The sequence below is a fragment of the Salvelinus sp. IW2-2015 genome, linkage group LG8, assembly GCF_002910315.2.
Source record: "Salvelinus sp. IW2-2015 linkage group LG8, ASM291031v2, whole genome shotgun sequence".
NCBI classification, from domain to species: Eukaryota; Metazoa; Chordata; class Actinopteri; order Salmoniformes; family Salmonidae; genus Salvelinus; species Salvelinus sp. IW2-2015.
In genome coordinates this window covers 44,175,241-44,247,329 of record NC_036848.1, presented here as the reverse complement: position 1 = coordinate 44,247,329, position 72,089 = coordinate 44,175,241, and the positions used below count along the sequence as shown (strand labels likewise).

The 72,089-nt window shown below is 42.3% G+C and overlaps 4 protein-coding genes and 1 long non-coding RNA gene across 6 annotated transcripts in view; 3 read left to right on the top strand and 2 right to left on the bottom strand.

Annotated features, from left to right (window-relative positions):
* Positions 1 to 6,448, top strand: part of wnk4a (WNK lysine deficient protein kinase 4a) — a 79,770-nt gene extending 73,322 nt beyond the window's left edge. Inside the window, exons 15-19 of the mRNA XM_070445040.1 lie at positions 496 to 1,358; positions 1,455 to 1,551; positions 2,755 to 3,658; positions 3,846 to 4,155; positions 4,395 to 6,448. Of these exons, the coding sequence (XP_070301141.1) occupies positions 496 to 1,358; positions 1,455 to 1,551; positions 2,755 to 3,658; positions 3,846 to 4,155; positions 4,395 to 4,397 (2,177 nt within the window). The 3' untranslated portion in view covers positions 4,398 to 6,448. The remainder of the gene's footprint in view (positions 1 to 495; positions 1,359 to 1,454; positions 1,552 to 2,754; positions 3,659 to 3,845; positions 4,156 to 4,394) is intronic.
* coa3a (cytochrome C oxidase assembly factor 3a) lies at positions 6,348 to 8,305 on the bottom strand. The gene is made up of 2 exons (XM_023993467.2): positions 7,651 to 8,305; positions 6,348 to 7,133 (listed from the first exon to the last, which is right to left on the bottom strand). Exons 1-2 carry the CDS (start codon positions 7,958 to 7,960, stop codon positions 7,030 to 7,032), a joined length of 414 nt encoding a protein of 137 aa, XP_023849235.2. The 5' UTR covers positions 7,961 to 8,305; the 3' UTR covers positions 6,348 to 7,029.
* cntd1 (cyclin N-terminal domain containing 1) lies at positions 8,072 to 19,372 on the top strand. The gene is made up of 7 exons (XM_023993466.2): positions 8,072 to 8,240; positions 9,612 to 9,687; positions 9,779 to 9,953; positions 11,519 to 11,681; positions 18,578 to 18,722; positions 18,884 to 18,980; positions 19,200 to 19,372. The coding sequence occupies exons 1-7, from the start codon at positions 8,072 to 8,074 to the stop codon at positions 19,314 to 19,316; spliced, it is 942 nt and encodes a 313-aa protein (XP_023849234.2). The 3' UTR covers positions 19,317 to 19,372.
* A 2,242-nt stretch (positions 19,373 to 21,614) lies between these two features.
* Positions 21,615 to 25,105, bottom strand: LOC111967053 (E3 ubiquitin-protein ligase MARCHF7-like). Its single transcript, XM_023991958.2, has 6 exons — positions 24,996 to 25,105; positions 24,595 to 24,698; positions 24,215 to 24,370; positions 23,733 to 23,913; positions 22,155 to 23,505; positions 21,615 to 21,892 (listed from the first exon to the last, which is right to left on the bottom strand). The coding sequence occupies exons 2-6, from the start codon at positions 24,679 to 24,681 to the stop codon at positions 21,706 to 21,708; spliced, it is 1,962 nt and encodes a 653-aa protein (XP_023847726.1). The 5' UTR covers positions 24,682 to 24,698; positions 24,996 to 25,105; the 3' UTR covers positions 21,615 to 21,705.
* A 2,381-nt stretch (positions 25,106 to 27,486) lies between these two features.
* LOC111967052 (uncharacterized) lies at positions 27,487 to 54,731 on the top strand. Of its 2 annotated transcripts, XR_002877727.2 has the most exons (4): positions 27,487 to 27,937; positions 50,381 to 50,567; positions 52,967 to 53,103; positions 53,524 to 54,731. It is a non-coding gene; the product is annotated as an uncharacterized lncRNA (long non-coding RNA). The 2 variants fall into 2 exon arrangements; XR_002877726.2 differs by lacking the exon at positions 52,967 to 53,103.
* Positions 54,732 to 72,089: the final 17,358 nt, after the last annotated feature.

The window sequence follows — 72,089 nt, the reverse complement described above, 5'->3', positions numbered from 1 at the left end:
CCCCTACATACAACCAACTGCTCCGGCTATCAGGGCCTTTATGCAATGAAATCATCATCCTAGCTCTATTAAACAGTGATTTTGTTAGACAAAACCCTACCATGGAATCCATCTTTATACCGCACATGAGGAATTTATTTTCTAAATGTCTGATGTCACTTGGCAGTGGGGCGGAAGGAACGACAAGACAATCCAAAGTCTGAGAGAGAGATGGAGCAATAATATAATTGACTCTTTTACAACCTAGGGGATTCTGCTAGTAAATGTCTCTCGAGACGTTGGCATAAGGGTTTGTGTGAGGACACTGTAACGAACCCATTGAGGTTTTGTAAGGCGTTCCTTTTACATAAGTCGTGTTTCTGAGTTAGGTKATGTTATGTTGTTTTGTGTCTACCAATCAGTCACCACACATGAAGTTCCCTCTCAGGAAATAAAAGTTTTGAATGTAATAATAATAACTAACATGTATTATTCTGTTTTGTTTCTATGTTCCAGGTTCTCCTCACTACCACTACCACCACCCAGCCTCCATGTACTCCTCAGAGCCCCCCCAGCAGCAGCAACACCAGCAGTACTACCACATGCCCCCCTTCATGGGCCACACACACTTCCCCTTCCCCTACCCAGTGAACCCCGGTGCCCCCAAACCAGTGGGGTCCCATCCTCCCCTCACACGGGTCGCCAGCAACCCCACGTTCCCCTCCGTCCTCTCCCCAGCCCCAGGCTCCCCCGGCGGCCCCCACTCTGATGCTCCGAGCCCCTCTGAGTACAGCGGGGAGGGGAACCCCCTGACCCTCCCTCCTCACCCCCAGAACCCCAACATGTGGCCCTCCCACACACAGCCCCTCTTCTCCCTGGCCAACGTAATCTCCATGGCAATGAGCATGGCTCACTCCTTCATCCCTGCCAACAGCCTGGCTAACCAGGGGATGCCCTCCATAGCAGGCTTCCACCCCCAGCTAACCCACCCTCAGTCGGTCTACTCGTCCGTCTACTTCCCCCACTACCAGACTGCTCCAGTGGAGCTCCCTTACACCCAGGGTGGGACGCCTGGCCAAGGGCAGCAACACAGTGTCTACCAGGGCGCAGACACTCCACCACAGATGCAGAGGGATGGCTCAGTGCCTGTGTACTCTCAAAATGGACACCCCGGTTGGCAGCATAATCACATATCTCCCCCCACGATGGGCTACAACAGCCCACAGATGGTATCACAGCAAGCAGCATCCAGCCCCCTAAGCCATTTACAGAATAGTTCCCAGGGGTCCTACATGGTTCCTCAGGACCAGTCTGATGTGTCCAGCTGTGCGTCAGGGTCTGATCTTTCCCCTTCGTCTCCAGACAGCCCGGAGAGCACAGTAAGTTACCAACCAGCCCATACATGACTGTCTGACAGTGAGAAGTAATGCCATTCTGACAAGTATTGTCCCCCCTCCCCCTTCTCTTTTCCCAAGTTATCATCGTTCAGCTCAACCACACCAATGTCGAGACCTACGGTGCCTGAGATGAACGCCAGTGCTCCCAAGCCCAGACTATCCCCCAGTTACACAGGTAAGATTCACAGTGACTTTCCCCTCTCTACTTCTACACTAGCTGTATTCTGTATTGTACTGGCCCTTACCTAAGCTTACTGTTGATCTGTTGATGGTAGYAGATGGGTTGGGGAGGACGCTGGCAGACCTATGTTGCTTCTGTTAGCACACTAAACAAATGCAGAGTACACACTCCAGACACACACACATACAAAAACACACACACTCCAGACATACACAGACACTCAACGAGGCCCTTTCTCTAGTGTTTTATGTTGTATTTGGTCTAAATAAGGCCTGATGACTGTGTTAGGGCCAATTGGCTCTTCCTGTTGTTTTCAGTTCTGTTTTGTGTTTTATCCTGTCCACATCAGTGTTTGGTGACATTATCACCTATAAGCACTAGCAGTGCCTCGGGATCTGTTGCGTAACCACATGTCTGGATGGAATGTTCCATTGAATAAGGGACCAATAGGTAGGTGTGATTATACCCCGCCTACCAGTATTGACCAGTTAGAACCCACTGGGTACAGACGTCAATTCAACGTCTATTCCACATTGGTTGAACGTAATTTCATTGAAATTACGTGGAAACAACGTTGATTCAACCAGTGTGTAACCAYTGGGAAGCTTTGCCCAGCAGAAATGACCAATCAGAAGGCTTCTACGCTCGTTACAGGCCTCTCCTCCCACATCCTCCCCACCTGTCTGTGTTCACACCCCCACCCCACCCAGCTCCAGTACCCGAGCAACCCAACCCAGCCCATTTCGCTCAACAGACATACAGAACAGGCTCTGTTTTTGAGAAATCCCAGGGCCACATTCAGCAGAAAATAACTGTTTTCCGACCGTGTAGAGTAGAGTTACACCTAGTGCCAGACCTCCGCTAGCTCTTGCTTCCCACCCATTTATGGCACCATGAACACAACCAGATGTTGGCAGTAGATATGGCAGTTGGATTGGTTTTTCTGACAGAAAGTTATGAAACTAAGGCCAGGATTCTATCCGATCCGTGGTAGATCCGCGTAACAGCACGCTTGACATTTAAAGTACATTTCAGATTGAGACGACATTATCCATTTGAATCAATTTGAAAGTACGAGTCAATGTCAATGGAAAATTATATCACTACTGGAACAGAATGTAAACACAAACTGCAGATTGTGAAAAATAATAATTATCACTGTGTTGATATTAATCATAAACCTCCTCCACCCCACAGATCCCCCGCCTGCTGCCGTCACAGTGGGTCGTTTCCAGGTCACCCCTAGCATAGAGATCCCTATGCCTGCTGCACCAGATGGACAAGGCTCTAACCCCACCAGGCCCAAGTCAGTGGGCAGCTCCTCCCCAGGCCGAACCAGGCCCAAGTCAGTGGGCAGCTCCACCCCAGGCCCCACCAGGCCCAAGTCAGTGGGCAGCTCCACCCCAGGCCCCACCAGGCCCAAGTCAGTGGGCAGCTCTACCCCAGGCCCAACCAGGCCCAAGTCAGTGGGCAGTTCTACCCCAGGCCCCACCAGGCCCAAGTCAGTGGGCAGTTCTACCCCAGGCCCAACCAGGCCCAAGTCAGTGGGCAGCTCCACCACAGGCTCCACCAGGCCCAAGTCAGTGGGCAGTTCCACCACAGGCTCCACCAGGCCCAAGTCAGTGGGCAGCTCCACCACCTCCGAGAGCAGCACAGAGGAGCAGGGGGGGGCAGATACAAGCCTGAACACCTCCCTCACTCTCTCCCCCCCAGACCGACACCTCCCTGTGGAGGAGGACGGGGAGGTCCAGGTAGGGTGGGCCGGGACCAAAGAGCAGCAGCAGGAAGAGGAGGAGGAAGAAGAGGGGGAAGAAGATGACGAGGAGCATGAGGAGGAGAAGGAAGAGCAGCAGATAGTAAGAAGGAGGAGGAGGAGAGTGTGTAGCCTCAGTCTGATGGGTACGTCTGCAGACAGCGGCCTGTCCGTCACGGTGGTGGATTCAGAGGGGCGTGGCCTGTGGGAGGGAGGTGCAGGGAGCCCTACCTACAACTCGGCCCTGCACCACTTGTGGCTGAGCTACAGCCGCAACTTCACGTACATGAGCAGTGACGACTCGGAGGACGAGGACATGCGGGAGGAGCTGCAGGTGATGAGGGAGAAGTGAGTGTTTCACCTTCAGCATCTCTCCAGTTATTTACCCATTTTCATTCCAGATCGATTTAGGGTTTGAATCCAAGTTTGATTATTTTGAACTCAACTTGCATCTCAACTATTCCAAATCACTTAAACAAGTCCTCAGAGTTCTCACCTATCTGTTTCTCTCTCTCTCTCTTTCTCTCTCTCTCAGACACTTGGTGCAGGTGCAGAGTCTCCAGGCCACCCAGAAGAGGGAGATTGAGGAGCTGTATGAGAGGATGGGGAAGGTTCCCCCTGCGGGGATTGTCTCGCCTGCCGCCATGCTCTCCAGTCGCCAACGCCGTATCTCTAAGGAGAGGAGTTACCCCTCCACCTCCCGCAGAAACAGCCTGCAGCGCCTGGACATACTCCCCCTCCAAGGTATCATCAGGAGGAACTCTCTGGGTGGCAGCAACAGCAGCAGCAGCTCTCCGGAGAAGCCCTCTAAAGGGGTGACCTTTGCTTCCGATGTCAGTAGAATGGTTAGAGTTCTCTCATTATGTCTTTATTTACTGTACACAGAGCATGGCCACGATTGAATTAGAGGTGCGTTGTCGGTAGTGCAATGTGCTTGTCTACAACGCACCTCTGATTGAATCACGACCCATATCTTACATTTATTTTGCTGTCTAAAATCTAAGTTTATCTGGAAATCCTAATGTGCAATGCACGATGCTCTACACATTTAATCATTGCATCTCCTTGTCTCCTCTCTCACCAGTAAGAATCTTCAACCATGCTTGCTGTAGAATAAGCCCAGACTACCTCATCTAAAATGTGACTGAAATAATCATGCCCATCCTGCTGGAGGAAATAACTGACATCACCTCTAAACCCTTTATCTGGGCCCCCATTGGAGGAGACTTACCTAGATCCCCCAGAAACCAGGAAGCTCCTCTGCTGATCCAATAGTCACAGGGTTAATCATAGGTCGCAGGTCCGTCAGAGGTCGCTGAGCCCTCTGCTATGAAGGGACAACAGAACCGTTGTCATCCGCTGTCAGTCACCCCCAAGAGAAGCTTGCCAGATTCAACGGTTCAGTGCAACATACCCGTTCTAGGACGCCACCAGAACAGTGTTTAAAATGAGATGGTCAAAAGTTTCAAAACTGCCTAATCCTCAGCTAATGCGTATAAAAGGCTCACAATAGTACTAGCCCAAGTAGTGCACCATCATTCTTCATACTATGCAATGCTAGTGAGAAACGTGTGATCATTGTACATAGAGCCTTAATGATCAGCTGTAGTCCTGCCTTGTAGCCACAGAGCAGTAAGGGTTGTTCCAGCTCCAATATTGGGATCATGGGATCGAGGCCGGGGCAGTTGATCATTATTTTCCTGCTTATCTGACTGTCGCACACATTTTTATTGGGAGCAGTGGAGTGAGATGAAGCTCAGTAACTCTTGCTGTATTTCAGATTATTCACTCTCCTCTTTGCACATTTGACTGTCTGTTTGGAATCTGTTGATGCTGACTGTAGCTCGCTACTGCCCTCTAGAGTCTGACTACAGAAGTCCAGATATGTTGTTATAGTTCTGCCTGTTTTCCAATGTACAATAGTGATGCAACAATATTTCTGATGAATTCAACAGCATTATGAAGGACGACTGTTGTCAATGTGTAGAAAGATGTGAACATAGATGTTAAAAGATGGTAGGCAGTACCTTATATACATTATAGTGAGCATTTATCAATAAAATGCAACACTATGACAAGTAGCTTTCCGAACAACCATATACAGTACTATAGGTAGACCTACAACACTGAAATCATTTAGGTGTCAGTCTTTCCAGAATATTTTAGAATTTCACATTATATGTGTTCATATGAAATATAAAAAGGTTATACAGTAAGAAGCAAGCCACAATACAGCTCTATAAATGACAAATACCTAAGACTAAAACTACTCCTTTTAAAAACAAATCAAGTGAAAGTATTGCCAAATCAGCCACATCGATTAAAAAAAAATAGGCAATTTATGGTTGATGATTTTCAACTCTCCTGACTTTTTAGCTGAGATTATATTTTCTCCCAAAATAATTAAACATAGGTCTAGACTACTGGTTCTCACCATGATTGTAAATGTGTAAATATGAAATAATGCATTTGTAAATTACTTTTACAAATGAATCAAAGACATTTTGGCAAGCTACTTTTCTTGTGCAAACACATTGACAATGATAAACCTTGCTGCAATGCGCAATAAACCAGGCACCCTATGCACTTTAGTAAATTCTACTTTAGTAGTAACTCACACTTTTTGGTAAAGTAGCATATTTATATGCACAAGTGGGGAAGAGTACGACTACCCTAAAAAATGAATTAAACTGTGAGCCCATATTAGCTATTGCCTTAAATACACATATGGAATTCTATTGCAATGATACTCTTAAGATTTATATTTAAAGAAAGAAAAAGTGATTACAATCCACATTTTTGAATGCATGTATGATTGTTGGTTGATTGTATTGCTTTAACATACAAAGCTGCTGTCCTGCCATGCTCAATCTGTGCCTTTTCCTTGCAATGTCTTATTTTATATTTTTACTCTGTAGCTTTGGTGGCTACAACAAACTCTGTAAATCATATTTTGACAGAGTTGAAATAATGATAGTGTTCCTCTCCGCTTCCGTACTACTGTGGCAATATCAGTGTATGAAACATTACACTGACCTTGCTATAAGATGTCATTTATTGTTGTGAAAAAACAAATGCATAATAACAAATGTACAACTCAATCCTTTATCAACATAAATATATTTCAATATAAATATGTTTCTTTGTCCCAGTTGAGCTGTTATATTTCTAATCCCACCTATTTCAAGGCCACTGTAGAATTAACATTACTGATAGACATGAGGTTGAATTAGTTTTATAGTTTTGGGAGAAATCCTTTGATGCTGATTTGAAGGGAATACAAATATTTCTACACAAGTGCCTAGTRATTGGGAAGAAAAGGAAGGAGAATAGGTGCCTACTCATTGGGGTACCATTAAGAAACCAGAAATCATTAAAAAACATGTTGCCTCCTGTTGCCATCCGCTTGGTGCCTAATGAACAAGACCCAGGATCCTGAAATTGTAAGGGGGTAATCGGGGGCAGTAGATAATTCTTTCTACAGACAAGCATGTTTAATCACCATGAAGACACTTAAGTCAGCAACACAACCACATAAAAGTATACATATCCAGGGCAAAACAGGGTCCGATGCTGCCTTGACAGTGGCTAGCAGTGGAATAAGATGTAGCACCAGCATTTGTCAGCATTAGTCCCTTCCAGTACAAGTAGGCCTACAGGCGATAGGATCAGTGGCACACCACACAGTCGATCTGAGCTCAGTCCATCTGATCGCCAAGTCAGTTGGCGCCTGTCTTTGCCCCCCCCATTCTCGCGACCTTGGCCTCCTCATCCAGCTCATCCATAATCTTCTCCTGTTTCACTGAGTAAAACGTGTAGCCATCTAGGAGGAGCAAAGTCAAGGCAAATGTGTTGACAGAGGCAAGGTATGTGCTGGGTATGAAGCTATAGTCGAGCTTAACTACATAAACACAAGGATGAACGTTTTCATCATCATCAACATACATTTATGGCAGACATGTTTTACACTCATCACCAGCTTTCACTGTAGCAACTTGTAATAAAGTGGCATGATGAGAGAGCTACTTAGCTAACTCTAGTTAGATCCTTGCTTGGCTACTAGCTAACGTTACATGGTTATCCAATTAGCTAACTCGCTTGCTACAGTACATGGCTGTTATGCAAACACATGTCATGCTGTTCTTCACCACTACAACGTGAATTTCATAACCTATCTACAATGACTTACAGCTTCAAGGACATGCATGAATAATGTCTGGTTGACTTTAACTGCTAATAGTTATGGCAACATTACAATGGATCGCTATATCATGCCATTTAGTGGCAAATAAGCTCATGTTACGCAGTTCACCTTTTGTGACTGAGTTTGGCAAGGATACAAATACCCATTACAATGGCTCCGATAGCAAGTCCTGTTGCAATATTACGGCCCCTGAGTTGCTGCGATTTCTTCTTCCATTGCGCGAGCTCCACTTGTCTGATAAAGTAGAACTCGTCCCTGGTAAGATCCTCCTTGCTTGGATCTATCCTCTTTGCAAAAGGGACTTCGGGATCCACTGTCGGTTTCTGGTCAGCCATTTTTGCGACAGCCTGATCTGCTTGTGCAACACTATAATAGGTCACCCAGACATTTCCGGTTTCGACGCGAAAGGTTCGTTTTTTTTTATAGTGTGTCAACCGCCATCTCATGGCAAAATAAAGTACTGCATTTTCAAAAATTAACTCCGCGGACAACGAAATCCAAAGTTTTTTTTATTTTTATCTTGCCATTGTATTTCTGGCTAGCTAGTAACGTTAGCTATGGCGAAGAGATTCCTATTCTCGCCAAGCCAAAGCAAAAACCTAAAGTTTGGTGAAGCTTCTTTTGATATTTTATCAGACTTTCTCATAAATCTCAATACCAGAAACAAAGATAAACTAAGTAATTTATCACGTTACAGTGGGGATTTTAAAGACAAAAGATTGATAGGTAAGTTTTTAGCTCGCTGCTGGCTAACGGTTTATCGTAACTTTGGTCAACTATCTCATTGTTCTATCTGTGCTTTGGCAACGGCCATTACAAGAACACGCCACCGGAAATGCGAATGGCGCCACGTTTGTTTAGGCTAAAGTTACGTAACATTACGTTATTTTGGCTTCACAGGTAACCTGTGACAGGTTGACCAAACCGATCTAATATCAAATATTTAAAAAACGAGGCCACTAGGGTCAAAATGAATGTAAATATGAATTATCCATAAGTACATGGACACTAGCTATAAGTTATGTGCTATTATTTTGTTGATTTTCTGATCGACTGATAAACAACTGAATCACGTCGTAAACAGAAGAGATGATGAAAGTCGGATCTTTCATATTAGCTTCGATTGGACTAAGTTATTCTGCTACACAGTAGCAAGTAGGATAACATTTTGTCTCCCAAGTGGCGCAGCGGTCTAAGGCACTACCTCTCAGTGCCAGAGGTCACTACAGACCCTGGTTCGATCCTGGGCTGTATCACATCCGGCGGTGACTGGGAGTGCCATAGGGCGGCGCACAATTGCGTCGTCCAGTTTGGCCGGCGTAGGCCGTAAATACGAATTTGTTCTTAAACTGACTTGCCAGGTTAAATAAAAAATAAGCGCTGATAATAACAACACAAGCAATATCCACACTGTACAATATATATTGCTATTTAGCTTAAAATGTGATCCTTTTAACATTTATTTAGGCAAGTCAGTTAAGAACAAATACTTATTTACAATGACAGCCTATCACGGCCAAACCCGGACAACTGTGCACTCCCAGTCACCACCGGATGCAATAGAGCCCAGGATCGAACCAGGGTCTGTAGTGACGCCTCTAGCACTAAGAAGTAGTGCCTTAGACATCTGCGCCACTCAGGAGCCCTGTCCCAAGAATTGAACCCACTACCTACATGTACATATTACCTCAATTACCTCAACTAACCGGTGCCCCTGCACATTGACTCTGTACCGGGACCCCCTGTATATAGCCTCGCTATTGTTATTTTACTGCTACAGTTTAATTATTTGTTACTTTTTTTTTTCTTTTCTTTTTATACTTATCTATTTTTTACTAAACACTTTTTTTTCTTAAAACTTCTGGGAGCATTGTTGGTTAAGGGCTTGTAAGTAAGCATTTCATTGTAAGGTCTACACCTGTTGTATTCGGCGCATGTGACAAATAAAATTTGATTTGACCCTGGCGTTGCAAGTGCCATGCTCGAAAGTTACCACAATAAACTGTCTAGCTAAAACATTTACAGACTTGAACCGTAGGACTAGGCCATGAAATCCAATCTGAATAGGCCTAAAACCTCTGGCTCTGTTTCCCACAGAATGTGTTTTCCTTGTCACGGAAGAGTTAAGACTTGACCCCTTGGTTGGATATCATGCTGTTGAACTACTTGAAAGGTAGGATTCATGATTTGAAAATAGGAACTATCAGTTATCTGTCAATGTGATTAAAAATAAGACCAATTTTATGAGTATCTTCTGCTAACAGGTTTATGATAAAGCACCTGGAGGATCTGTTTTCAACACCACACACACCTGCAGGGGCAGCAGGTGTCCATAAAAGAAATTACGAGGACCTTGTTTATGAGAACCTGAGTGAGAAGTTCCATCTCATTCTCCTCTCTTGTGTGCAAATAGCAAGCAAACTGTCTTTGCACAGTGCTGTGAGTTTTGGGAAACCTTTTCATTATCATCTGTAGTAGAGGTTGACCGATTATAATTTTTCAATGCCGATACCGATTATTGGAGGACCAAAAAAAAGCCGATATCGATTAATCTGGCAATTTATATATATATATTTATATTTGTAATAATGACAATTACAATAATACTGAATGAACAATGAACACTTTTATTTTAACTTAATATAATACATAAATAAAATCTATTTAGTCTCAAATAAATAATGAAACATGCTCAATTTGGTTTAAATAATGCAAAAATACAGTGTTGGAGAAGAAAGTAAAAGTGCAATATGTGCCATGTAAAAAAGCTAACGTTTAAGTTCCTTGCTCAGAACATATGAAAGCTGGTGGCTCAATATTCCCAGTTCTTCAATATTCCCAATTAAGAACTTTTAGATTGTAGTTATTTTAGGAATTATGACGCGTCGACTATTTCTATCTATACCATTTGCATTTCATATACCTTTGACTATTGAATGTTCTAATAGGCACTTCAGTATTGCCAGCCTAATCTCAGGAGTTGATATGCTTGAAGTCATAAACAGCGCTGTGATTCAAGCATTGCTAAGAGCTGCTGGCAAACGCAGTAAAGTTTAAATGAATGCCCACGAGCCTGCTGCTGCCTACCACCGCTCAGTCAGACTGCTCTATCAAATATCAAATCATAGACTTAATTATAATATTATAAACACAGAAATACGAGTCTTTGGTCATTAATATGGTCAAATCCGGAAACTATCATTTTGAAAACAAAACGTTTATTCTTTCAGTGAAATTCACGGAACRGTTCCGTATTTTATCGAATGGGTGGCAACCCTAAGTCTAWATATTGCTGTTATATTGCACAACCTTCAATGTTATGTCATAATTATGTAAAATTCTGGCAAATTAGTTCGCAACAAGCCAGGCGGCCCAAACTGCAATGAACGCAAGAGACGTGACACAATTACCCTAGTTAATATTGCCTGCTAACATGAATTTCTTTTAACTAAATATGCAGGTTTAAAAAAATATACTTCTGTGTATTGATTTTAAGAAAGGCATTGATGTTTATGGTTAGGTACATTTGTGCAACGATTGTGCTTTTTTCGCGAATGCGTTTTTCTTAAATCCTCCCCCGTTTGGCGAAGTAGGCTGTGATTCGAGGATAAATGAACAGGCACCGCATTGATTATATGCAACACAGGACAAGCTAGTTAACCTAGTAATATCATCAACCATGTGTAGTTAACTAGTGATTATGTGAAGATTGATTGTTGTTTTATAAGATAAATTTAATGCTAGCTAGCAACTTACCTTGGCTCCTTGCTGCATTCCCATAACAGGTGGTCAGCCTGCCACACAGTTTCCTCGTGGAATGCAATGTAATCGGCCATAATCGGCGTCCAAAAATGCCAATTCCCGATTGTTGTGAAAATTTGAAATCGGCCCTAATTAATCAGCTATGCCATGCCGATTAATCGGTCGACCTCTAATCTGTAGATCACCATTTGTATCACCATTCATAATGTCAATAATACTTTTCTCACCTTTTACTTTACCAGGTGGTTGACAACAACACAGCAGCGCAGTTTCTTCACTCGATGGGCCACAGCATTTCCAAACAAACTATCATGAACATGGAGCTGATGATCTTGAAAGCACTTGACTTCAGGATAAACACCCCCAACCCTCTGACTTATGTTGAGATACTCCTGGAGGTGCTTGGTAAGRATTTCACATTCTGTAGTCCTTATGATAACCATAAAAAGAGACATGACATTTTGCTGTAATGAGGTGCTACATTACATGCTACATTCCTATTTTGGCCTGTAGAACCCATTTCCTACAGGCAATGACCAAAAGCGCCCTCTTTGGCCTCATGGGCAGAACGTTATTAATATCATTTAAAAATATGATTTAAAAAAACCTTGATAAATCCAATGTTTCTATGTCAAACAGTTTTGTTATATTCCAGTCTTCTGTCTTCTGGGTAGGCCATCATTGTAAATAAGAATTTGTTCTTAACTGACTTGCCTAGTTAAATAAAGGTTACATTAAAAAAAAATATATATATATAAATGTATATAAAGTGTAATATTGGGATGCAAACTCACAATTGAATACATTTCATCTCTATATCTGACATGGTACAGGGGTCTTCTTTTAAAAAAATCCCATAACCATGTGTGTGAGGTGTATACTTCTGTTTCAAAATAGATTTGTTTAAGACTACCAAGAATCACTCTGTGACCCTGATTTAGCCCACTGCTGTAAAAGGTTTATAAAGTAAAATGCCTCTGGAAAAGTTGTGTGAGGAGGTAGCAGGGCTGAGGGGGAGTTTGGAGTTTAGCCATAGTGAAATTCTCACGCTCCAAGGAGAGAACAAGGCACTCACAGCCAAGGTAAAAATCCACGATTCCAACATGGATTGTCTATTCAGGGAAAACAGGAAAACAGTGATGAAGGAGTCGCTACTAGACATACAAAGTTGTAGCATGCGTGAAAATCATTTTTTGGGGTGGGTTCCTGAGGACGTATCCGATAATCCAGAGGGCGCGATCAGAGAATTCATGCAATCCGCCTTGAAACTTCCTATAGAGACTGTAAACAAGGTGGCTTTCCACCGAGTACACAGACTTGGAGCGACAAGACCAAGGGTCCCCGACCGATCATCGCAAAATTTGAACACTACCAACAAAAGGAGATGATCAAAGCAGGGGAAGGGAGCTTAAAGGGACGAAATTCGGTCTCAATGACCAATTTCCAAGGGAGATAAACGAACGTCGTAAGAGACTGTATCCGGTACAAAGGCAACAGAGGGAGAAGGGTAATCGTGCCTTTCTCATTGTGGACAAACTCTTTATAAATGGACAGCTATTCCGAGACAGCTCCATAACACCATGGCTGTACTAAATTCTACAGGGACTTCAGGGTACGAAAAAAAGAAAGTATGGGAACTGTAAAAATATCTGAACACTATGAAGTGGATATGAACACACATGTACTCAATTACATGCTCACATACATATACGGACTTACACATACACACACACACCTGATCTTTCTCTCTTCTCTCACTCTCTCTTTCTCTCTTTTCTCTTCTCTCACTCTATTGTCGAGAACTGTTTTATAATTTAATATGTTTCTTGTTTGTGTATATTTTTTATGTATTTGTCTACAAGTTTATATATGTTTACAACAAGCAAGGGGAAGATATCAGAATAGGGGCATTGGGGAATAATAACATATTGTACGGAATACATTTGTACTGTAGTGAAGCCGTCTTAAGAGTAATGCAAGGTCTCTTTCATGATCATGTGAACGTCAATTGCTATGGAAATGCTGGGATGTGTTTTTCAATGATGTTAAAGGTAATTATGATGCAGCTATGACGGTGATACGATATGGATTACAATTATCATCAATATTAAGGCTATACACACTACATGTTACACACATAGACACTCAACCAATGCAAAATAGCGGAGTTATTATTTATTTGGACAGCACACATTATAGTCTTACTCTTATACAGACATCGTACACACTCACTAAATCACATCCGATATCATACACATCAACCTACTCAGATTTACTACACACATAATATCTTGTCTCAATTTTCTAACATCTGTGGCATTGGCTCACAGGCAAACAGGCAAGGGAATAAAACAAATATTGCTAGAACCTATTTCTTGAATTCTAAATATCAGACATTTGAATGCTCTAATTTTAACCGTCATAATATCTCTGATGGCAGTGACTTTACAAGCACTAATTATGGTCAATTTAGACTGAGAATAGTATCTAGTTATGGTAGGGTGAAATAAGTATAGCCAGTTATAATTGTAACAGTTTAGCAGATTATAAAAAAAGAAGATCAGTCTTTATGTGGCTAAAAGAAAAGGAATATAACATATACTGTTTACAGGAAACTTACTCTACATCCTTAGATGAAGTTGCGTGGAAAAAGGAATGGGGTGGTGAAATAATTTTCTGTCATGGACAAAGGAACTCAAAAGGTGTGAAGATATTAATTAACAAAAATTTCGATCTGAATGTGCAAATAGTCAGGAATGATTTGCAAGGAAGGTTGATCTTTTTGAATATGAAAGTGGCCGAAAAAGAGATTTGGCTCATTAATCTATATGGTCCAAACCAGGATGATCCATACTTCTTCGAAAACAATTATACCAATTTATTGAACTTACAGGCAACAAATGATCAAATCATTATGGTAGGAGACTATAACACAGTGTTAAGTACCTCAATGGACCGTAAAGGTAATCACTCTATAAACTATCATCACCGTGCCCTTAAGGAAATCACAAATATTATGGACACATTAGAAATAGTGGATATTTGGAGACTAAAAAACCCCGATCTAGTGAGATATACATGGAGGAGACTTCATCAAGCTAGTCGTCTTGACTACTTTGTCTCTTTCTCTCTTGCATCAAACGTTAAAAAAGTTTTAATAGGAGACAGAATGCGATTGGATCATCATCTAATTGGCATTCACATAACTCTTATAGGTTTTCCACGTGGACGGGGATATTGGAAATTTAATCAAAGTTTACTMGAGGACAACTTATTTTTTACCTAAGACAAAATAATATATAACTGAATTTTTCCAGTATAATATAGGTTCAGCAAATCCCCTTATTGTTTGGGATACCTTTTAAATGTAACTTCAGAGGTCATTCAATTCAATATTTATCAATAATAAAAAAGCAGTTTCTGGCTAAAGAGACAAGACTAACAAGGGAAATCCATGAACTAATAGTACAGGTAGATAGCAATACAAATGATACTACAGAGATACAAAATAAGTTAGAGGAAAAACAAAAAGAACTTGAGGAACTTATTCAAGAACGATCTAATGTAATCTATTACAAAAATAAAGTAAACTGGATGGAACATGGAGAAAAATGCACAAAATTCTTCCTGAATTGCCAATACAGGAACACTAACAAAAAMAATTTGCGGAAAGTCGTTACTGAAGACGGAGTCATCTATGATTCACCGAGATTATATTTTAAGAGGAAGCTAATTATTTTAGGCAGATGTTCTCTTTTCCATCTCATCCTCTCCAACTGAATGAAGATTACGGTAAGGAATTATTTCCAAATAATATAAAAAATGGAAAATTAACAAATGTACAGAAAGATCCGTGTGAAGGCCAAATTACAGAGGAAGAACTTTTTGAGGCTATTAAATACTTTCAGTCTGGAAAAACCCCAGGGCTTGATGGCATACCGGTAGAGGTATATCAAGCCTTTTTTGATATACTAAAAGCTCCATTGTTAGATTGTTTTAACTACTCCTAAAGAAATTGTAGTCTCTCAGGTACTCAGCAGAAAGGTCTGATTTCTCAATTATTAAAACAAGACCCAGATGGCAAATATAAAGACCCAGTCTATCTAAAAAACTGGAGGCTCCTTACACTTCAATGTTGTGATGCAAAAATACTAGTGMAATGCATAGCACTCAGAATTAAAAAGGTTTTACCAGGTATTGTTCATCCTGATCAGACAGGTTTTTAACATGGATGATACATTGGAGATAATATACGACAACTACTAGAAATAATATAACATCATGAAATATCTAAGAAGCCAGGCTGTCACGGCCGATTAAAGAAGAGGACCAAGGTGCAGCGTGGTGAGCATACATTTTCCTTTTATTACTAAAAATGACGCCGAACAAAACAATAAACACTACAAAAACAAACCGTGAAGCTAAAGGCTATGTGCCCTAAACAAAGTCAACTTCCCACAAAGACAGGTGGAAAAAGGGCTACCTAAGTATGGTTCTCAATCAGAGACAACGATAGACAGCTGCCTCTGATTGAGAACCACACCCGGCCAAACACAAAGAAATAGAAAACATAGAAATAAAMAAACTAGAATGCCCACCCTAGTCACACCCTGGCCTAACCAAAATAGAGAATAAAAGCCTCTCTATGGCCAGGGCGTGACACAGGCCTGGTATTTATAGCAGATTTTGAAAAGGCATTTGATAAAGTAAGACTGAATTTTCTTTATAAATGCCTGGATTTTTTCAAATTAGGTGATTCTCTTATAAAATTGGTAAAAATAATGTATAGCAATCCCAGGTGTAAAATAGTAAATAATGGCTACTTCTCAGAGAGTTTTGAATTGTCAAGAGGAGTTAAACAAGGGTATCCGCAGTCACCATATCTATTCATTATGGCCATCGAAATGCTAGCTATTAAAATCAGATCCAATAACAACATTAGAGGATTATAAATACAAGGCTTAAAAACAAAGGTGTCCATGTATGCCGATGACTCAAGTTTTATATTAAGTCCGCAAGCTAGATCCCTGCAATGTCTCATTGAAGATCTAGATAGCTTTTATGTACTCTCTGGACTAAAACCAAATTATGATTAGTGCACAATATTATGTATTCGGATCTTTAAAAAATACAACTTTTACATTACCCTGCAGTTTACCTACAGTTGAAGTCAGAAGTTTACATACACTTAGGTTGGAGTCATTAAAACTTGTTTTTCAACCACTCCACAAATTTCTTGTTAACAAACTATAGTTTTGGCAAGTTGGTTAGGACATGTACTTTGTGCATGACACAAGTAATTTTTCCAACAATTGTTTACAGACAGATTATTTCACTTATAATTCACTGTATCACAATTCCAGTGGGTCAGAAGTTTACATACACTAAGTTGACTGTGCCTTTAAACAGCTTGAAAAATTCCAGAAAATGATGTCATGGCTTTAGAAGCTTCTTATAGGCTAATTCACATAATTTGAGTCAATTGGAGGTGTACCTGTGGATGTATTTCAAGGCCTACATTCAAACTCAGTGCCTCTTTTTTTGACATCATGAGAAAATCAAAAGAAATCAACCAAGTCTGGTTCATCCTTGGGAGCAATTTCCAAATGCCTGAAGGTACCACGTTCATCTGTATAAACAATAGTAAGCAAGTATAAACACCATGGGACCACGCAGCCGTCATACCGCTCAAGAAGGAGACGCGTTCTGTCTCCTAGAGATGAACGTACTTTGGTGCGAAAAGTGCAATTCAATCCCAGAATAACAGCAAAATACCTTGTGAAGATGCTGGAGGAAGCAGGTACAAAAGTATCTATATCCACAGTAAAACGAGTCCTATATCGACATAACCTGAAAGGCCGCTTAGCAAGGAAGAAGCCACTGCTCCAAAACCACCATAAAAAAAGCAGACTATGGTTTGCAACAAAGATTGTACTTTTTGGAGAAATGTCCTCTGGTCTGATGAAACAAAAATATAACTGTTTGGCCATAATGACCATCGTTATGTTTGGAGGAAAAAGGGGGTAGCTTGCAAGCCGAAGAACACCATCCCAACCGTGAAGCACGGGGGTGGCAGCATCATGTTGTGGGGGTGCTTTTCTGCAGGAGGGACTGGTGCACTTCACAAAATATATGGCATCATGAGGGAGGAAAATTATGTGGATATATTGAAGCAACATCTCAAGACATCAGTCAGGAAGTTAAAGCTTGGTCGTAAATGGGTCTTCCAAATGGACAATGACCCCAAGCATACTTCCAAAGTTGTGGCAAAATGGCTTAAGGACAACAAAGTCAAGGTATTGGAGTGGCCATCACAAAGCCCTGACCTCAATCCTATAGAAAATTTGTGGGCAGAACTGAAAAAGTGTGTGCCTACAAACCTGACTCAGTTACACAAGCTCTGTCAGGAGGAATGGGACAAAATTCACCCAACTTATTTTGGGAAGCTTGTGGAAGGCTACCCGAAACATTTGACCCAAGTMAAACAATTTAAAGGCAATGCTACCAAATACTAATTGAGTGTATGTGAACTTCTGACCCACTGGGAATGTGATGAAAGAAAAAAAAGCTGAAATAAATKATTCTCTACTATTATTCTGACATTTCACATTCTTAAAATAAAGTGGTGATCCTAACTGAKCTAAGACAGGGAATTTTTACTAGGAATAAATGTCAGGAATTGTGAAAAACTGAGTTTAAATGTATTTGGCTAAGGTGTATGTAAACTTCCGACTTCAGCTGTATATAATGGGCTGATGGTGAAGAAATATATAAATAAGCTCTCCACAATGAATTTCAATAGAAAACTTGTAAAAATAGACAAGATCCTGCAACCATGGAGAGGTAAATACCTTTCTATTTATGAAGAAATTGCCCTGATTAACTCCTTAGTCATATCTCAGTTTACTTACTTATGCAGCTGCCTACTCCTGAAGATTCGTTTTTCAAATCATATGAGCAAAAAAATGTCTTCTTGGGGGGGGGGTTGACTGTGGGAGGGGTCTCGAATGCTTGAGGTAAAGCTATTGGGGAACTGTGGAGTGATCTTGGAGGGTTCGGGTTCACTTTTTTTGTCCTGGTGGGAGATCTGTCAACGTGCCCTTGAGCAGGGCATTGACCCTGGATGCTTCTGTGTGTCGCTCTGAATGGGAGTCCGTTGGATGACTGGTATGGTGTAATTGTTGAGCTGCTTCACTGCAAGTATATTGTATGTTTCGGATATTCAATAAAAKAWTTTTTTTAAATGCCTCTTGGTGTTACCGGTATGTAACTATTTATTCACTACTCACCATATCCTACAGGGCACAATTACTCTTCTATCCCTGTGGAGCACCTGCATCACCTCAGCAGACACGTTCTCCAGTTCACCTACCTCCAGAGGACAGCCATCTATGACTCCCTGCTCAAGGCCACCACTCAGTGCCTGAGCCCATCTGACGAACAGAGGTAGGATGCGTCCCAAAAGGCACCCTATTCCCTATAGTGCTCTATTTTTGACCAGGGCCATTGGCAGCCGTAGTTTTCCTCTCTCAATGTTAGGCCGTGTGTTTAGTTAACAGCAGTGTAACAGCCATAAATAAGCATGTGTCCCCTGTGAAAACCAACAGAAAGACTTTTGTGTCGGTGACTGAAGACTGCATGCTTCTTGGTGTTGGTGTCATTGCTGTGGGTGCATACATCCTCAATGTCACTAACTGGGAACAGGTGATCAGCTACTATAATATATCCTTCTTGTAAACAGTCATATTATTAACTTTTATTTCTTCCATACTTATTAGTAAGGTTTAAGCTATTATGTTGAAGTTGGATTATTACCTTTAGCTAAAAGCTAGTGTTTGGTTACTACAGTGCATGCTGCTCAGTGAACTAGTAACGACCCAACCATTGACTAGAACTAGTAACGACCCAACCATTGATCACCAGGTAGTGGAGGAGCTGAGTCACATCACAGGGATCTCAGTGAAGAGCATCAGTGATTTCACACATGTTACACTGATGCACATTACCAAGAACAACTCTCCCATGGTCACAGCAACTTGAGTCGAGTCCGAACAACACATTCATCGATTGAAAGATTTTATTTACGCTAATTTGTTTTAAGTTGGTCTGAAACTTGACAATGAAGTAAGTTTCTTCAGCTACAGGAAGTTATGAAAGAAAGAAAGCCATTGAGACATAGACAGTATAGTACTGTACAGTAAAACAGTACAGTAAAACTACAGTGTCTGTGTATGTAAAAAGATTGAAAAGTTCACACCAAACATCTGATATAAAAACTAGCTCCCTGAGTTTGACTTTCTAGTTGATTTCCTTAATAATTTAACTTCTATTTTCTGGATGTTTATCTCTGTTTACTGTTCCAACAATTAGCAGCATTAAAGAGCCTTCTTCCATCTATCAAGTCATATCTGTTAAATGCCATAGTGCAATATAAAAGCAAAGCTGATGTTAAAATCCTAATAATAGAAATGTAATAAATAGTGTAATAAGTAATTCATTTAACTTAAATAGATAAGAATAAATGTATTTATTATACCCACCACCTTTCTGTCAAGTTTATTTCTCCTCTGTCCAGATGGTACCATTGAATAAGATGCACTGCATCGTGTGTTAAAATCATTTCATGAAATAAGTTATAATAAATTCATCATTAACGTCACTTCACCCAGGATTTAAGAACAGGAAGGAAGAAGGGTGAAGGTGTCAGGTGTCCCTGGTGTGTGATTGCCTCTCTGGCTCCCTCTGCTGGCTCTCACCCTCAGTGTGTGTGGAAGAAGAGGAAGCCTCCAAACCTGAGGGAGAATCAAGAGAACATCCAGTCAACTGCTGTTATTCAACTGTAGATAGCTATTCAGAGAGTGTGACACATTTCACTGCACCTATCCGGTGTATGTGACAATAAAACATCTTAATTTGTCGATATATTTTTTAATAAAAGGCCCGTAAACACAACAGGTTCCATTGATCAATCATTCTTCAATCAAAGTTGTCCTTTAAACCTAACAATCTTTCAAATCAAATTATTTAAAATCAGATTTACTCCTCAAATCCATTTTACAAAGAAGACAATTATTTAGTAAATTGCAGACATCTCAATATAAGAACTCTGGCTATCAAGTGTTGATCCATTTAGATTTGCACAGTATTTCTGTCACCAAATGATCAACACTGTCGTCACCTACTGTTTGCCCCTGCTGTTCTCTGAATCAGGTACAGTCTGGTAGCCATCTAAGATAAAGAAACATTTCTGACCTTCAATCTATCTCATACTGTAGCAGCTAATCATGAATGTACCAATTAGTTATACTCCATTATTTATGGGAAGCCTAGTGAGTCATCTTGTTTTAAATCCCTCTCTCTCTCACTTATACTGTATACCTCACCTTTAAATGTACAGGCTTAGATATAGGCTATCTACTTTCTGAAGGAGTAACAACTGCATTAACTTGTGATACTGTATGTATAAATGGATAGCTGTGGAGTAGTCTGTACCATTGGGGAACAGGACGTTAGTCCCTCACTGCATGAGAAACAGTTCCTCCCTACCCTAGAGACGGTGTTGCTACGTGACTGGGCCACCTGCAGCAGCTCTGAGAACCTCTGCTGAAGGATCAGCAACATGTACAGCTCTGGACTGGTCTGCTCCACCTGGGACGGCAGGGAAGTCAGAGGAGGTTAAAAGAGAATATGGATGAGATAAACAACCTACTAATATTTACTCCTACTAGCATGCCATATCACACAGCAGGTTAGCGTTTTTCGTCATGAATTTTGTTCTGGAGGCAGCTCTGCAGAGTGGTCACTAGCTGGCACAGCCACAAAGTCATAAAATCWGATTTMAAACCTAACCCTAACATTAACCCTAACCACACTGCTAACCCAAATGCCTAACCCTAACGTCAAATTATGAACTAAAAGCAAATTTTCATTTTCATTTAATTTTAACAATATAGCCAATTTTGACTTTGCAGCTGACCCATCTAGCGGAAATTGCGCAGCTCTGCCTCCAGAGCAAGATTCATAACCGTAAACGTCAACCTGCTACCACACAGATAAGCATTTATATTATAAGTCACAACAACAGAATGATACAGTTATTGCATAGCTGGGTAGTATGCTATAGGGATATGCAAAAGAAGGGATGTGTACCTGTGTCTGACCATGCCTTTGGTAAAACTCCTCCATGTCAAAGTCGTCCAGATGCAGTGTTAGGCTCCCCTTACACAACTCACAGGTTTTGACCGCACGACAGGGTGTCCCCTGGAAACACATCGGTAACACACAACCACACACACACACACACACACACACACACACACACACACACACACACACACACACACACACACACACACACACACACACACACACACTTCATTCCTTCTATCAGTTCAGAGCCACACCATCATGATTCATTTCAACAATTAAATCAGTCATTAAACTGACCTGACTGTATTTTAGTCTGGATCCACCTCTTCAGGCAGTCGTGGTGGATGTACTGCAGGCTGCCGGAGCAGAGACAGGGGGTGAGCAGGGGGTTCGTCGGGGAGCCAGCACCACACTGACAGATACGACACTGGTCCCCTTCCTCCTCATCAGACGACTCCTCCAACAGACTGTGGAGGTTAGAAGACTACAATTGAGATGAAGAATATAGGATGATTTCATGCTACTTTATAAAGTTGTTSTTAATGTTTTTTACACTCAGTGTAGGTCAAATTAAGATCCTACATCTGTATAAAAGACCTGTAAGCAAAATAAATGTGCATGCCAAACTTTATCAAGGGACCAGTAACTATATTTATGGAGGATACTCATCTGACATAATGACAATAACAGAAGGAAAGAATACTTGTTCCATTCTCCAGCTCCTCTCACCGTTCTTTGATTTTGCGTAACGTCTCTGGGTTGGTAGCCGGTGCTGATTGAGCCTCCTGAGCTGTCATAGCACCGCTACCCTGCTGTGCGTTGCTCATCTGAATGTGAGCCACCTCCCTGCGGATGTCACGGAGGGCCATCAGGGCCATGGTCAGGTGATCCATCAGCCCAGAGGTCCCATGGCGCGAGGCTTCGCTGGAGGACGGAGTGTCCTCTGTACTACTGTCACTACTACTAGCTTCTCCTCTGACCTCCTCTGGTTCCTCCTGCTGGATCCTGCTGACCAGCTGGGAGTGCCTCAGGGTGTAGCTGGTCCTGGGTGGTGAGGCCTCCAGCACCGGCCATCTCTCTGAGCCCAGCCAGATGGGGTTAGCTCTCCTGGGGCTAAGGGGGCTGAGATGATCCAGCTCAGGGAGGTGTTCATACAGCTGCTGCGGGGTAGTGAGAGTCCCCCTGCTGGCTCTCTGTGTGACAGAGGGTGTTATGGACAACGGTGATATCGACAGTCGACCTACTTGCATCAGTGAAGGCATGGGACTATATCCTCCTCCAGTGTATGAAGCTCTACTGTTTGGTGAATCTTCAGGGGTGCTTGTTGACTCCATACTCAGCTGGGACTGCAGGCCCCTGGGACTCCGGACGGTACGGACACTGGGAGATTGAGAGGCAGTCCACCTCACAGGGATGTAGTAGCTCTCTCTATCAGCATCCTGACATGAATGGCTGTCGTCTTCCCCGTCCGACTCAGACTCGGAGGACAGAACACCCAGCGTGCGGAAGTAGCTGCTGAGTGGGCCGGTGAAGGAGTCACTGAGGCTGAGAGAGCTGCTTTCCAGGGTGCCACTGCTGGAGGGGCATTGCGAGGGGAGGGACTCCGGTACAGACAAAGGACTGGTGTCAGCTAAACTCCTGGAGCAGAGCTCAGCCCTGTAGGTGTCCTCACTGCGTACGTACTCCTCTGTGATACTACTGCTCTCTGAAAAGCCCTGGAAGGGATCCGAGATCAGCTGGAGATAGGGATGGGGCTCTGGGTCGTCTGGGCTGGGGGAGCGGTGGTACTGCAGTGAGGGGAGACGGGGCCAATCTGTGTAGGACCTTCTAGAAGAGGTCAGGGGCTGTGGGWGGGAGCAGCTGTCTAATGGCCTCTTGACCAGATCATGTCTTGTAGAGATGTTTGAACTATCTGCACAGTCACATGATGGTGCCCCCATCTTTCTCTTCCCCCTCAGTGTGTCTTGACTTTGTGTTAGTTTCAGAGTGTTTGACTTAGTTGCACATGTGGATAACTTACAGGCTCTGTTTTTTATAGCCACAGATCTGTGTTTGTGACATGGTGGAGATTGTTCCTTACCTTGAAAAAAGCATAAAGAAGAAAGTATATACATTTGGTAAAACATGTAAATGTAGTCATTGGACCCCATAACCACTGGTGAGGGAAGTCCGTTGTCTAAGACAGGGTTTTCCAAACTCTATCCTGCCCCCCCGTGACATCCTTTTTTTTCCCTACACTACTAGGGGGGGAGGGGGGGGGCATGGTCTAAAGAGGATGCAGCAGAGAATGCATTGTGAGAATCTTACAGTGGGATGCCAGTGGGGCAATGGCTCTTCTCCATGTCTTTGATGTGGTTGCCAGTTCTGCTGTTCTACTTTGGGTTACACTGCTCTGGGTTCCGCTGGAGATGGCAGGAAAGCGGGACACTGAGCCTTTGTTCTGTGAGTTTCTCATCTCTGATCTGGTGGATTTCACAGAGCTGGAGGACTGCAGGCAGCAAGACAGAGAGAAACTATTAGAGGATGGATAAAGAGGAAAGTAGGCTACAGTCTCAACCAATGAACTGTAGAGATGTTGACATTTTACTTTAGTCATTTTGCAGACTCTCTTAGTAGTTAGTGCATACATTTCTCATACRGGCCCCCCATGAGAATCAAACCCATAACCCTGGTGTTGCAAGCACCATGCTCTACAAACGGAGCTATACAGGACCAATGTTGTTTCAATGACATGTACAGARAATGTTATGTGGCACTTGTAAAACTGTAGAAGTGTGAAGAGTTAATACCTTCTTGGTGTCTTGRGCTCCCTGTGCCCATGGTCTTTCATACCTGCGGGCTTTGAACCTATTTGTCTGAGGTGTTGGTGAAGGCGTCCGTACTCTGTGTACTTCCCTCCTCACCTCTGCGTCTGCCCTTTCCTGTTCCCGTCTGCGTAGGTGGTCCTGCAACATAATTACCTTCATTTCCATATAATCGCCTTAATTATCATCACTTTCATTCAGCTATAATCTCTACACCATAGGCMATCACTGTTATCTGTTGTGGTCATACTTGAACAACATCCATCATACAATTGTCTATGCCCTGTAAACCTTCATGTCATTAAAATTATTTTAGAACTGCTAATGTATAAGATTTAGGAATACCTCTTTGGAACATAGCTTACCTGATATTTAAGGTCTCTCTTCTTCACCTCACAAATGTGTTCAGCATTGGTGAGGTTCTCAGCTGCGCGTCTTTCCCAGCTATACATTATGTGGACAAAGACTCCTGACATACAACGTTACAGATGGTCAATATTTGAAGTAAAGTTTATTGATTTATAAGATTACACATGGAGCTATTTTACATATCAAAAAATGTGCTAGTTACCTAACTTAGCTAACTCGTTGGCGTGTTCGTCACCATAATAATGTAATATATTAGCTAGTTATATAATAGGTATGCTAAGACAGGTGGATCGGTCGAATTGTGGTGGCGGATGCTTAAGTAAATGCAAATGCTCTACCATTCTGTTAACCTATTAACTAATTACAGAATAGCTAAATTATTATCATCTCCTCTTACTATTTAATCGAATCCATTTTCAGTCAGTCAGTGAGCCGCTAGATAGCTAACGTAGCTAGCTAATTCCCCAACTTCTGTGTTTTTCCCTCTGATGCGTCTCTTTGTCTCCATAGAGATGAGGCACGTTCACAAAACTTCAGGTGGAGTTGTATGGGCGTGTCGGTCGCGCGCATGCAGGATTTTTTTCGTGGAAATTTGTCTCCCAAAAATTATACAACAGGTCAGATCTGAGCGCATTCATGTTGGTAAATATAGGATACCCATAGCCCATCCAAACAGCTCCATCACTTCCCATATGGTCACCATGGAAACATGGTAGGTAGTCATTGGGGGATTGATTTTTTATGGCTCACTTGCCAACTAAGCAAGTCAGTTCTTTAGGGGTCTGCCTTTTGCTTCTTCCTAGCAACTGGTTGCTATGCTGCTACTGTTTCCATGATTTTGTTGATGCAGTGTATGAGATTCATAGGCCTTATCAACTTGGTCACTCACATCTATAGGCTACAGTACAGTCTAGTTCACACAATAATCTAAGTAATACACACAAGTAGTTCCCTGCATGCTGGTTTTCCTGCCCCCTGTTTTCTTATGAGGCAGAAAGAAAAACATTTGACCTTTTTTGAATGTAAAAAAACCATCTTTACTCATATCTRTACTTACTTCAATAATATCACTTCAATAATATCAGTGCCAGTTCGAGGTGGCCTTCTCTTTACCCTTATACAATACAAACTTCTTCCCGCAATAGCTTCTTCCCGCCCCTGTTTCGGTAAAAAGCTGAGGGATGGGGCTAAAGAAATGTAACCACTCTCAAATTCATGTACAGAGATATGAATGCAAGGACTGACCATCCATTATCAAAATAATAGTTTGAACCATGTTTAGAGGCTGTATAGTGTTTGTTTACAATTACTTTTGTTTATAAACATTGGAGTAAAACAAGCTTATATTTTGGGTTCTGATGGGGTATGACAGTTGAACTAAGCTCATGAGACATTTCTAAGTTATATTATTCAAGAATCAATGGGTACATATCATGTAGCTACTGCTGATTGCCCATTTAATGGACAATTAACTGCATGTCAAATTGTTGTTGTGCTAACCTTACAGCTTGAGKATATGCCTGCCTACCCCAACTTCAGTAGCAGATATGCTATGGAGAGATCATGGGAATAGAGAAATCTGCACCCCATGATCCTTCAGGAGTCTCACAGGCAGCACAACATCTGAGTGCAGAGCGGAGCGGTGTGAGGGGTTACAGCTGCCTGAAGCACCTGAGGGAAGGTGTGTGCAGTGGAGCTGCTGTGTGCGAGGTAGACTTTGCTTTGGCATAGAGAGTGAGGTTCATCTCCAATAGCATGCTATTCTCTGTTTAGTACACTACTTTTGACCAGGGCTCAAAAACAGTMCACTAAATAGGGAAGATGGTACCATTTGGGATGCAGTGAGAGAGAGGTGCTGGAGTTTCAGTGGATTAGTAGGGGATGCAGAGGCCAGACTTCACTCTCGCTGACATAACACTGCTTCAGCTCTGCATGACTCTGCTGATCGCTCCAAATCAAATTTAACCCTAATTAATCTCTCCTCCTGCCTCTCTCTGGATGCTTCCCAAATGGCATCCTATACCCTTTATAGTGCACTACTTTTGACCAGGGCCTATAGGGCTCTGGTCAAAATGTAGTACACTATTTAGCGAATAGAGTCCCATTTAGGACATAGATTCTGTCAAAACCCACACTGAACCTGCAGCCCTGGGCTGGGCACACACCTGGCTGGGGCATTTATCACTGCTATACTGCAGCCTCAGCCATCCTACTGTAATATAGTACGCTACAGCACAGACACATTATATAGTATGTGCACATTATAGTTAGTGCACCAGTTACACCTACAGATCACATTTGGAATTACAACAAAATAATAAATTCTATATAATTTATTTGACATACAGTACCAGTATGTAGGCATATGCATCATGTCATGCTGATGCAATGTTTTTACAACAACAGTGTTCAATAAGCAATGTTTCTATGTAGAGAAGCCTTTAAGTAGAAAATGATCAATGTGGTACCCCCCCCCCAGAGAATAGGCCTACTAAAGCTGTTTTTTCTCAATAAAATGTAGAGAGAAATTTCCATCCTGACTTGAAAGAACCAGTAGGCTATGATTTATAGGACCTATTACGGCCCTATAGCAAATATATTAAGCTATAGTTTATTGACTTGCGGCTTGCCTATAGGTTTAGCAGTAAAACAGGTAGCTTGGAGTGAATCTCCTGCAGACTCTGCATTTTTATAACATAATTCCCTTACATCAAATGTCAAATGCTTTGATCCTGGGGGGAATGGGCCGAGGTTTTTGATTGACATCGACCTTGTCCCCTCTTGAATAATTATGAGCGGTTTAGACATTAGTGCCTCCCATTCTCATGATTTATGCATCGGCTTCTAGCTTGCTGTGCACTGCTCTGGTCAATCAGAGGTTGCACCGGTAGGCGTGCTAGCGATCCATACATAGGCTACTGCAGCTGTGGCACATATGACTTTTTGTTGTGAATCGGTCCGGCAACTATAGTTGCTCGGTTGAAGTTACCTGCGGCGGTGGGATTGGCTACTTCCGAGTGGCGCGTGCGGGTGAACATGTAGACAGTATTCTATTTGGCCTTTAGACCTATTTGTCCTTATATTATGACCGAATTAGACTATTGGAAATAGAAAGTCCATAGACATTTCAGTTCAGTATATTTGGCTAGGCGGTGTAGCTTTTTAATTCGCTCTGTTGTGGTAGTAGGCTAAGATAACGTCAGCTGTAGCGAGCAATTTCGCTTGAGGATCTCAAAGAAACCGTCTGGCTGCAGTTCTCTACAGCGGCTACCGGTTGTCGGCAGGCTATTTGCTGCTGATGCGAAGCGGCTAGTGAGGCTGGAGAGAGAGTCAAGCAAGGTAAGGCTACTGTAGGGGTTATCTGTCTTACTTAGGCAGTAGGCTTGACATTAAGCTAAATTAAATCTTTGTGAAATCCCATTTTTTTAAACGGACACATAAATTATATCTCCACCCTGATCGAAATTGCCTGTCAAAGCTGTAGCCAGTAGCCACCCTCCCCACCCCCTACAAAAACAAATGTTCAGTACAGTGTAAGCAAATTGTTGTCAATGCCAACAGGTTACATTGTGTCATGTTTGCATCCACAAATGGATACAGTATCCCAATTTGCATGTGCATTTCCATGTGAAAATCAATGCTTGGCATTATTCCACACCACTGGTCTGGTTCCAACAATGGGAGTTATCAGTTATTGTCAAACTGCTGGACTGGATTGTCTTAACTTCAACAGGCAGCTATTAATATGAGATGTAGTTACAGTTGGATACATAGGAAAGTAAATGTATTGTGTAATATTCTTTTCAGTAGCTACTGCTTGTCTCTGCACTTGACTACAAGCCAAACAAAAATATATCACACCATGACAAAGAGCTGTGCATAATAATGTCAGTAGGCTAGTWTATAGTAAGGAGTAGTTATAGATTGTTACACCAGATAATGTGATTTAACCAAAGATCTTTGGTATCCATTACTGGGAGTTACAGGTTAGGCACCGTTTGGTGTAGCACAGAGAATTTAACCAACCTTACRGATACTATCTTCATTCTGGATTTGGCCAAACATGTATCTTTGCAGGTGGTGTATTTGAATTTAGAAAATGCTCCATTATTAAAATAAATATTTGTTTTGCTCCATGAAGTAATCCAACAATGTGTAGTATTAGTATTTAGTATTTAGTAGTATTTTTAGGGGTCCAAACAGGAAACAAAACACAACAAATAAAATACTTAATTTACATAATAACATAATATAGATAACACTATATCATACTACATAATCTCCTGCCTCTGACTCGCGCTTCAGAAACAGGAAATGGCTCCTTCCCTATGAGCCGTTATGGATTACACAAGCCAAGGATTCGTACAAGGCCACCCACCTACAAAATACAATAAATAATACAATGCAAATTACAATACAAAATATATAAAAATGTCTCTTCACATGTCTCCACAGTCCCCATGTGCTGTAAGGGGTTATTTTGTCATCTTAAAAAAAAAAAAATCTGTTTTTATTGCTAGCTTGAGTTACCTGGGGTGGCAGAGAGAGAACCATGTAGTCATGGCTCTATTTCATATTGTACGTTTCCCAGCCTCTGTTCTGGACCTGGGAACTATGAAGAGACCTCTGGCTGCATGTCTTGTGTGATACCGATGAGTGTCCGAACTGTGTGCCAAGTGCTTGAACAGACAGTTCGATACCTTCAACACATCACCACCTCGCACAAAGACCAATAGTAATGCAGTCTATTGAGCCAGGAAAGATTGACATGAATGTTACTGACATTCTGCGAAGAGGACAGACCTCTTCCTATTTTAGCAAGCTTTGAGTCGATATGTTTTGACCATGACAGCTTGCTATCTAGGGTTACACCCAGCAGTTTGTCTCTAATTGCTCAATCTATTCAATAATAGATCTAGATGAGGTTTAGGGTTGAGTGAGTGATTTGTTCAAAAAAATATTATTTTAGTTTTTGAGATATTTAGCACCAGCCTATTTGCTAGTTAACCATTCTAAAACTGACTGGATGTCATTTATTTATTTTACTGCCGTAGCCGACGTGTATATACTTTTGAGTCATCAGCGTACATAGACACAGCCTTTATTCAAGGTCAGTGGAAGGTCATTCGTAAAAACAGTACAAWAATGGCCCAAGCTGGCTGCCCTGCATGCTTCCGGGTTAAGCGGGCATTGTGTCAAGGAGCAGTGTGGATTGGCTGGGTTGTGTTTCGGAGGATGCACGGCTCTCGACCTTCGCCTCTCCCYATTCCGTACGGGAGTTGCAGCGATGGGACAAGACTGTAACTACCAATTGGATACCACAAAATTGGGGAGAAAAAGGGGTAAAAAAATATATAAATTAAAATAAACTCTCAATCCATGATAAGGCAGAGGATGKAAATCCATAACACCTARGTATTTTCAGCAATAGGTTATGATCAATGATATCAAAAGCTGCACTAAAGTCTAGCAAAACAGCTCCCACAATCTTCTTACTATCAATTTCTTTCAGCCAATCATCAGTCATTTGTGTCAGCGCTGAGCATGTTGAGTGCCCTTCCCTATAAGTATGCTGAAAGTCTGTTGTAAATTTGTTTTCTGTAAAATAACATTGCACTTGGTCAAGCATTGTACTTCAAAAGGTTGCTAAGCACAGGTAACAGGCTGATTGGTTGGCTGTTTGAAGCACTAAAGGGTGCTCTGCAATTCTTGGGCAGCAGAATGACCTTTGCCTCCCTCCAGGCCTGAAGGCACACACCGTCTTCTAGGCTTACATTGAAGATGTGGCAAACAGGATTCGCAATGTATTCCATTACCAACCTCAGCAATTTACCATCCAGGTTTGTCAGTACCAGGTGGGTTGTCCTTATTTATAGAGAGAAGATATGAAATAGACAAGATGGATTACTTCATGGAGCAAAACATTTATTTATTTTATTAACGGAGCATTTTCTAAATTCAAACACACCATCTGCAACTGGACATGGACATTTTAGAAGATACATGCTTGGCGGAATCGTGAACAAAGATGGTATCGCAGTTAAGATTGGTCGAAAATTCTCTGTGCTACACCAAACAGTAACTAATCTGTAACGCACAGTAATGGATACCAGAAATCTTTGGTTTAAATCACATTATCTGGTGTAACAATCTAAGTAAGCTAAGTAAGTAGCTGTTCCTACTTGCTGTGTGGCTTCAGGTCAACACCTACCTCATTCTGCCTCTTATCTGACATTTGCTGATGGCACAACAGTGGTAGGCCTGATCACTGACAACGATGAGACAGCCTATAGGGAGGAGGTTAGAGACCTGGCAGTGTGGTTCCAACGGCATCATGGCTGGAACACAGAAGTCCGACCAGTGGAGGTGGGCTGCAGAGGTTTTGTGGCAACATCTACAACCAGACTGCTTAGAGACCTGGGAATTAAGGGCCAGAGCCAGCGTTCGGCAATCAAAGCTGTATCAGAGGCGGCAGAAGGCAGCAGTCAATGGCTCTGGATGAAGAGGAAAGACCCCAGCTGGGCCCCGAAGTGAGAGGGCCAGGAGGTATGCGGTCAACAATGCTTGACTCAGGGAGGAAGACACCCCTGCCATGCATAGTCCCATGGGARGTTGGCTATCAACAACAAGGCAACTCCTATGACTAATTGGGAATGGGACGCAAGCGTAGGATTGATCACCCTGTCGCTGGCCGCCTTTGGGGAGGGTGTATAGTGTGAAAGGCCGAAACACCCTAGGAACCAAAGGTACACTACTGACGATGCGCTCCCCAAATTTCACCAGTCTCACTGTTCATGAACTCTTGGAAGTGCATGCACAAAGGATAGTAYCATCTCATCCTYTGTTCTTGGAATCCCTCAATGTGAGCAATACAAAGGAGCTGATCGTGGACTACAGAAAAAGGAGGTCCGAACAGGCCCCCATTAACATCGACGGGGGCTGTAGTGGAGRGTGATGAAAATGTCAAGTTCCTTGGTGTCCACATCACCAACAAACTATCATGGTCCAAACACACCTAGACAGTCGTCAAGAGGGCACGGCAACACTTTTTRCCCCTCAGGAGACTGAAAGGATTTGGCATGGGTCCCCAGATCCTAAAAATGTTCTACAGCTGCACCATTGAGAGCATCCTGACCGGTTGCATCACCGCCTGGTATGGCAACTGCTCGGCATCTGACCGTAAGGCGCTACAAAGGGTAGTGCATATGGCCCAATACATCATTGGGGTCCTACTTCCTACTGCCACCCAGGACCTATATACTAGGCGGTGTCAGAGGAAGGCCCTCCTTTGTTTTTACACTGCTGCTACTCGCTGTTTATTATCTATGCATAGTCACTTTACACCAACCTACATGTACAAACTATCTCAACTAACCTGTACCCCACACATTGACTCGGTGCCGGTACCCCCTGTACAGTATATAGCCTCGTGTTTGTTATGTAATTTTATGTTACTTTTTATTTTTTTACTTTAGTTTATTTAGTAAATATTTTCTTAACTCTATTTCTTGAACTGCATTTTTGCTTAAGGGCTTGTAAGTAAGCATTTCACGGTAAGGTTGTATTCGGCGCATGTGACAAAAACTATGTGATTTGATTTGGTTGGTTCCCCCTGACAGGGTCTCAGGACAAATCTCAGGACAAATGTAATAAACTATTTTGTTTTTAATCTGCTCCAGCTCAGCAGGAAGCTTGCAAATTCCTCTATCAAAACATAACACCAATATTTTTTWAATCTCACACTACATTCCACAATTATTAGAGAACTATACAGTATTCATAACAATCACAGCCGATGTAAAACAACAGGCACTATAGCCTTTGTTGAACCAATGAAATGGTTCAACAAAGAGGCATCTATTAGGCTATAGTGCCTGTTGTTTTACATCGGCTGTGATTGTTATGAATACTGTATAGTTCTGTAATAATTGTGGAATGTAGTGTGAGATTTAATAAATATTGGTGTTATGTTTTGGGATTGATTTGAGCTTTTCGCAGCAAAGTACGTTCATCTCTAGGAGGCAGAACACGTCTCCTTCCTGAGCGGTATGACGGCTTCGTGGTCCCGTGGTGTTAATAGTTGCGTACTATTGTTTGTACAGATGAACGTGGTACCTTCAGGCGTTTGGAAATTGCTCCCAAGGATGAGCCAGACTTGTGGAGGTCTACAATTTTTTTTCTGACGTCTTGGCTGATGTCTTTTGATTTTCCCATCATGTCAAGCAAAGAGGCACTGAGTTTGAAGGTAGGCCTTGAAATACATCCACAGGTACAGCTCCAATTGACTCAAATGATGTCAATTAGCTTMTCAGAAGCTTCTAAAGCCATGACATAATTTTCTGGAATTTTTCAAGCTGTTTAAAGGCACAGTCAACTTAGTGTATGTAAACTTCTGACCCATTGGAATTGTGATACAGTGTATTATAAGTGAAATAATCTGTCTGTAAACAATTGTTGGAAAATGTACTGTGTCATGCACAAAGTAGATGTCCTAACCGACTTGCCAAAACTATAGTTTGTTAACAAGAAATTTGTGGAATGGTTGAAAAATGAGTTTTTATGACTCGTAACACCTGATTCAACTAATCATGTCTTGATTGAAGTCTATGATTAGTTGAATCAGGTGTGTACTGGTCGGCAAGAACAAAAGCCCAAGTCCACATTGATCTCTGTGAATACGATTGGACACCCCCCATGTTATAAGTGCTACTTTCTTGATGAATAGCAATGACCAGTTTATTTTAATAACTTTAGGGAAGATTCATATAATCCAATTTTACATAAGAAAATGTCAGTTTGTAAGTTTMAAAATTTGTAAATTAATTAAAATTGATTATTTAATTAAGAGGCAGGCTTATTTGGAACACCCATGGGCTTAAAGGGTACACTCAGTACCCATTTAAGCACAATCCAGACTTTTTACATAGTTTATCAAATATTTTTATGTCTTAAAACATGTAAGTAAAGTCATAACTTCACATGAGAGTTTCATCTTTTATTTTAATATGCACTTTTCTTGCAAAAATTTAGGGCAGTATACATTAGAAATGTTAACTTAGATTTTGGTGGGTAATTTAGTTCTCTTGCTTTGTCCATCTCTCTTTATCTTTGTCTCTTTTTCTCTGTCTCTCTCCATCCCAAACTCACTCACACACATCTGTGATTTAGTATGCTGGAGACAGTGAGCGTGTTATGTGGATAGATTTCCATTATGAGGTCATGTTTTCTGCTGTCCAGCGTTAAACTGTTGTCTTTTCACTAGGTTATCTTTGTCCACAGGGAGTTACAAGGCGTTAGTTTCCATCATCCCAGCCAGACACTATCCCACTATATACAGACAGGTCTAGGATGGACCCGGGGTGTAGGAATGGAGAGAAAATACATTTGTTTTAAAGTACAACAGTAAATCCCTTTTTATTGTTAAAAAAAATCCTATTCAGTCACATGATCGGCCTTCCTAGCTCTTACTAGACATGAACTGTGACTATTTGCTGCCATGCATTGCAATTTACAGTACCCTTGCTTCACAACAGGGTAATAGTGGATATTTCATGCTTTACCGGTAGTACGTCTTACTTGGAGTGGTTAGAATGGATTTCGGGATTACTGCCGACACAAGAAGTGTAATAACATTGCTCGGTTCAGGTTTTGAGACTGACTGTCTGTTGTCTAGGCACGTCAAAGCGTCTCTTTCTGCTGCGTATTATCAGCCACCAACCGTAGAGGAGAGCTTTGGGTGGGAGTCTCTCTGGATGCATTCCAAATGGCTAAAGTAGTGCACTATGTAGAGAATAGGGTGTTATTCGGGACTCTCTTTCATGCTCTTCCTTTTTCGCACTCCTTGTCTCTATCTTTCTCTCTGTCTCTCTCTGAATGTTATCAGCATTGAAAATGTGATGAGTTTTCCTGACCAGGTATTAAAGGTGTTGTCCTCTGGGATGTCGATTTTAATGGTAAATGGCAACTCTATGCCCCATTAATCAGGAAGAGCAGTCATGAAATCAGAGAGCAAGCACGGTCCACTGTCATGGAAATAATGTCAGATGGGTGCTTTATAGTATTCTTTTTGTTTAGGATGGGTGTGTTTGGAGTCTTTTTAATATAGAGCAAAATGAGTTTTACAAGGGAATTTTATGTCTTTTTTGTTGTTGCGCAACTCCACCCTCCCGGACCAATAACTAATTAGTATGCAAAAGCAATCTCTTATATGAGGTAGCAGAAATTACCCTTACAAACATTTATTGTAAATCTCTCTCCGGGAAAGGAAACAAACTATATCAGATGGAACATCCATGGTGGAAAATCTGAAGATAAAAATTTGATTTCTGATATGATAGCCCTGTGTGTGTGTGTAGTGGATTATACATTGAGCTCAACTCCTTTAATTAACTAAGGATTCTACACAGGCGTTACCACACACATTGACGTTCTGCTTTGATTCTGTAAATATGGTGCTGCAGATGAAGTGTTCTCACATCACCTTTGTCGTCCTGTTATAGAGATCTAGATGCGTCCCAATTGGCACCTATTCCCTATGTATTGGTGCACTACTTTTGACCAGGGCCCATAGGGCTCTGGTCAAAAGTAGTGCACTAGATATGTAATAGGATGTGATTTAGGACACACAAGATAAACAGCAAGGCCTTTTTGCTCAGCCTCTGTGAGTTGTGTGTCTGTCAAAGGAGTTAGTGTCTGGTTGCTGTGGGCTGTCTTAACCTTTGTCAACTGCTCCCGGGAGTTGGAGACCTTTATTAAGTCTTGATGGATGGAACAGGTCTGACAGTGACAGTTCTGCGTTCTAGTTCTAGAGCCTTTGGCCAGGTGGACCAGGCACCTGAGGTCACACAGAGCATCTGAGAATATTATTTTCTATGTCTCAAAGAGCACCCTATTTCCTATATAGTGCACTACTCTTGACCAGAGCCCATAGTTCTCTGGTCAAAAGTAGCAACTATAGGGAATAGGATACCATCTGAGATGCAGACATCCTGTCTCTATGTTTAACCTTGAAGGACCTATTCTCATCACAAATAGTARATACTGTAGTATCTTATTTATTTGACTGCAATTGAGTGGTTTAAGTCCTAACCTGTCCATATCTCAACTTTGAACAAAATGTCTCCCTTTTATGTGTAAACGTCTCATGTAGTTTCAATAGTTGGGAGACAGCTACTGGCATCAGAATGGTTTTGTATGAGAACATATGTTGCTTATCTTTCTTCAAAGGATCAGGCTCTGTACCCTTAAAGGGAGAATCCAGCAGTACAACCAAATATTACAACACATGATCAAAGCACTTCAGTGTTTCATCCCTGAAACACAGCTGAGGCTTTACACACATGTAATTACTGTTGTGTAACAAATATGATCATAGTACCTTTAATCGTAGAATAACTGAGGCTAGTATTTCTACAGTATGTTGGTAGAGAATGTATACTACAGTAGAGCTCAGTAAAATGCAGCATTGACTGACTGTGTGTGTGTGAGTGGCGTGCTGCACATCTCGACAATGCCTCATGCCTGGTCTGACGTGTCCAGTGTTCCGTTCACACTCTCAGCCTCCTGTCCCCCTCAGCCTCCTTTCCCCTCCCCTCCACTCCTCCTCATCCTCTATTAGGGCTCTGTGTGTCCTCCTAGTTTCACCAGAGCAGCCTCCTGTCTCTTTGTCTGACTGTCCCCTCCACCCTCTGTGTGTCCACTAGCATCACCAGGGCGAGACCGACCCTGCAGACATCTATAGAGGCTGCCAGCCCAGTCCCCTAATCCCTTCAGACAGCCAGACGTCACTTCTGTGCTGCGGCACAGTATAGACTTCTGCTCTCAGTAGAGTCCGTTTTAGATGTGCAGCATAGTACAATGTAGCCAGTAGGCCATATCCCTAAAATAGACAACCAGTGATAGCAGTTATATTTCCGGTCAGTCAGTGGCTGATGTGATTCGAGCAGGGCCTGTGTTGCTGCATCCTGCTCTGAAATGTAATTAATCTTTCCTCTGGACAAGCCTAAATGTGTGTCAGTTTGTACTGTGTGTTTGTCACTGTGTGTGTCTGTCTGTATCTCTGTGCCTCAACATGATGGAGCTTTCTGATTCTGAAGTAGATGGCCATACAGCCAGGATGTTGTTGTGTAAACAAAGAGGAGCTTCCGTAGCCAATCAATCTGCTGCTCCAAAGCCTCTTCTGGGGGACCTGGGACCCTTGTTAGCCAATTAGGCTGCTGCGTCTGCCGGCTCCAGCTGCTGACAGCAGATAAATAGCAGACTGTGGATTCATCAGGGCTGAGAGCTATGACTTTCTGCAGCTTCCCAAATGGCAACCTATTCCCTATTTAGTGCAATACTTTTGACCAGAGCCCAGGGACACCTTTGGGACGCCTCCTCTCTATCTTTTCTGTTTCCCAATCCCCAAGGCTGGTCTCCCTCTCTCATCCCCAGAGTCAGGAGCAATCGCTGACCCCTGACCTCCCGGCGAAGCAGTTATTTCAGCCCTCTGCCTTCTGTTGGGGTGTTTGTCATTGTTCTTCTCTTCCTATCTCTGCACAACAGGGGACATAACTCATCCAACCATTGTCCTCTCCTCTTTTCCTCTCCTCATTCACATCTGTCGCCATCGTKGGCACATTACCAGGGACATTGCCATCAGTCTTAAAGCATCTGATAAAGAAAGAAAACATAGCTAGTAGTACTGCAATTGTCTGTCAGATAGTCCCCTCTATAACACTGTATGATTACTAAGAAGAGTGGTGTCAGTCGGTACTGTATACTAAATGATTGCGTTGAGTAGATGTATAGTGACATTTGATCGTACAGAGGAAGTGCTGCCTGAGCTGTTTTATGTGCTCTGCAGCAGCAGGCCAGCGTGCCGTGAAGTTGACACTGAGGCAGTTACAGTCCGTTATATAAATAAGCAGGCTAGTATCTGACCTTTATGCTTACACTGGGCTTAGTAGCAGGAGGAGTGCGTCCCAAATGGCACCCTTTTTGGTAGTGCACTACTCTGGTCAATATGTAGGGAATGTAATTTGGGATGCAACCTGGGGCTCTGGGATGTTCTTGTACAGTGTTTTATTGAAATACCCTGATGAAGCCATACACCGAAACTAATGGTTTTAACAATAAACAATTGTTTTTGAAGCAAACTTTCATTGTCTTCCCAAGAGTTTCTGAAACTGGTTTAATCTATTTAAGTATTTTATCAGGCTAACTTCATTGGTATGGTGTTTTGGCTGACACACCTGTGTTTGCATGAAGGGAATGTATTGTCATTCACACAGCTTGTGTTATGATGAGCTGTGAGGATGGAAATATAAGGTGGGACAGTGGAGGAATCTAGGCTGGGCTACAAGCGTCCAAACCACTCCTGCCTGAACTAGTGTAGGAGGAATCTAGGCTAGGGGACACGCGTCCAAACCACTCCTGCTTGAACTAGTGTAGGAGGAATCTAGGCTGGGCTACAAGCGTCCAAACCACTCCTGCTTGAACTAGTGTAGGAGGAANTTGAACTAGTGTAGGAGGAATCTAGGCTGGGCTACAAGCATCCAAACCACTCCTGCTTGAACTAGTGTAGGAGGAATCTAGGCTGGGCTACAAGCATCCAAACCACTCCTGCCTGAACTAGTGTAGGAGGAATCTAGGCTGGGCTACAAGCGTCCAAACCACTCCTGCTTGAACTAGTGTAGGAGGAATCTAGGCTAGGGGACAAGCGTCCAAACCACTCCTGCTTGATCTAATGTAGGAGGAATCTAGGCTGGGGGACAAGCGTCCAAACCACTCCTGCTTGAACTAGTGGAGGAGGAATCTAGGCTAGGGGACAAGCGTCCAAACCACTCCTGCTTGAACTAGTGGAGGAGGAATCTAGGCTAGGGGAAAGCATCCAAACCACTCCTGCCTGAACTATCCAGCAAATATTCACACATCAAATACTCTTTTTCGAGCAAAATTATTGATTGAGATAATAAAAAGAATATTGAGTTGTGGATTGTGATTGTTAAGGGAAATACTCTGTGGTTTTTGAGAAATGGGAATCCAATTTATAATAAGTTGTGGAGTGCAAATAGAATTGTGCTGCTGGTTGAGCACAAGGGACATGGGAAATGGAATGGCAACAAGCCTACTAAGTGAACTGCTCTTTGCCAGGATTATTATCCAAAAGGGAAGTGAGTAGAAGGTTACGTCCCAAATGGCACTCTATTCCATATATAGTGCACTACTTTTGACCAGGGTCCATAGGAAAATAGGGTGCCATTTGGGACACTGGCATAGTCCGCTGCCTCCAGTCCAGTTACCAAAACGACCAGACGTAGTCAGCTGCCTCCAGTCCAGTTACCAAAATTGTGTCCTTGTTCAGGCACGGCTGTTCATTGTGTTAACAGTTCGCACAGACCGATGGCCTTCTGAAGCCAGCTATAAATACCCTAGCATTTTTGGCCCAAAATACACATGAGCTAGTGCAAATGGATACGCTGGTTCCCACACAATAGTCCTAGTAGCAATGTATGAGAAGTTGAGGTTATTACGCTATAGGCTCAGGCTTTTCCAATGGACTACACATTTGTGAGTGAACTGGATGTTAGCTGTCCCTCTCAATGGCTATGTACTGAACAGTAAGCTGCTTTCAGGAAGTCTCTTCCTGCCTTCCCTCAGTGCTTTTAATTGATATATAGCCAAGTCTTAATGGTCTCTCAGACATCCCATTTGCAGGGTGGACATTCTGTACTTCACCCTTTGAAGTCAGGTGGTTATCTCCCACAGCCTCAACCTGGGACAATGTGTTTCCATCAAATTAGATTTGAGACCAGCTACAGGAGAGCGAGAGAGAGACAACCTCGGGCTACAGGGTCAATGATTCTCTGGGGGCTACAGGAAGCCGCGGGGAAGGGGACTGTTGCTGTTCTAATGAGCTGCTAATTAATATCCAACAGTACACAGAGCACCCCATTTTGAATCTCACTGGGAATTCCATGGAAGAGAAAATATCCCTTTTTGAAGAGGAACACCCTAGGAGTCCCTTGGCGTGCATTTTACTTTAGTGAGTGGGTTTATGATGCTATACAATGCGATACTGTCAGTTCTGTATTTCCACTGTGAGGACAGAACTATTTAGGAGAGAGTACTCCATGTGGATCCATCTCTAATTGTTACTAACAGGTCTCTAATGCGATCCATTTCAATCACATTTATTTTATAAAGCCCTTTTTACGTACGCATTTGTCACAAAGTCCTTTGTGTTGTTGATGTTGAGGTTGTTTGTGTTGGGAGTGGGACACACTGTGGATTAGTTAGTGCCCTGGCAAACAACTCTAGTAATAAAACTTGTTGCTTGGCCAGCAGAACTTGTACTTGTTGATGTAGGCACAGGTCACTCAAGCATCCCATCTTAGTAAAGACAAGCAATAGGTTAAGGTGGAGGAGCAGGAAAAACCTGGAGCATTGCCTCATGTTCTTCAGGAGAAGTCAGACATATAGGCGACGTTGGAAATCTGATTACAGTCCTGATTTAGAGAGTAATGGGAAAAGCGGCTCGCTTGCCTTGCACTCAGGCTTCTGCTCCATTCAAAGGAAGCCATTCTTATTTCCCTTGAGTGTGCTGTAGTTAAGCCACAAAGCAGATCTGAACCGACAAACTACCCTGTTTCGGCTGTTTAGGAGATATAACAAAGTGTTGGAAGGAGATGCTGATAGACAATAGCTAGAATAATTGCCCTGTTCTAAAGCATCTATTATACCTACTCCCCATGCAACATTTTCAGATTAAAGTTTTTGTCTGCACCTTGGGGCAACCCCTGTGGAGTTGTATGTCTTTGTGTTTCTGTTATTATAGAGAATGAGAGCAGGAGTCGGTTAGGGAGTCCCCAAGCTTCCAACAGTGCACAGAGTTATGTCAACCACTTTATCCGAGAACCTACAGTACCAGTCAAAAGTTTGGACACTCCTACTCATTCAAGAGGTTTTATTTTTACTATTTTCTACATTGTAGAATAATAGTGAAGATGTCAAACATATTAAATAATACATATGGAATCATGTAGTAACCAATAATTTTTTTTAACAAATCAAAATATATTTGGGATTCTTCAAAGTAGCCACCCTTTGCCTTGATGACAGCCTTGCACACTTGGAATTCTCTCAACCAGCTTCACCTACATGATTCCATGTGTGTTATTTCATAGTTTGTCTTCTATTATTCTATAATGTAGAAAATAAAGAAAAACCCTTGAATTAGGTATTTTCAAACTTTTGACTGGTACTGTATTTCTCAAACTGCCATTATAGAAACTATTTCAAACGGCTGTTAGAGTCAATGGGCACCACAATGGTTTTCTCAAGTTGAGCAGCAATATATTTTAGCCCACATTTAAAGCCAGACAGAAAATCTAAATCAAATCAGGCAGTTTACCTTGTTGTTCTTGGGCACAGGGACTATGGTGGTCTGCTTGAAACATGTAGGTATTACAGACTCGGTCAGGGAGAGGTTGAAAATATCAGTGTACACACTTGCCAGTTGGTCAGCGCATGCTCGGAGTACACGTCCTGGTAATCCGTCTGGTCCTGCAGCCTTGTGAATGTTGACATGGTTAAAGGTATTACTCACATCGGCTACGGAGAGCGTGATCACACATTCGTCAAGAACAGCTGATGCTCTCGTGCATGCTTCAGTGTTGTTTGCCTCGACACGAGCATAGAAGTAATTTAGTTCGTCTGATAGGTACGTGTCACTGGGCAGCTCGCGGCTGTGCTTCTCTTAAGTCCGTAATAGTTTAAAACCTCTTGAATGAGTAGGAGTGTCCAAACTGCCACATCCGACGAGCGTCGGAGCCGGTGTAGTAGGATTCAATCTTAGTCCTGATTTGATGCTTTGCCTGTTTGATGGTTCGTCGGAGGGCATAGCGGGATTTCTTATAAGCATCCGGTTTAGAGTCCCGCTCCTTGAAAGAGGCAACTCTACCCTTTAGCTTAGTGCGGATGCCTGTAATGCATGGCTTCTGGTATGTATGTACGGGCACTGTGGGGACGACGTCATCGATGCACTTATTGAGGAAGCCAGTGACTGATGTGGTGTACTCCTCAATGCCATCAGAAGAATCCTGGAACATATTCCAGTCTTTGCTAGCAAAACAGTCCTGTAGCTTAGCATCTGCATCTGACCACTTCCATATTGAGCGAGTCACTGTCACTTCCTGCTTTAGTTTTTGCTTGTAATCAGGAATCAGGAGGATAGAGTTATGGTCAGATTTGTCAAATGGAGGGTAAGGGAGAGCTTTGTATGTGTCTCTCTGTGTGGATTAAAGGTGGTCTAAAGTTTTGGATTTTTTCTTCCTCTGGTTGCACATGAACATGCTGGTAGAAATGAGGTAAAATGTATGTTTCCCTGCATTAAAGTCCCTGGCCACTAGGTGTGCTGCCTCTGGATGATCATATTCTTGTTTGCTTATGGCCTTATACAGCTCGTTGAGTGTGGTCTTAGTGCCAGCATCGGTTTGTGATGGTAAATAGACAGCTACAAAAAATATAGATAAACTTCCTTGGTAAATAGTGTGGTCTACAGCTTATCATGAGATACTCTACCTCAGGTGAGCAAAACCTTGAGACATCCTTAATATTAGATTTTGTGCATGAGCTGTTATTGACAAATAGACACAGACCGCCACTCCTTGTCTTACCAGAGGCAGTTGTTCTATCTTGCTAATGCACAGAAAACCCAGCCAGCTGTATGTTATCCATGTCGTCGTTCAGCCACAAATCGGTGYAACACAAGATATTACAGTTAATGTCCCGTTGGTAGGATAGTTTTGATCGGAGCACATCCATTTTATTATCCAATGATTGCTTGTTGGCTAATAGGACTGATGGTAGAGGAGGATTATGCACTTGCCATCGGATTCTTACAAGGCACCCCGACCTACGTCCCCGATATCTCTGTCTCTTCTTCATGCGAATGACGGGCCTCGTCGGGTGTCTGAAGTAAATCCTACGTGTCCGACTCGTTAAAGAAGAAATATTAGTCCAGTATGAGGCGTTACTAAGGCATAAGAAAGAGCTGTATAATGACATTTGGAAGAGTTGTATAAATAGTAGGCTTGGGCGGTATCCAGATCGTCATACCGACCTTGTACCGGGATATTCGGTAATACTGGCACTGGACACAAACCCCACTGTACTTGTAAAATCCCATAGAGAATAACTAAATGTGAACGATCGCATTGAAAATGTATACAGTCTCTGACCTGTTGTGTTGTTTTCAATACCGTCAACACCTATTATGTTGACGGTATTGAAAAAAACAGCCCATGGCCATCTCCAAATAATCCAGTATACGGTATACCACCCAAGCCTAATAAAGACATTAGGAAGAGCTGTATAAAGATATTAGAAAGAGCTTGTCGGGAAGTGTGCGGTGTGCCCGAATACACAAGTGGCAATGAGTAAACACTACAAAATAGTTCAAGTTTCAGATGCTTTTACTTTGTCTTACGGCTCTTACTTGCTAAGATTTTAGTGTCTCTGGAGTTTTAGTCTACAAAGCCGTTGAGGCAAGAGGGTGGTTAAAGATGGCGGCCACCTGTAGTCTCAGGCGGTGGCTTCACTGGCAGAGTCCGCAACTCTCCTTCTGAGGAGTCTGTAGATGGCGAGAGAAACAAAGGAAGACACAGCATGCCTAGTCTAACTGCTCCCATTGAGTGAGGTCCAGCCTGCACTCTTGTGCCAGTCAGTTGATTAGGGAATGCCTTGCAGGTGTGCTGATTAGTAATCCTGCACAGGTGTGTTGGGTGGTGCTGTCTTCGGCTGGCCTGGTGCTGAACTGAGTGCTGCTGTCCACTGTGTTGCAGTCCGTGCCGCTGTCCATGGTGCTGAAGTGAGTGCACCTGTCTCCTGTGCGGAGGTAGGTGGCACTGTCCATGTTGCTGAACTGGGCATTCTTCAGCCACAGTTAGGCATGGGCATTTCACGGTGCCACAAAGCTGTATAAAGGCGTTAGGGGGAGCTGTATAAAGGCGTTAGGGGGAGCTGTATAAAGGCGTTAGGGGGAGCTGTATAAAAGGCGTTGCGGAGCCTGTATCAGGCGTAGCGGGAGCTGTATAAAGGCGTTAGGGGGAGCTGTATAAAGGCGTTAGGGGGAGCTGTATAAAGGCGTTAGGGGGAGCTGTATAAAGGCGTTAGGGGGAGCTGTATAAAGACGTTAGGGAGAGCTGTGAGACATAAAGGCAAGAGCATTGTAGCAGAATAGTGGAAGAGAGGAGAGGCAGGATGTGAATGCACATATTTACCTCAGCAATTTATCAATGAAATGGAGACACTAAGTGTCATTCCGGGATAAAGATGAATGCAGTAATTTATACGGAAATCATACCGTATGAACAGAATTGAATGATAGCCTGGTAGTATCAGCACTTAAAACAGTGATTTAAAATATTTGGATACATTCCATAGACTTGTTGTGAAACAGGACMGTGGTAGTCTAATATCAGCTGATCTGTATGGATGAAGACAGAGATGTTTTCATCTACTTCCTCGTCTCCTTTCTAATCAGCATGTGGCCAATGGAACCTGGGGGACAGGTGGGCTGCCTCACCTGACCCCTGTCTACTGCCTGACCCCTAGTCTTCCTGTGTGTCTAGACTGGTGTATCAACCTCAGGGGATATCCCCCTCTTTCCCCCACCCATAAATTGTTGCTTTGCCATTTATTTTAACTCTAATCACTGCCCTCTCAGCCAGTGTACTGTCATGAGAGGGCAACACAGACCACGTCTAGGCTGTATGTTTTGTCATGTAATAAGGTGTTTCATGACAAAGACCATAATGTTTCCAGTTTACATCTCTCACTTCTACACAGATATCTCAGAATGATGCTAGACACTTGTTCAGACACATCCAAAACATTTGTTCAAATACATTAGTTGTAGAGCCAATAACTCATGCATGAAAACTCATAGATAAAGCACTACAAAATGTTCCCTGCAGGGGTAAAAATGTACAAATAATTATGATATCTGAAATCTACTCAGAGTCCATGTGACACCCTTGAGGAAATCTAATTATTGTGACTCAGACAGTTAGTCTGAAGAAGCCTATTGTACGCCAGTGGCATTCTATCCTCATGAATGCAATTTTGCCCTAAATGGCACCCTATTCCCTATGGGCCCTGGTCAAAAGTAGTGTACTATATAWTGAATAGGGTGCCATTTGGGATACATACCAAATCTAATTTTGGCCTGTGTTTGAAGAGGGCGCAAAGCAGACAGACAACTGCATTGGGTAGTGGACTAGACTGGAGGAGCTCAGTGGTGAGCTATGGTGAAGAAGGGGCTCTCTGAAGCCAGACTGAGTTGAAATTCAATTTGGGATGTTGGTAATGTTTCCTTAAGTCAATTTTGATGAAATCTTAGCTACTGACTGATCTCTGGGTAAACAAATACCTCTGTCAGTTCTTAAACTTCTGAAATCCCTCCTTCTGTTCTCCTATAATTATTTGTAAATAAATAATTTATACTTGTCACTGCATTATTCATGTTGTGCTTTTCTTTTGTTCTCTGTCTATTCAACATCAATTGAGGCTTGTACCTTTTTCAAGTGATCATGTTTAGGTCATCCTGTGCTCTCACAGAAACCAAACAAAGACAGTGCAACTTGACAAGCAGAATGTTGTCAAACAGTTGTCTGTCTGTCTTTGTCTGTCTTTCTAGCTCTCTGTTGTAATGTCATAATGAGTACAGTTACATGCACAAAACTGAATGTAGGCATCTTAGAAGTAGTTTTCACGTACAGACTATATGTCCGAACTCGGAATCAAATATGCTTATTAGGGATGCACGATATATTGGTGAACATATCGGAATCAGACGATATCTATGGGGGTACCACAGGGTTCAATTCTCGGGCCGACTCTTTTCTCTGTATATATCAACGATGTCGCTCTTGCTGCGGGTGATTCCCTGATCCACCTCTACACAGACAACACCATTCTGTATACATCTGGTCCTTTTTTGGACACTGTGTTAACTAACCTCCAAATGAGCTTCAATGCCATACAATACTCCTTCCGTGGCCTCCAACTGCTCTTAAACGCTAGTAAAACTAAATGCATGCTTTTCAACCGTTCGCTGCCCACACTCACCCGCCCGACTAGCATCACTACTCTGGACGGTTCTGACTTAGAATATGTGGACAACTACAAATACCTAGGTGTCTGGCTAGACTGTTAACTCTCCTTCCAGACTCTTATTAAACATCTCCAATCCAAAATTAAATCTAGAAATGGCTTCCTATTTCGCAACAAAGCCTCCTTCACTCACGTCGCCAAACATACCCTCGTAAAACTGACTATCCTACCGATCCTCGACTTTGGCGATGTCATTTACAAAATAGCAACCAATACTCCACTCAGCAAACTGGATGCAGTCTATCACAGTGCCATCCGTTTTGTCACCAAAGCCCCTTATACCACCCACCACTGCGACCTGTATGCTCTCTGCGGCTGGCCCTCGCTACATATTCATCYCCAGACCCACTGGCTCCAGGTCAACTATAAGTTATGCTAGGTAAAGCTCCGCCTTATCTCAGCTCACTGGTCACGATAACAACACCCACCGGTATCACACGCTCCAGCAGGTATATCTCACAGGTCATCCCCAAAGCCAACTTCTATTTGGCCGCCTTTCCTTCCAGTTCTCTGCTGCCAATGACTGGAACGAATTGCAAAAATCGCTGAAGCTGGAGACTTATATTTCCCTCAATAACTTTAAACATCAGCTAACCGATCGCTGCAGCTGTACATAGCCCATCTGTAAATAGCCCACCCAATCTACCTACCTCATCCCCATGTTGTTTTTATGTACTTTTCTGCTCTTTTGTACACCAGTATTTCTACTTGCACATCATCATCTGCACATCTATCACTCCAGTGTTAATTTGCTTAATTGTAATTACTCCGCTACTATGGCCTATTTATTGCCTTACCTCCTCCCGCCATTTGCACACACTGTATATAGACTTTCTTTTTTGTCTATTGTGTTATTGACTGTATGCTTGTTTATTCCATGTGTAACTCTGTGTTGTTGTTTGTGTCTCACTGCTTTGCTTTATCTTGGCCAGGTTGCAGTTGTAAATGAGAACTTGTTCTCAACTAYCCTACCTGGTTAAATAAAGGTTAAATAAAAAAAATCTAATTAGTTAAAAATGCCATAATCGGTATCGGCCGATGTCTAGTTTAACGCCACTATGTGCAAAACTGATGTCAAAGCTGACGTGCATACCTATATAACGTAGGTACATGACGTAATGATGCCACGTAAAATTATGCGCTATACGTGCAACACAGCATTCCTAAACTAGCCCACAATGTCTGCTGTGTGGATCGAGCAGTCTACAAGTCGAGCAGTCATTTGAAAGAGTGAGTTGTCTCGCTGACATTTTCTTAAAGGCGAAATCCATTAAAGCCAAGATAATGGAATTTATTGCCCTTGACAATCAACCGTTCTCTGTCGTATGTGATGTTGGCTTTCGCCGACTGGTCGAGCACCGGTACACACTACCAAGTGCGCAATTTTTCAGATGTTGCCCTACCGGAGTTACACAGTAATAGCGTCACTGGTATTAGCTTCACGACATACTATGGAACGCCGTTTGGATCTTTGCGTGTCAAAAAAGATACAGTAGCACTGTCTAAGCTGTACAAAAAAGTCGGCTAACAAGCAAACACCGGCCACGAACGTTGTGTTTACAATATCGCGTTGGTAATAAAGCATCATTTGTTCGACCGCAACTTCTGGGGTAGCTAGCTTTAGCTTGGTACCAAGCTAGCACCAATACATCCAGCCTGAAAACAATAACCAGTAGAACCTGCAGTCATTTTCATTATTCTTAGCAATGATTTAGGAATCCTTGTGAGTAAGTATTAGCTAGGTAGTCACTTGTTCTTCGCCTATTGAAATTGAACTTCAGTTCATGAAAATAAATAGCTAGTCAGCTTTGGGCAACAGGGCTAAGTTGCTAACATTATAAGCAGTCAGCCAGCTTCATCTGGCTAGTGAGGCTCAACCGCACTGGGTTATGTGTGGTGAAGCTAGCCACAATAGTGGAATTTGCAGGTTTGCCTTTAAAATGAAAGAATGTCATTGACAGTAATGCAAATGAATACAAATAGTAGAATTATGCCATACTTTTATTTTTAAGGCTAACCGCAAAGTACACTATTGTGGCTAATCCTTATTGTGGCTAGCTTCACATAGATTGGTCCAACCACTATTAATCAAATAAGAACTGTCTTATAAATTAGGGTTATTTTAGATGATGACACCTAGCTATATAGTTAMCTAGCTACTGAAACAGATGTTGTGTTATTTGACACGTCAAATAGTGTTATTTGAGGTGTATCCTTTTTGACACACAAAGACCCAAACGGCGTTCCATAGAAATCCTGGTTGAGAATGAAACGACTGAACAAATGAACAACGAAACAGCACATCAAGTAAGTGAAAGAAGTAGGTTTTGATTATGTTTTACTGGTAATGGGGACATACGTAAATGCCAACAAAATAACTTGTGTGTAACCTTTATTTAACTAGGCAAGTCCGTTAAGAACAAATTCTTATTTATAATGACTGCCCGGACGACGCTGGGACAATTGTGCGCCACACTATGGGACTCCCAATCACGGCCAGATGTGATACAGCCTTGATTCGAACCAGGGATTGTAGTGACGCCTCTTGCACTGAGATGCAGTGCCTTAGACCACTGCGTCCGTGTGTGTGTGTTAACTATTTAACTGTACTAGAATGCTTAAAAGGCCACTAAAATTGTAAATATTGGTTATCGGTATCAGTTTTATTTTGGCAAGGGATTTATCGGTATCGGTCAAAAATGTCATATCGGTGCATCACTAATGCTTATTATTTTGATTGGCAATTTTCTTCATTTATCAGAGTGCCATGTAGCCTGATTTCAGATGTCTATGTAAACAGGATTATTAGTAAAATAATTATTATTGGAAAGCATGTAAACGTTTTAATCGAACTATACTGAACAAAAATATAAATGCAACATGTAAAATATTGGTCCCATGTTTCATGAGCTGAAATAATACAAAAAAATGTTGTGCACAAATTTGTTTACATCCCTGTTAGTGAGCATTTCTCCTTTGCCAAGATAATCCATCCACCTGACAGGTGTGGCATATCAAGAACAGCATGATCATTACACAGGCCACTCTAAAATGTGTCATTTTGTCACACAACACAATGCCACAGATGTCTCAAGTTTTGAGGGAGTGCGAAATTGTCATGCTGACTGCAGGAATGTCCACCAGAGCTGTTGCCAAAGAATTTAATGTTAATTTCTCCACCATAAGTTGCCTCCACGTCGTTTTAGAAAATGTGGCAGTACATCCAACCGGCCTCACATCCGGCTTCTTCACCTGCGGGATCGTATGAGACCAGCCACCCGGACAGCTAATGAAAATGTGGGTTTGCACAACCAAAGAATTTCTGCAAAAACTGTCCGAAACCGTCAAGCTCATCGGCGTGCTCGTTGTCCTCACCAGGGTCTAGACCTGACTGCAGTTCTGCATCGTAACCCACTTCAGTGGGCAAATGCAAATGCTCACTACTGGCATGCTGGAGAAGTCTGCTCTTGACGGATGAATCACGGTTTAAACTGTATGATGGCAGACAGCGTGTATGGCCTTGTGAGGGCGAGCAGTTTGCTGATAACAACATTGTGAACAGAGTGCCCCATGGTGGCTGTGCGGTTATGGTATGGGCAGGCATAAGCTACGGACAATAAACACAATTGCATTTTATCAATGGCAATTTGAATGCACAGATACCGTGACAAGGTCCATTGTCGTGCCATTCATCTGCCGCCATCACCTCATATTTCAGCATGATGATGCGTGACCCTATGTTYCAAGGATCTGTAAACAATTCCTGGAAGCTGAAAATGTCCTAGTTCTTCCATGGCCTGCATACTCATCAGACATGTCACCCATTAAGCATGTTTTGGATGCTCTGGATCGACGTGTACGACAGCATGTTCCAGATCCCGCCAATATCCAGCAACTTCGCACAGCCATTGAAGAGGATTGGGACAACATTCCACAGGCCACAATCAACAGCCTGGTCAACTCTATGCGAAGGAGATGTGTCGCTCTGCATGAGGTAAATGGTGGTCACACCAGAGACTGACTGGTTTTCTGATCCATGCCCCTACCCTTTTTTTAAGGTATCTGTGACCAACCGATGCATATCTGTACTCCCAGTCATGTGAAATCCATAGATTTGGTACTAATTTATTTATTTAAATTGACTGATTTCATTATATGAACTGTAACTCAGTAAAATCTCGTTGTTTATATTTTTGTTCAGTGTACATCACAGTTCTTGGTGCAACACTATGTTTGCATCTAAAATGGTACCCTATTCCCCCATAGGGATCTAGTCAAAAGTAGTGCACTATATATTGAATAGGGTGCCATCTGGGATACACCCTATGTCAGTCCACCCACAGTTTTCCATTAACACGCGGGATCTTGCCTGCCTGTGAACACTTTGACAACAGAGTCTTTCAGACATCGCACACTACAATGCAGACTGAGTAACTGCACCATTACGTTAAATACTGTTGTGGTTTCTGCAGGCTAGATTATTCTCTCATGTATCACCACCTGTGGATTTGTATGCCGTTGAACATTATTTTCCACTGTGTGCCAATAATTCTCCCCCTCTCTTTCTCTCTCTCTCTACATCTTTCCATAGTTTTTAATCATCCTTGTATGGGTTTCCCTCCATAGAGAGCTGTGCTGGGTGTCTGCCCCCTTTGTAGTGGGATCAGGATCAGGACTATGGTTCATGTTCCTCATAGAGACATGTAGCACCTCACTGCCTCAGTATCTGGACACCTGGACACCTCCAGACACCTGAACACCTCCGAACACCTGAACACCTCTGAACACCTGCCTAGCCTGCTATCTATTTATGGTGAGTCATCATCTCTCAGGTTTCACACAACTAAGACTACACCTGTCTGACTGGCTCTACAATTATTTAGGTCTAAACCGATGTTACTCATGCTCAGCAGCTCTCTACAGAAACAGGCTGTTGGTGTAAAAGAGAATGTGTTCTCAATGACATACCTGGTTAAAAAAAGGCAAGCACAAAGTGTTCAGAGGTGTTTAATAAGCTGTACCTGTTTTGGCATAAACTGAATGAATAGCGGTTCTGTCAGTCAGGGAATGCATTTCGAGGGTATAATGTAGCTAGCTTTAACTGAATACTGTGCTTTTCTAATCAGGGTGGAACACGTATTGCAAGCTTTGATCTTGGTTAGCCCTTTAGCAGTGATGTTTGCTAATGAGTTTTTTTCCATAGGAGACTAGTAAGGATACAGCCCTTGTAGTAATGTCTAGCAACTACCCAGTTTTATTTGGTAGTGCCTCAGAATAGATTTGATGTTGTTTACCAAGGCAGAGATGGAGAGCCCATCAGCAAAGAATAATAATCTATTCTTCTATTGTCCTTTTTTCAAAGGCTTGTCATCAAAGACCAGCAGTGGCAGATAGGCAGCTTCTCACAAAAGAAATGAATATCACTATAAAAAAATGGGCTATTATTTCGGAAAGAAGTACTGAGTGCTGATCGATGTGTCTGCTTGGGGGCCTCATAATTATTCTGCGACTGCCCAGCCATGAAATTGTTGTTTGGCTTCGAAGTGCAAAACTGTGTATGCGACCGATAAACTTTGATATGATTTGAAATGGACCCAAAATAATTTAGTGAGCACAAGTTTGAGTGTGCAAGGCCTTCTGAGAGAGGGAGAGTGATAAAGTGAGACAAAGAAGGGGAGCGAGCGAGAGGGAGAGAGAAATCTAGAAAGACTGAGAAGGCGAGAGAGTTCAGTGTTTCCTTTAGGATTTCATTCAGCTGCAATTGCCGGGGGGTGGCTGATGGGGTCTTCCTGAGGCAAACATCTATACAACTGGCGGCCCAGCTGAAACTGGTAACTGGTAGTAATCATGGTCGAATTACCGACTGGGGGCCGGGGCCCAGATTGATTTTGTTAGTCACTCTCACTCAGATATCATATTTATAAACTGCAAACATTTCTCTCCAGCCTATCGCAGCGTGTAGAATTGCAGGAAATTATTTATAAAATTGCATGATCTTCTCTCCGCCCCATGGCAAAATGTGTAGAATTGCAGCAAACTTGCTTTGAAACTGTAACATTTTCTCTACGCCCCAGGGCAAAATGTGGGGAATTGCTTTTTCTCTCTGCTGTCAAGAGGGGTGACGCTGAAATGTTTTGCTCTCAAGGTGGTGTGGCCCCCCAACACAATTTCACTTAGGGCCCCCAACAGGCTAGCAAATAAGGTTGGAGTCAAGAAGAAAAGTCTCTGCCAGTAGTTTCTCTCTGTGAGAAGGAAAGTTACAGGGTACCAGGCTTTAAAGTAGCCTCTATAGTTTCTGCTCTGATGCGTCATGACTGGGCTGCTCTGCTATTTTGTTTTGAACAGTGTGTCTGACTCAGTAGTGCAACGTTATGACTGGGCCGTGTGTGTGTGTGTGTGTTGTTTTGAACAGTGTGTGCCTCTGTCTGAATAGCTTCTGACAGCTGTTTAAGGGGTGTAGAGCTGTTGTCGTGGTGCCACTGCAGAGCCGTATCCGTAGTGACAGAAGCCTGGCACACATGGTACGCTGCTACGCAGTGTTGCCCCTAAGACATACTGCAGCAGAGCAGCAAATGGAGTGGAAGCGTAGGCCCATTAAACCGTAGCTCTCCTCAGAGAGGCGACAGAGGCCAACAGCTCCCCCATCTCGCTCTCTGTCGCTCTCTCTCACCTTCTATCTCTCTCGCCTCCTTCTCTCCTCTCCTCTCTCTCCTGCTCTCGCTCTCGCTCTCTGGGCTTGCCTCGCACGGCTCTCATTCCTTCACAGGAAAGTGCTGACACAAACTTTTGTCTGACTAAATGTCTTCTGACCCTGTGACACTGGCTCTTTTGTTCCTTGTGAGACTATGGGGCCGCAGAGCAGACTACAACAATGGAAACACTGTTAGACAGTGTTCTGGAGGTAGTAGAAATTAAAGCTATGGATTGTTCAAAATGTAGTAAATGACATGGAGGTCACTCTGAGGAATGGCTTTTTTGTTTATCAACCACTTTCAAAATGTTCTCTGCAGTGATGTGCATTGTGCTTTTTGACATTAAAGCAAATGGGTAATGTCAAAAGCTGCAAGAGTTAACCATTCTGCCACTGTTCTGTAAAAGGCGGTAGGTGTCGATGTTGGCCTGTAAAGCGTGGGCTTGGTGAATGACTCTTAATTTTCAAAGTGAATGATTACAATCAGCACTTGAGAATGTATGTACCTTTGTGAATACCAGTTATTTAGATACTGGACACTACTGCTTGCTGCTCAGCTATAGAGGATGATGATGACTTTTGCCAGGTTGGTGCATGGGATCTTAGGAACAGCGTTCATCCCTGTTGGTGGGAGTGTGTGGAGCTCCAGTAGCTGCAGGTAGGTGTGTGTGTGTGTCAAATGCACTTCAAACTCACAAATGACAACCAGCGAAGGCTAACCCCAATTCGCAAGGAAGACAATCCAGTTGCGTTATGATGAACAGTGAACAGTCCTGCCCCTTACCTGGTCTTGTTTTATAGATGTAGTCCTTTTGATCTTTGCCTGTTTCATTCATCTGAGTTTGTAGTGACTTTGAGCTCAGTATGACTCGATGCCACAAATCCCTTCAGATTAAAGATGGCACTGGGACTTATTCTCTCTCGCTCTTTTGTGACATGTCACGGCTGTTCAAAGAATGTGATGCAAGTGAAGTATCAGTGAGATCTGGTTATAATTCATGAAAGGATTCAAGGAATGGAAACCTTGTATGGCAGACAGTGGTTATATGTCTACTTTGCTCATTGTCATCTGCTATAGGAGGTGACGACTCTGGGAGTGTGGTGCCTGGAAAACAACCTCACTCAACGTCAACAAAACAAAGGAGATGATCGTGGACTTCAGGAAACAGTAGAGAGTGCACCCCCCTAACTACATCGACTGGACCGCAGTGGAGAAGGTGGAAAGCTTCAAGTTCCTTGGCTTACACATCACTGACAAACTGAAATTGACCACCCACACAGACAGTGTGGTGAAGAAGGCGCAACAGAGCCTCTTCAACCTCAGAAGGCTGAAGAAATTTGGCTTGTCACCTAAAACCCTCACAAACTTTTACAGATGCACAATTGAAAGCATTCTGTCGGGCTGTATCACCGCCTGTTACGGAAACTGCACCACCCGGAACCGCAAGGCTCTCCAGAGGGTGGTGCGGTTTGCCCAACACATTACCGGGGGCAAACTACCCGCCCTCCAGGAGACCTACAGCACCCAATGTCACAGGAAGGCCAAAAAAAGCAACTGTCTGTTCACCCCGCTATCATCCAGAAGGCGAGGTCAGTACAGGTGCATCAAAGCTGGGACCGAAAGACTGAAAAACAGCTTCTATCTCAAGTCCATCAGACTGTTAAAAAGCCATTACTCATCTCATATGTATATACACTGTTTTCTAGACTTCTACGGTATCTTAGTCACTTAATAATGTTTACATATCTTGCATTACTCATCTCATATGTATATACTGTATTCTATACTATTCTACTGTATCTTAATCTGTTCCGCTTTGACATCGCTCGTCCGTATATGTATATAGTCTTCATTCATTCCTACTTAGATTTGTGTGTATTGGGTTTATGTTGTGAAACTGTTAGATATTACTTGTTAGATATTACTGCACTGTCGGAACTAGAAGCACAAGCATTTCGCTACACCCGCAATAACGTGTATGTGGCCAAATAAAATTTAGATTTGATTTGATTTATTCAGTAGGGATAGGTGATATCCAGATTTGTGCAATGTTCCTGTATTATATGTATGCAGTTTTACCCGGCAATGCACACGAAGGACGCCATTTCTTGCCAAACGTAAAAAAGCCCTGAGCTGGAGAGAATTGATTTGGCAGATCTTAGATGGTTAAACTTCTAGTTATAAGATGTTTAGCTGGGAAACATTAGTAGTGAACGTGAAGTGTAACTTGATCACCTCTTGGGCTGCACAACAGTGCTCTGTGTACTCTTTGTAAATAAACATACCATGTGACTGGCTCAATTATCTGCTTTGGGGAACGGCTTCATAATGAAAATATTATTCACTAATCGTAAATGTCAAATGCTAAATCAGAGTTTGCTTCAGAAATGAATGTTGGAAAGAACTTCCGAACAGCATTTCAGAACATAACTCAATGTCGTGTTCAGCTCAGTGGTCTATTACCACATGGGACATGTGAGTCCTGCTGTCTGTCTAGTCTAGTGTGAGACAGCCTTTGGCTGGAGGTAAGACTGCTCATTTTACTAACCCCCTAATGAGCTGGACTGAGTGAGAAATGAAACCGACCAGGCTCTTTTGAGTCTCTCTCTTGCTCTCGCTAAGATCATCTAACTGTCATGCAGCAGCTCATTAAAACATTAGAAACTGGTGGCTCTGAAGCTACTAGACCTCATTGGGTGGGGTAGCCTAGGCCTCAGTGGTAGCAGAGGGAAGGGGAGGGAAGACAGCTAGGCTACAGTGCCTTGCAAAAGTATTCATCCCGCTTGGCGTTTTTCCTATTTTGTTGCGTTACAACCTGTAATTTAAATAGTTTTTTATTTGGATTTCATGTAATGGACATACACAAATAGTCCAAATTGGTGAAATGAAATGAAAAAAATAGCTAGTTAAAAAAAATTATCCAAAATAAAAACTGAAAAGTGGTGTGTGCATATGTATTCACCCCGTTTGCTATGAAGCCCCTAAATAAGATCTGGTGCAACCAATTACCTTCAGAAGTCACATAATTAGTTAAATAAGTCCACCTGTGTGCAATCTAAGTGTCACATGATCTGTCACATGATCTCAGTATATATACACCTGTTCTGAAAGGCCCCAGAGTCTGCAACACCACTAAGCAAGGGGCACCACCAAGCAAGCTGCGCCATTAAGACCAAGGAGCTCTCCAAACAGGTCAGGGACAAAGTTATTGAGAAGTACAGATCAGGGTTGGGTATAAAAAAATATCTGGAACTTTGAACATCCCACGGAGCACCATTAAATTCATTATTTAAAAAATTGAAAGAATATGGCACCACYACAAACCTGTCAAGAGCGGGCCGCCCACCAAAACTAGCGGACCAGGCATTAATCAGAGAGGCAACAAAGAGACCAAAGATAACCCTGAAGGAGCTGCAGAGTATCTGTCCATAGGACCACTTTAAGCCGTACACTCCACAGAGCTGGGCTTTACGGAAGAGTGTCGAGAAAAAAAGCCATTGCTTAAAGAAAAGAAAAAGAAAACACGTTTGTTGTTTGCCAAAAGGCATGTCGGAGACTCCCCAAACATATGGAAGAAGGTACTCTGGTCAGATGAGACTAAAATTTAGCTTTTTGGRCATCAAGGAAAACGCTATGTCTGGCGCAAACCCAACACCTCTCATCACGCCGAGAACACCATCCACGGTGGTGGCAGCATCATGCTGTGGGGATGTTTTTCATCGGCAGGGACTGGGAATCTGGTCAGAATTGAAGGAATGATGGATGGTGCTAAATACAGGGAAATTCTTGAGGGAAACCTGTTTCAGTCTTCCAGAGATTTGAGACTGGGACGAAGGTTCACCTTCCAGCAGGACAATGACCCTAAGTATACTGCTAAAGCAACACTTGAGTGGTTTAATGGGAAACATTTAAATGTCTTGGAATGGCATTTAAATGTCTTGGAATGGCCTAGTCAAAGCCCAGACCTCAATACAATTGAGAATCTGTGGTACGACTTAAAGATTGCTGTACACCAGCGGAACCCATTCAACTTGAAGGAGCTGGAGCAGTTTTGCCTTGAAGAATGGGCGAAAATGCCAGTGGCTAGATGTGCCAAGCTTATAGAGACATACACCAAGAGACTTGGTGGCTCTACAAAGTATTGACTTTGGGGGGGTGAATAGTTATGCACGCTCAAGTTTTCAGTTTTTTTGTCTTATTTCTTGTTTGTTTCACAATAAAAATTATTTTGCGTCTTCAAAGTGGTAGGCATGTTGTGTAAATCAAATGATACAAACCTCCAAAAAAGTAATTTTAATTCCAGGTTGTAAGGCAACAAAATAGGAAAAATGCCAAGGGGGTGAATACTTTCGCAAGCCACTGTACATATCTATTTGTTAAGGGTTTATTGGTCAGCCTTCAGAAAGTATTCACACCCCTTGACTTTTTCCACATTTTGTGTTACAGCCAAAATTTTAAATGGATTAAATTGAAAAAGAAGTTGTCACTGGCTTACCCACAATAACCCACAGTGGTGTAATGAAAAATACTTTATAGTACTACTTAAGTCATTTTGGAGGGTGTCTGTACTTTATTCTTTATATTTTTGACTACTTTTAATTGTACTCCACTACATTCCTAAAGAAAATAAGTACATTTTACTCCCATACATATTTCCTGACACCAAAAAGTACTCCTTACATTTAGAATGCTCAGGCAGGACAGCGATATGGTCCGATTCACGCACCTATTAATATAAGGTGTTGTCATCCCTACTGGCTTTGATCTGGCGGAATCACTATACACAAAAATGTCATTTGTAAATTATGTTTGTCACGTTCGTCGTAATGTGGAAGAGAGGAGGACCAAGGCGCAGCGTGATTTGAATACATTCTTCTATATTTCATGAAACGAAGAACACTAAACAAACTATACAAAAACAACAAAACGAACGTGAAGCTATATATCAAAAGTGCAGACACAGGCAACTAACATATAGGCAATCACCCACAAAACCCAATAGAAAACAGGCTACCTAAATATGGTTCCCAATCAGGGACAACGATTGACAGCTGCCTCTGATTGAGAACCATATCAGGCCAAACACTGGAAACCAACACAGAAATAGACAAACTAGACATACAACATAGAATGCCCACTCAGACAGACAGACGGGCGGCTCAGGCGGCTCTGGACAGACGGGCGGCTCATGCGGCGCTGGACAGACGGGCGGCTCATGCGGCGCTGGACAGACGGGCGGCTCATGCGGCGCTGGACAGACGGGTGGCTCAGGCGGCGATGGACAGACGGGAGACTCTGGCCTGCTGAGGCGCACAGTAGGCCTGGTGCGTGGTGCCAGAACTGGTGGTACCGGGCTAGGGACACGCTCCACTGGGCGAGTGCGGGGAGCAGGAACAGGGCATACTGGACTCTGGAGACGCACAGGAAGCCTGGTGCGTGGTGTTGGCACTGGTGGTACTAGACTGGTGCGAGGGGCTGCCACAGGCGGACTGGTGCATGGAGAAGGCACCGGATAAACCGGACCGTGGAGGCGCACTACAGGTCTCGAGCACCGAGCCTGCCTAACCTTACCTGGCTGAATGCTCCCCGTAGCCAGGCCAGTGCGGCGAGGTGGAATAGCCCGCACTGTGCTGTGCTGGCGAACCGGGGATACCATGCGTAGGGCTGGTGCCATGTACACCGGCCCGAGGAGACGCACTGGAGACCAGATGCGTAGAGCCGGCTTCATGGCACCTGGCTCGATGCCCACTCTAGCCCGGCCGATACGAGGTGCTGCTATGTACCGCACCGGGCTATGCCTGCCTACCGGGGACACCGTGCGCATCTCTGCWWAACACGGTGCCTGCCCGGTCGCTCTCTCTCCACGGTAAGCACGGGGAGTTGGCTCAGGTCTCCTACCTGGCTTAGCCACACTCCCCGTGTGCCTCCCCCCCAATACATTTTTGGGGCTGCCTCTCTGGCTTCCAGCCGCGCTTTCGTGCAGCCTCCTCATTCCACCGCCTCTCCGCTTTCGCTGCCTCCAGCTGAGCTTTGGTGCGGCGATACTCACCAGCCTGTACCCAGGGTCCCTTGCTGTCCAGAATCTCCTCCCAAGTCCATTTCTCCAGATATCGCTGGTTCTCCTGCTGCTGCCCTTTAACACGCTGCTTGGTCCTTTTTTGGTGGGTGATTCTGTCACGTTTGTCGTAATGTGGAAGAGAGGAGGACCAAGGCGCAGRGTGATTTGAATACATTCTTCTATATTTAATGAAACGAAGAACACTAAACAAACTATACAAAAACAACAAAACAAACATGAAGCTATATATCAAAAGTGCAGACACAGGCAACTAACATATAGACAATCACCCACAAAACCCAACAGAAAACAGGCTACCTAAATATGGTTCCCAATCAGGGACAACGATTGACAGCTGCCTCTGATTGAGAACCATATCAGGCCAAACACAGGAAACCAACACAGAAATAGACAAACTAGACATACAACATAGAATGCCCACTCAGATCACACCCTGACCAAACAAAACATATAAACATACAAAGCAAACTATGGTCAGGGCGGGACAATGTTTGAGTGTTGGAATGTGCCCTTGTCTGTCCATAGACAAGAAGAACAAGAACATCATGCTGTCTGGTTTGCTTAATATAAGACATTTGATGTATAGCATTTACTTTTACTGAAGTATGATAATTGAGTACTTTTTCCACCACTATACTAAAGTACATTTAAAACTATATACTTTTAGACTTTTACTCAAGTAGTATGTCACTGGGTGACTTACTTTTACTTGAGACATTTTATATTAAGGTATCTTTACTTTTACTCAAGTATGGCAATTGAGTACCCATAATGCCAAAGTGGAATTATGTTTTTACAAATTAGTTAAAAATGAAAAGCTGAAATGTCATGAGTCAATAAGTATTTAACCCCTTTGTTATGGCAAGACTAAATAAGTTCAGGAGTAAGAATTTGCTTAAGTCAGATAATAAGTTGATGATTTGAATGATTTTTGAATGATTACCTCATCTCTGTATCTCACACACACACAAATAGCTGTAAGTACCCTCAGTCAAGCAGTGAATTTCAAACACAGATTCAACCACAAAGACCAGGGAGGTTTTTCAATGCCTCATAAAGAAGGGCACATATTGGTAGATGGGTAAAAATAGGAAAAAGCAGACATTGAATATCCCTTTGAGCATGGTGAAATTATTAATTACACTTTGGATGTTGTATCAATACACCCAGTCACTACAAAGATACAGGCATCCTTCCTAACTAGTTGCTGGAGAGGAAGGAACCCAATGGTGACTTTAAAACAGTGTTTAATGGCTGTGATAGAAGACTGAGGATGGATCAACAACATTGTAGTTATTCCACAATACTAACCTAATAGACAGAGTGAAAAGAAGGAAGCCTTTACAGAATAAAAATATTCCGAAACATGCATCCTGTTTGCAACAAGGCACTAAAGTAATAGTGCTAAAAATGTGGCAAAGCAATTCACTATTTGTTTMGGGTAAATCCAATACAACACATTATTGAGTACCACTCTCAAGTTTTCAAGCGTGGTGGTTGCATCATATTATCGGTATGCTTGTAATCGTTAAGGACTGGGGAGTTTTTCAGGATAAAAAATAAATGGAATGGAGCTAAGCACAGGCAAAATCCTAGAGGAAAACCTGGTTGTCTGCTTTCCACTGGGAGATAATTCACCTTTCAGCAGGACAATAACCTAAAACATAAGGCCAAGTATACACTGGAGTTCAGTGGGAGCTGCTGAGGGGAGGACGGCTCATAGTAATGTCTGGAATGGAGTCAATGAAATGGTATCAACCACATGAAATCCATATTCCAGACATTATTATGAGCCATCCTCCCCTCAGCAGCCTCCACTGCTGGAGTTGCTTACCAAGAAGACAGGGAATGTTCCTGAGTGCCCAACTTACAGTACAGTTTTGACTTAAATATACTTGAAGATCTTTGGCAAGACCTGAAAATGGTTGTCTAACAGTGATGAACAACCAATTTGACAGAGCTTGAATAATTTTCMAAAGAATAATGGGAACATTTTGAACAATCCAGGTGTGGAAAGCCAGAAAGACTCACAGCTGTAATCGCTGCCAAAGGTGCTTCTACAAAGTATTGACTTAGGGGTGTGAATACTTATGTAAATTAGAGATTTCTGTATTTCATTTTCAATAAATTGTCATTATAATTATAGAGTATTGTGTGTAGATGGGTGAGACATTTTTTTWAAATCAATTTGAATTCAAGCTTTAACACAACAAAATGTGGACTACGTCAAGGGGTATAAATACTTTCCGAAGGCACTGTATGTTGCCAAAATTTGGACTTGGAGAAACCTTCATTTGAACCTTTTATTTGGTAGAACTCATAGTACCTTCTTCTCAAGACCATCACAGCGCAGTTTCGTCTTTGCAACAATGAGCATCGGTAATGACTGTATTGGATGGTGAGCTAATTAGCTGTCACAGATGCGAAAGAAGGCTGTCTGTGGCTTCTGAGGGTCTTATTCGTCTTTGCAATGAACATCAGTACAGACCAGGGATAACTTTAGTTTTAAATATGCTTTTTTCAAAAAAAAACTATTTTTTGGGGAAGAACAGGTAACTTTGGAGTTGAGTACAACTATTTGAATACAGATCTCAGCAAGTGAATACTTTTTCAAAGCTATTTGAATACAGATCTCAGCAAGTGACTACTTTTTCAAAACTATTTGAATACAGAGCTGTCAAAGGAACTACTTAAAAAATATATTTGAATGCAGATCTCAGGAAGTGACTGACTAATTTTCAGAAATTATTGGATTGGCTGCCTTCAACTAATTGCAGCATTACCACAAAAATGGAAGAGGCAAGTAGAAGGGGAAAAAAGTAAGGAACTTGTATATCGGCCCTGCATTAAAGAACATAAATGGTTAAAGAAAAGTGTGATAAATAAAAACATATACGAATTTCATTTAAGGAACAAAAAAATGACAGCTGTGCCATATACGTATATTGCAAAATAGTTGAAGAGATTTTCGGTGTACCTATTCCATGACACATGGTTTATGAATTGATACGCAAAACAACGCCGGATTCAAAACTTCAAAACTTTTCAATTTAAATGACTATACAAAATTCTTGCTACCAATAGACTGTATCCCCCATATATATAACAATCTTCCCAGCTCTGCAGATTTTGCTGTGAGGAGGCAGAGTCATTAGATCATTTATTTTGGTATTGTCCATATGTAGCTCGTTTTTGGTCACAGGTCCAGGAATGGCTGAAGAATTGCAACATTTGCCTAGAACTACCGATGCAGATAGCAATACTGGGTGATTTGAAAAGCCATAGTCAATCAATCAATAATATAATAATTATTTCAGCAAAAAAAAWTTTTTTACAATCTGTAGAAGCTATGAGAATAGAAAGGTTCAGTACTTTTGMGAAGCATCACAGCACAGTTGAAAAATATATGGCAATTATAAATCCAAAATGGATGGTGTTAAGAGATAGATGGGAGCGGCTGAATGGAGCTGAAGGGTGTGACTGATAACAAGATAACCGATGTAAAACATACGGGGTCTGTAAAATGTATATAGGTTCAGACATTTTGTGAAATAGCACAGTTACAAATAGAACTGGATGGACATCAGAAATAGAGGAAGGACTAAAAACAAACGAAATATAACTATTGTAAAATAGATTGTGTCTGTAAAATGTGTATAAGATGTATAAACTGAAGGTAGAAGCCTAAGTGTTATTGTTTATTAGTTTACTCCAATTGGGGGAAGGGTGGTAGGGTTTGCAGGGAATAATAAAGGTATATATTTTTTTTAAAGTACGTATATACAGTTGAAGTCGGAAGTTTACATACACCTTAGCCAACTACATTTAAACTACAATTCCTGACATTTAATCCCAGTAAACATTCCCTGTCTTTAGTCAGTTAGGATCCCCACGTTATTTTAAGAATGTCAAATGTCAGAATAATAGTAGAGAGAATTATTTATTTCAGCTTTTATATCTTTCATCACATTCCCAGTGGGTCAGAAGTTTACATACTCAATTAGTATTTGGTAACATTGCCTTTAAATTGTTTAACTTGGGTCAAACATTTCGAGTAGCCTTCCACAAGCTTCCCACAATAAGTTGGGTGAATTTTGTCCCATTCCTCCTGACAGAGCTGGTGTAACTGAGTCAGGTTTGTAGGCCTCCTTGCTCGCACGCGCTTTTTCAGTTCTGCCCACACATTTTCTATAAGATTTAGGTCAGGGCTTTGTGATGGCCACTTCAATACCTTGACTTTGTTGTCCTTAAGCCATTTTGCCACAACTTTGGAAGTATGCTTGGGGTCATTGTCCATTTGGAAGACCCATTTGCGACCAAGCTTTAACTTCCTGACTGATGTCTTGAAATGTTGCTTCAATATATCCACATAATTTTCCTGCCTCATGATGCCATCTATTTTGTGAATTGCACCAGTCCCTCCTGCAGCAAAGCACCCCCACAACATGATGCTGACACCTCCGTGCTTCACGTTTGGGATGGTGTTCTTCGGCTTGCAAGCCTCCTCCTTTTCCCTCCAAACATAATGATGGTCATTATGGCCAAACAGTTATATTTTAGTTTCATCAGACCAGAGGACATTTCTCCAAAAAGTACGATCTTTGTCCCCATGTGCAGTTGCAAACCGTAGTCTGGCTTTTTAATGGTGGTTTTGGAGCAGTGGCTTCTTCCTTGCTGAGCTGCCTTTCAGGTTATGTCCATATAGGACTTGTTTACTGTGGATATAGATACTTTTGTACCTGTTTCCTCCAGCATCTTCACAAGGTCCTTTGCTGTTGTTCTGGGATTGATTTGCACTTTTCGCACCAAAMTACGTTCATCTCTAGGAGACAGAACGCGTCTCCTTCCTGAGCGGTATGACGGCTGCGTGGTCCCATGGTGTTTATACTTGCGTACTATTGTTTGTACAGATGAACGTGGTACCTTCAGGTGTTTGGAAATTGCTCCCAAGGATGAACCGGACTTGTGGAGGTCTACAATTTTTTTTCTGAGGTCTTGGCTGATTTCTTTTGATTTTCCCATGATGTCAAGCAAAGAGGCACTGAGTTTGAAGGTAGGCCTTGAAATACATCCACAGGTACACTTCCAACTGACTCAAATTATGTCAATTAGCCTATCAGAAGCTTCTAAAGCCATGACATCATTTTGGAATTTTCCAAGCTGTTTAAAGGCACAGTTAACTTAGTGTATGTAAACTTCTGACCCACTGGAATTGTGATACAGTGAATTATCAGTGAAATTATCTGTCTGTAAACAATTGTTGGAAAAATTACTTGTGTCATGCACAAAGAAATTTGTGGTGTGGTTGAAAACGAGTTTTAATGACTCCAACGTAAGTGTATTTAAACATCCGACTTCAACTGTATAAGGGATATGTGTATATGTATGCATATGTGCATGTACGTGTATGCATATGGATATATATATATTTACCCCAAAAATATATGGGTGGATTGGAAATGATGCAGACAATTACATTGATGGAAGCAACAATCTTTCTGCAATATTTTAAGCTGATCCACGCCCTAAAAATAAAAATAAATTGCAGTGCTGTATCTGGAACTGCATGTTGCAGAAATAGAATGAATAGAGCACACATCATTTCCTATAATATTTCAATCCATCTGACAATGGATCTACACAGTGGATCTACACAATGCATTGATATCTGAACATTCTGTACATTTCTATTCTCCTGAACAGGCCCCAGGCCAGGTGTAAGTGGTCAAATCAAAGTGTTATTGTTTCAACACACACTGTACAATCTTTAAAGGGATGGGTGGCTGCATTATTGATGTCATGTTAATCAGTTSTTTTGATTTGAACTGATTGTTTTAGTTTTGTGAGCTAGGCTACCTATTTAGTTTATGGATCAAGCCTTAGCAGTCATTTTGATCTTGTTCCCAATGATCAGTGCTTTAGTTTATTATATTACTGTCCAGCGGTTCTGAACTTGCGATTCACCTAACCGTCCACGTTTTTCTGTGAAATAACCTTTTGATTTGAACATTTATAAAGTTTTGGTGTGGGTACTAGGCTGTTTGATTTAATTTATATATTTTACAGCACTTTGTTTTCACTAATAAATATGTTGAAATGGAACCAAATTATCTGTTTCAAGTCCTTTTTAAATAGGATAGATGGGCTATATGGTCTACTATGGTATAGGTAGAATCTGGTAGTCTGCCTATGACCATCTTGAGTAGGTCTATAATTCCGTTCAGTTTAGAGGAATTAAGCGAATTGGAAATTAAGTATTATCAGGTTGGTTAATGCGATCAATTTCAGTTGAGTTTGGAAAAATCCCCCCGCACTCGGCCCCGCCCCACCTACTCAGCCAATCTACTGCGTTGCGGCCGTGGCATGCTGTTTACTAAACAGTACGTGCTAAATAGTAAGCGACAATGAGTAAATAGTATGCAGTTTAAATATATAGTACGCTAGTATGGGTATTCGGACACTGCCCATGTCTCTCACAAACTGTATCCTAGATCTAGATAAATGCCTGAAAGTGACATGTATCATTTTGTCAATGTCCCAGGCCTTTTGTTGTGTAGATCCAGTTAAATGCCTCAATGCTAATGATCATATATTTAAACAAATGAAACTAATTGTTGTAGTTTTTAGTTCTTTATCAAATATTTGGCAGTCATCCAATATTTTYGTTTCAAATAACTTGCATATATAATACCTTCAAAATTATTTGTTTTTCTGAGAGTTATTCAAAATACTTTCAAATATTATAATTTTTTTCTGAGGCCTGTATTTAAATATTAAAGGAAATCATTGCCTTGAGTATTTGAAAAGTTGGTATATTTTCTGCCCAGGTCTGCATCAGTATTCATTAATGATCGTATTCTATTTGATGGTTAAGTCTGCTTGCGCCCAAAAATTTAATGGCACCCTATTCCCTATGCAGTTCAGTAATTTTGACCAGAGGCCAACTATGGGCCCTGGTCAAAAGTAGTGCACTATATAGGTAATAGGGTATCATTTGGGACTCCATGCCACAGCTGCAGCAGCTCCTCTTCTCAGTTGCTCAGGGGGAATTCAATCAAAGAAGCACATGAAAGGACACCAGTAGCTTTTCATGTCCCTCCTTGACTCTCTGAGTAGTCCTGTGTGTACCAAAAAAGCCCTTTCGCTGCTACTGTTTAGTCTTTATTTTTTTGGTTGGGTTACAAACTACAAATGTAAAAGACTGGAAGCGGCCATTTGGAAGTAGGCCATCACCATCATTTGATGGCTGCCGATGTGTAGTTCTCATTCAATGACGGCTTTGTGCCTTTTGCCAAGTGGTATGTAGATAGAGAGGGGTAGAGGACACCTGTAATGTGTGCGTCCCAAATGGCTCCCTATTCCCGTTATAGTGCACTACTTGTCACTGTACCCCGGTCAACAGTAGTGCACTATAAGGGGAATAGGGTGCCATTTGGGACACATTATTGCCTTTTTATTTTTGATTGGTGTGTTTTTTGCGAACGCTACGGAAATGGTACTTACTTTGAAGCTCTCCCAGGGTCTTACTTTGAAAGGCCTTCATTCAAAATCAAATAAAATATCTCCTTTTAGATGAGTTAGAGCTTATGGATCATTGTACCTTTTTGAATTGATGTTGCTTTCATTAACCTTTTGGATTTAATACATGAATATTCATCCAACATTATTGGATGAGACAATACACACAAATGAGATTGAGCCGGTGCAATGTCAAATACCAAGACTGTGTTAGTCAAACTATTTTACATAATGACAGCCTATGAACTGGTCAAATAAAACAGCAGAAATCAAGAGCACAGCACTGACACCTGTCTCTCTCTGATAGCCTTTTAAAAATAGCTGTCTGGGCGTGTGAGGCACTGCATTTGTCCCAAATGGCACCCCAATTCCTTTATAGTGAATAGGGTGCCATTTGGGATGCAGTAAAGCGTTGAGCCTAGTTCATCTCTTCTACACTAGACTGAGTGCTTTTCTCTATTCTGCTAAATTTTTCATTTCCTGTGAGTCTCAAACATTGCGCGTAATTGTCAACAGTGGCGTGAGATATGAGCTGGCGAGAGACTGTTTTTAATTATTTTTTTTGTTGGGAGAGCTGCTGCCTCCTGTCTCCCTACGTCTTGTCAGGTAAATGTTTGGGTTCAGTGATTTTTATGCCGCAATGTCCTCATGCAATGGGTCAATCACATAGGCTGTAATAGGAAATGGGACTGTTTAGCTCATGTAGCAGTGTACTACTGTATGGTGTCCTCAATACTAAGCAGTATATTTAATATACTGAATCCAAATACAGGAGCTATACATTAAAGCAGTTGAAGTTGGACAGACCTGAGTCCCCTTCACTTAATGTACATTATTGGAGTGTAAGCACCTATTTACAGAACCTACACTAATAATCACACATTATCGGTAAGGTCCCCACCTGTTATACTTGGCGCATGTGACAAATAACATTTGATTTATCTGTGTCTGGAGATCTACTATCAATGGACGTCATTATCTATTCTGTAAGTGTCTGTTGATTAGTTTGCTTGAAGGCTTTTTTGCCAAAGTTTGGACTAGAGTAGAAACCTTCGCTTGATTTGGTAGAACCAACAGAAGGCTCATCATAGTACCTTCTGTTCAACTCAAGTCATCACAGCCAGGTTTGATGGAGAGGTAGCTAGCTGTCACAGATGCGAAAGGTAAACACAGACATCAGATCGGCCATCCAGGGCTTTTGAGGGAAGTCTTGAAGCAGATGGAGATGATTCCATTGGGAACCAGAATGGATGCACAGGTTTGTTCAGATCCTCTCCTATCCTGTTCCCGTGCCAGCCGTCATTGCCAGCTGTACCCCATCAGCAGCTGGCCCTGTTCTTTCTTCTCCTCAGATTCAAATAAATTGATTAAAAACAGACAGACGTTGCCTGCGATCACAAGCTTGCTCCCTCCCCCCACTCGCTCGTTCAAGCACACTCTGTAATGATAAAAGATACATGTGTGGTTTTGAAATGTGACATGCCCCCCCCCCCRAGCGKGTGTGTGTGTGTGTGTGTGTGTGTGTGTGTGTGTGTGTGTGTCACACTTGGTGGCCCCTTGATTGTTGCCTTGTGAACACAACGCCCGGCAGAGGGGCAGTGGGAGGACTTGCTCTCTCTTGGGAAGCCTGACTCAAAGCCCAGTAATGAGACCAGGCAGAAAGCAGATGACATTAAGACACTTTCCTTTTAAAGCATTATGTGACCTAATAATAGCGCACACACTGTTTTGTGTAGAAGGGCAAGGGATCGCCTTTTATCATACATGTCATGGAACCTTGTATAATTACATGATTCAAAGGCATTGTGTTTGACCTCTTGATGGTGTTTACAATAGGGTAAACTTGTAGAACACTATAAATCAGGGATTCCCAACTGGCGGGCCGTGGGCCGAATTTGGCCCGTGGGTGGTTTAATGTGGCCCCCCAAGTTTCCTGAGATAGACTGTAAAAATACCAGGAAATCAGCTTCAAGTGATTTTAATTTAAGAACTCTGTTCCCAAGTATTCCCACACATAATAGATAGACAGGTGATCGTATATAAATGTAAGCAAGGTTTAAAATTATTATGTGCGGGAATGCTATATCTGTTTGGGTTTCTTGCATTCTATTTGGAGTCTAAAAATGATTTGTAATTATGTTTACATTTTACACAGAGCGACTTACATGAGCAGTTAGTGTTAAGTGCCTAGCTCAAGGGAATATCTACAGATTTTTCGCCTAGTCTGCTTGGGGATTCGAACCAGTGACTTTTCTATTTCTGGCCCAAGCTCTTAACCGCTAGGCTACCTGCCGACCCGGCTTGTTCCGGACCCCTGACCGGACCCCTGACCCCTGATCTGCTCAAGAAACAAATCGTTCCACGGCTGTATCTAGTTGATGATCCCTGCTATAAATAATGATGTACAGTCCATGATAGCCTGTTGTCCATCGATTCATTTATATCGTTTTTTTATTGTGGTTGAAGAGACCAGTCTATCTGTATCTACCAATGTCTTAGGGTGAGAAACTGTAAAATATGTTGATAGCATGACGATCACGAGTAGAATGGTTGATGGTTGTTTATATTGCTTGACCGTCAACTTCACCAGCTCTGTTCTCTGCCTGATGGTTCTGCCCTGTCCTGTCTGCATGATGGTTCTGCCCTGTCCTGTCTGCATGATGGTTCTGCCCTGTCCTGTCTGATTTATGATGTGTTTCTGCCCCTGCCACATGTCTGCTTGATGGGTTCTGTCCACTGCTACCTAGTTCTGCATGGATTGAGCGACAATGCACATCCTTATCCTCTCACAATGATAAATCTCCTCAATACCCAGCATCGGGATAAAACCACTCAGGCTATTTGTCCCTAGTCCGCTGAAGCGCATGGACATTATCCTGTCTATGATATACAGATTTTAGTTCATTGTAAATAAAATTGTCTTAAGTTGGATAACATTTAGCGTATCGATCTATAGCATTTATTGTACAGTCAAATTATTCCTTATAAACAAACACTGATGGAAAAATGTGTATTATACTTTATGACTTTGTTCTCGTGACTTTTGATAAGGGGTAGTGAAGCATCGACCTCTTGTATTCGTCTTTAAGCATGATGGGTGTGTATTTTTGCACGTCCATTGGATCAGTCTTTCCTCACAATTGTACAGGTGGGCCTTTCCCCTAGCTTTCCCCCTGCTTTTAAAAAATAGAGGACCTCTGTGATTCGTTGTATATTTGGGGGCCTATTATATGCCACGCCTTTACATTAGCGAACAATAATTAACCAGGGGAAACGATAAGGTGGAAAGTACATGCTCTCTGGTCAAATAGTAGTAGTGCACTACAAAAGGAGAGTAGAGTGCCATTTGGGACTCAGGCAGGCATAAGTGCCAAAGATGTTTTGATACAGCTGTATGTTGTAGGTGCTACAGCCTCTTGGCTAATCCTTCTGTAATTAATCTTTCCTTTCTCTGTAAAGTGTATTTTATTCAGATTTGCATGCTCTTCCTGCTCTCATCAGTATTGGAATCCGATGGGTTAGGCTTTGGGTTTTTTTCCTCTGCTGATTCACTCACCCTCTGCTACTTTCCCCCTCTGCTCCCCCTATTGTCTCTGTCTTCTCTCTCTGTCTCTCTCTGTCTTTGTCTCTCTCTGTCTCTCTCTGTCTCTCTCTGTCTCTCTGTGTCTCTCTGTGTCCTCTGTGTCTTCTTCTGTGTCTCTCTCCTCTCTTCTTTGTGTCTCTCTCTCTCGTCTCGTCTCTCTCTCTTCTCTCTCTCTCTACTCTCTCTTCTCTCTTTCTCTCTCTCTGTGTCTCGTCTCGTCTCTCTCTCTCTCTCTCTCTCTCTTCTCTCTCTCTTCATTCTCTGCTTCCGCTCTGTCTCTTCTCTCTCTCTCTCTAGTTCTCTCTCTCTGTCTCTTCTCTCTCTCTCTCTCTCTCTCTCTCCTCTCTCTCTCTCTCTCTCTCTCTCTTCTTCTCTCTTGTTTCTCTCTTCTCTCTCTGTTCTCTCTCTTCTCTTCTCTCTCTACTCCTTCTCTCTCTCTCGCTCTTCTCTCTCCTTCTCTGTGTGTGTCTGCTGTCTGTGTCTGCTCTTATCCTTCCCTTTCCCCTCTGCGCTCCCTCTGTCTGTCTGTCTCCCCTCCTTCCGTCTTGTGGCAACACGTGTTAGACTGAGGCGGAGGCTGATACAGTCTGTCTGAAGAGAGCAACAAAGCCTCTCCTCTCCTCTATGTGGAAGGAAGTGTGTCGTGGAGCCGTCATGGTCTGCAGCCTGCAAACACACCTCCATCTCCCTGTGACCTTCTATTAGGGAGAAGTACAATGCAGCCTTCCCTGCTCTGGCAGCCCTGCACGTCTCTAGCTAGCTACATAATATCTGACCCTGCACCCTGCCTGCAGCTAATGAACAACTCCTTTACTGTGCTGCTGGGTAGGGCTGAGACGTAGCTGTTGCTGTCATCGCGGTTGATTTACTCAGTAGTGACAGTTTAAACATACTCTTCTCTTAACATTTTTACATTTTAGTCATGTAGCAGACACTCTTATATACAGAGAGACTTTACAATTAGTGCATTCACTTTAAGACCTCTAGTTGAAACAACAACGCATCACATCGTAATCATAGTACATTTTTCCCTCAACCAAGTATTTATGAGAAAGTCTGTGCTAGTGGGAAAAGAGAAGTGTCTTTTTTGGGGGGGGGGGTTACAGTTGAAGATCTGGAATTTACATACCCTTAGATTGTTTAACTTGGGTCAAACGTTTCGGGTAGCCTTCCACAAGCTTCCCACAATAAGTTGGAAGTTGGAAGTTTGACATACACCTTAGCCAAATACATTTAAACTCAGTTTTTCACAATTCCTGACATTTAATCCTAGTAAAAATTCCCTGTCTTAGGTCAGTTAGGATCACCACTTTTTTTTAAGAATGTGAAATGTCAGGATTATAGTAGAGAGAATGATTTATTTCAGCTTTTATTTCTTTCATCACATTCCCAGTGGGTCAGTAGTTTACATACTCATTAGTATTTGGTAACATTGCCTTTAAATTGGTTAACTTTGGGTCAAACGTTTCAGGTAGCCTTCCACAAGCTTTCCACAATAAGTTGGGTGAATTTTGTCCCATTCTCCTGACAGAGCTGGTGTAACTGAGTCAGGTTTGTAGGCCTCCTTGCTCGCACACGCTTTTTCAGTTCTTGCCCACAAATTTTCTATAGGCTTGAGGTCAGAGCTTTGTGATGGCCACTCCAATACCTTGACTTCTTGCCCTTTAGCCATTTGCCACAACTTTAGAAGTATGCTTGGGGTCATTGTCCATTTGGAAGACCCATTTGCGACCAAGCTTTAACTTCCTGACTGATGTCTTGAGATTGCTTCAATAATATACACATATCTCCTCATTGATCCATCATATTTCTCGTGACCATAAAGATGCACCAGTCCCTCCATTGCTTGCCAAAGCATGGCCAAAGCACCCCCACACTGATGTGTACACCCCATGCTTCATGGATGTTTTCTTCGGCTGCAAGCCTCCTCTCCTTTTTCCTCCAAAACATAATGATGGTCATTATGGCCAAAAAGTTATATTTTTATTCATCAAACCAGATAACATTTCTCCAAAAAGTACGATCTTTGTCCCCATGTGCAGTTGCAAACCGTAGTCTGACTTTTTTATGGCTTTTGGAAGCAGTGCTTCTTCCTTGCTGAGCGGCCTTTCAGGTTATGTCGATATAGGACTCATTTTACTGTGGATATAGATACTTTTGTACCTGTTTCCTCCAGCATCTTCACAAGGTCCTTTGCTGTTGTTCTGGGATTGATTTGCACTTTTTGTGCTAAAGTACATTAGTCTCCAGGAGACAGAACGCGTCTCCTTCCTGAGCGGTATGACGGCTGCGTGGTCCCATGGTGTTTATACTTGCGTACTATTGTTTGTACAGATGAACGTGGTACCTTCAGGCGTTTGGAAATTGCTCCCAAGGATGAACAGAAGCTTCTAAAGCCATGATATCATTTTCTGAATTTTCCAAGCTGTTTAAAGGCACAGTCAACTTAGTGTATGTAAACTT

Bases quoted from the DNA above. Each gene is read 5' to 3' on its own strand.
- coa3a (XM_023993467.2), bottom strand. From the start codon at position 7,960: ATGAGATGGCGGTTGACACACTATAAAAAAAAACGAACCTTTCGCGTC. The intron at 7,134-7,650 runs GTATCCTTGCCA...TGCTCCTCCTAG, and splicing joins AGCCATTGTAATGGGTATTT to ATGGCTACACGTTTTACTCA.
- cntd1 (XM_023993466.2), top strand. From the start codon at position 8,072: ATGGCGAAGAGATTCCTATTCTCGCCAAGCCAAAGCAAAAACCTAAAG. The intron at 9,688-9,778 runs GTAGGATTCATG...TTCTGCTAACAG, and splicing joins GCTGTTGAACTACTTGAAAG to GTTTATGATAAAGCACCTGG. The intron at 18,981-19,199 runs GTGATCAGCTAC...ATTGATCACCAG, and splicing joins ATGTCACTAACTGGGAACAG to GTAGTGGAGGAGCTGAGTCA.